Here is a 72,089-nt window from a genome sequence, read left to right on the forward strand (position 1 = left end):
GTTACCTACAGTTATTGTGATGATCACTTCATAATATATACAAATATTAAATAATTACATTGTTCACCTAAAAATAATATGCTACAGATCAATTATATATCAACTAAAATACATAATTAAAACTATAAATGTCCTTATGTCAGTTCAAGTAAATTTCTGTTGTCAAATAAATTTGCCAAAAAGAAAAATAACTTGAATTTCAGAGATGTTTATATTTTTGGAATTGTGGATAAGGTATTGTTAGAGAAATCCAGAGAAACCTCTCTATGGGATTCCTGTGACAATCTTCAATAAATAGGGTGTCACATTCATATACCCAGAGACAGCAACACATCAGTGGTACTTTTTGTTCTCCATAGTTCATGCCCATCCTCATATGTCTATCAACATGTCTCTATCCCAGACCTCCTCCAACCTCCCTCAAGATCTTTTAATACTTCTCTTTCCAGGCCCCTGATGAGCCAAACCATTTGCCATTTCCCAAGATGCCACATATGTACTAAACTTTAGTTTAGATATAGTAGTGGGTGACTCTGAAACATAGGGGCAGGGACAGAAGTAGATTGGCTACTGGGGTCTCATGTCATAGCAGATAATTGCAACCACTCACCTATGATCCTGACCAACATGGAATAGGAGGATTAGCACAACCATAGTAGGAAGTTGGAAGACTGAGAAAATCCTCTTTACCTAGTGGCTACTAGCTGACAACACAGATACTGGTTAAATAATTAAACAGAACAAAATAATTGTGTAAGTTATTTCAAAACGCTTATCAAAGATGTAGAAGGAAAAAAAATTCTAAGAACTCTTCAGTGTTCATTTGGTAGATGTTGTTACCTTAAAGTCAATTTATTTAAAACCAAACAAAACAAACTTTGAGACTCAGAGGTACGGCATGCCCATGTTTATATTTTTAGCACTGGAACATTTTCTCAATCTCAAACTTTGTAATCATCTGTGACTTTTATATCTCTTCAGATCCTACATTCAAGCAATGCTCATCATGTTTCCCTTAAAGAGGCTTCTGACATTTATTCATGATGCTTTCTTTTCATCTCTTGTTTCTGACTGCAGACCCTTATTTAATTTTTTTATTATGAACTAATGTTCTAATTGAGCTTTCCCTCTCTAAACAAGCCTGCCTACCCTGGCAAGATTAGTTTTTCTGAAAATCTATTTTCAACAGTAAACTTTTGACCCAAAATTATAAAATACATAAATAAAAATCTTCTTGTCAATTAAACAAGTTTAATTGTTTGTTTAATTTAAACAAGTTTAGAAGGAAATCCCTAAAGTGAGAAAGTTTATTTACAGCATGTTTGAGTGATTACTTTTTAAGCTGGGTACTTCAAAAAGGAGGCTTGTAACTTAGAAGCAAAAGACAAAGTCTCCAAAGAAAAACAGGAAAATGTCAGAAATGGTCATTCGCAAATGAAGAAGTATAAATAGACAATGCACAGAAAAGAAATTATAAGTTGATAATTATGAAAATGTAAATTAAAATACAACTCATGGGGCCCCTGGGAGGCTCAGTCTATTAACCATCCAACTCAATTTTGGCTCAGGTCATGATCTCACAGTCATAAGATTGAGCCCCAAGTCTTGCATTGGGTCTGTGCTGCTGGGTGCGGACCTACTTGGGATTCTCATTCTCCATCTCCCTCTGCCCTCTTGCCTCACTCACTTGCCTGCAGATGCGTGCATTCTCTGTCATAAAATGAAATGGAATAATGAAATGAAATGAAACATTAAAAAATAAAATAAAAATAAAATAAAATGAAATAAAATATTAAAAAATAAAATAACATATTAAAAAATATTAAAAAATAAAATAATAAAATAAAATAAAATAAAGCTCATTACCTTTCTATACTACCCAGAGAGGGATCCATATGGTGTTTCGGGTTCCTCTCATAAATTAAAGGGAAAGTTTCATAAGTTTGATGTCCCACAAACAAAAAAGGAAGATGTCCTCAAATCTGTTGCAGAAGGAACCCACTAAGATAGCAACAGACTTGACTTCCAAATGGAATAGTACATCAATAAATGAAAAGAGATAGCATCTATATCATAAACCTGAAAAGAACCTAGGAGAAGATTCTGTTGGCAGCTTGTATCATTGAAAGCTCAGCTGATATTCGTGGCATATTCTCCAGGAATACTGGCTGATGAGATGCACTAAAGTTCGCTCTTTGCCCCTGGAGCCACTTCTATTGCTGGCCACTCCACTCATGGAACCTTTCCCAGCCACATTCAGGCAGCCTTTTGGGAGCTGCGACTTCTAGTGGTTACTGGTCCTGGGGCCCACCAGCAGCCTCTCACAGGGGTATGTTGTGTTAATCTGCCTACCATTGCTCTCGGTAACACAGACTTTGCTCTGCACTATGAAGACACTGCCATGCCATGCAACAACAAGGGAGCTCATTCTGCAGGCCTGATATGGTAAATGCTGGCCCAGGGAGCTCTGAGCACATGTGACACCATCTTCCTTGAATATCCACAGGAGGTCATGCCTGTTCTCTACTTATAAAGATCATGAAGAGAGTGAAAAGGAAAATCAGGTGGAGATTGAACAGGCTGTAACCAAGAAGGAATTTAAGGGTGAATGGATTGCTCCAGCTCCCGAAATTTACTGCTAATTCAACCTAAAGTCTCTGACTAGTCTGAAGGTGTACAGGTTCCTTTTGTGCCTATTGAGTAGTTCCCTACTGAAGACTGAAGCACTCAACCTGTCACCAAAGACCGGTCTGCAACTCCCACTGCTCAGGCCACTGAATGGGTAGAAAGAGCCCCTGAAATTTTAAGTTCTTCTTCCACAGACTCTTGGCCAGAAATGTAAGTAAGGGTATTGAAATGTTTCTTAAAAAAAAAAAAAAAGAAAATTCAGCCCATTATTAACTGCTGTCATGTTGGTCAAGATTACAAAGAATGATAATATCCATTATTAGTGAAAGGGAGAAAACAGATCCCCTCATGAACACTACTGAATGGAATGTAAATTGATACAAAATTTTCTAGAGAAAAATTCCATAATATGTTCTTAAAACTTTTCAATTTTAAAAGATATGTTCTTTGATCTAGGATTTACAGTTTTAGAAATTTATCCTAAGAAATAATAATGCATTTGCCCAAGGTAGATCTATAAACATGCTTGTCTCAAAAGGATTTATGCCTGAAAAATGACACAGAAGAGAAAAACAAACAAGCTGGTTTAAAGAGCTGTGTAATCTTTATATGGTACAATACTGTGTGCAATCATCCAAATGATAAAATAGAATATATTATAAACGGGGAAATATATTTAGAGTCTTAGATAACAAAACAAAATAATAACTAATATGTAATTTATGAAATCATATAAAGAAAATATGTATAAATAGAAAAAAGTGTCGAGGTGCCTGCATGGCTCATTCGGTTAAGCGTCTGACTTCAGCTCAGGTCATGATCTTGCAGTTCGTGAGTTGGAGCCCCGCATTGGGCTCTGTGCTGACAGCTCAGAGCCTGGAGCCTGCTTCAGATTCTGTGTCTCCTTCTCTCTGCCCCTCCCCCACTTGCACTCTGTCTCTGTCTGTCTCTCTCAAAAATAAATAAACATTGAAAAAAAGAAAAGAAAAAAGTCTCAAAATATGTAACCAAAAATGCTAACAGGGTTTTCTCTAGTGATCTTTCTTTTTTAATTAAAAATACATCTTCTAAAATATGTAATATTTTATATAAAATGAGGTTTTTTAATTTTTATTTAGTTTTTTTAGAGACAGCATGTGCTTGTGGGGAGGGGCAGAGAGGGAGAGAGAAACCTAAGCAGGCTCCACACTGTCAGTGCAGAGCCCAATGAGGTGCTCAATCTCACAAACTGAGAGTTCATGACCTGAGCTGAGATCAAGAGTCGGATGCTCAACTGACTAAGCCACCCAGGTGCCCAAGTTTTTAATTGTAAAAATAAATGACTATTATTTGCACGCTAAAGAGAATACCTGAGGACCAGAATCCCTATAGATCCCGTTATCCTGTCATTTCTTCCTACTTCCTTTCCCTTCCACATAGCCAACCTGGGTCATTGAATTAACACAACCCACTTAGTCTGGAGGCTCTCACAGGGAGGACAGATATCCTGGCTGCATAGTAATTCTTCTGTATTTGTGTCCATGGCCCTCTTAAACATTCAGCTTCAGGAATGACATAAATAATGTCAACCAGATAAGCCAAATGCCAAATCTATCCAGATAATTAACAGGGTGATAGATTTTGAAGTTAAATCAACTGAAGCAGTGATATTTAAGGGTAGTGTATTGTTGTTCAAATGAAGGTTTTTTTGTAATGTCTTCTCCAGCCAGTTGTCTTTAATTAAACTTAAGAAACAGATAAAAATCCGTATTTAATCTTTTGAAAAATTAGAAGAATAACTAGTAGTTTCCACTTCTTGCTTCCAGTTATTGCCATTAAATTATATTCTCTTGGTATAACATATACATTTTAAAAAATCCCTAACACACACAAGTAACAAATCTATCAACATATATTTATAAACACAAACATAGCAATATATATACTATATAAGACAGGAATGGTATTTCTGAATGCTTTAATCATAAATGGCAGCAGGTATTATAAGCAAAAAAAGTTCCCAGAAGAAGATCAATCTTCATTTTTAGCACAGGATAACCTTTTGTTTTATGGTACACATTTCACAATATTAAAACAACCTGGTTTACCTGATTAAAGTCAGGGGTAAAAGGCCAATGTTAATGAGAAGCAACAATGTATGAAAAGCACCCTGGGGCCATGTATTGACCAGTTGGTGGAGGCCTAGTTTCAAAGTCCTACCCCTGCAGGGACAAGTTATCAAATCTTTTCCTGTGTAGATGTATCACGAATTTACATAGGGTGCCTGGGTGGCTCAGTCATTAAGCATCTGACTTAGGCTCAGGTCATGATCTCACAATTGGTGAGTTTGAGTCCCATATTGGGTGAGTCAGTGCCCTGCTTTGGGTGAGTTCCAGCCCTGTTTCCTGTAAACACATGAGCCCTAGGTGAGCGCAGCTTCTCTCTCTCTCTTTCTTTCTCTCTCTCTGTCTGCCCCTTGCTCACTTGCACTTTCTCTCTCTCTCTCTCTCTCTCTCTCAAAAAAAAAAAAAAAAAAAAGGTATTTACATAAAATTTTCAAAATGTGCATTCCCCTGTCTGGGTTTAAGGTACTCTAATGATAACCAATTTGGAGTAGAAGTGCTTCTTCCAAATCAGAATTAGGATTGTTTCCAAATTCAGCGAAAACAGCAGTCCTCTTCTGTGTCTTGACTTCAGGTGACTGCTGAACGACAAAATGTTTCCCTCTCTTGGTGCACCTTCTCAGCCTCCTGTTGATTCCACTGTTCAGAACTTTTTAACATGAATGTCAATTGTTTGCTGCCAGCCCTAGCTTCTGATACACTCAATGTCCCATTTTTTGCCTCAAATTTCAAGTGATCTTCAAGGGTTTTATTCATCAGCTTCTGCTTTGTGACAGAATCTTTGAAGCTTCTGAGTTCTCCTGTTTTGACATCATAAAACTGGGGCTTGAGGACTGTCTGCTGGTTCTCCCTAAGTCCTTCCTGCTGCTTTCTCCTCCTGGTGGAGAAGCCTGTTGTTTCCTGACCTTTTCAACCCATTTTTTTTTTTTTTTTATCATCTGAGATCTTAGAACTTTCTGCCTCACTCAGTTTTCCTTTCAGTTCTTCCTCCTCTTCTTTTTCATAAAGTATTTATTGCTCTAAGAGTCTTCTTCCTTCACTAATTTTTTAAACAACTGGATTCAAAAGCTTTAATTCTTTACTCTTTGTGTCTGCTTTGAAGTCAGTGTTCTCAAACAATTTTAAGCCAGTCATTGATGAGAATATTAGAAAGGCTCTTAATTTTTTTTTCCATGTAGATTTTCCTTCTCTTCCTCTCCCTCAATTATTAAGTGCCAGCTCTTTGTTAACCTTTGGCAATTTCCTTAAGTGGACTCTGTGCACATGGTCTATCTTCTGTCAGATCTTACCTTTCCTATATTCTTCATAAGCAAATGGCTTTACCATCAATTTTACCTGTGACAGTCTTACATCCATGAAAAATCCATGCATATATGCTTCATGAAAAGGTGATCTAATGAGATGTATGAGCCCTAAATTTTCAAAGTCTGTCTTGATGACAAATGTGTAATCATCATGAACTGTGCTTTCAAAATTCTTATAATTCTTCTGTCAAGTTTCCTAAAAAGACACACCACCTGGTAGCAGGACCTAAAACTAGATGACCAGTTTATTATAAAAGGATATAACTCAAGAACAGCCACATGAAAGAGATACATAGGGCATTGTAGAGCAAAAGGGCTCAGATCTTCCATGCCCCCTCCTAGTATGACACTTCTTGAATCTCCACATGTTCCTAACCCAACAGCTCCAAGGATAACGTGTTTTTGTGAACCAAAACATGAAACACGGATGTCATATATAAAAGTATACTTATGGGAAAAAAAATTAAAAAAAAATAAAAGCAAACTTATGGCTACAGTGAAGCAGCTTATTTTAAATCTGCATTTCTTCTGATAGTCTGGGACAGATGATTGATTTAGAAGCATCTTCAGAAAATGCTGGAAAAACTGCTTTTCATCTTATGTTTATTACCACCCCCAGGCCTTCAGAAACAATGTGAAAAATTAGGGTAAGCAGTTCTTAAGAATTTGAGAGTATCAGGACAAAAAAAAATCAATAGAGTAATGTTTTAAATTAGCAAATATTTCAACATTTTCAAAATGAAATAGGACTGAGAAGGAATGTGACTGTTTTAAATGCATACCATACGCTAGGTACTTTCTTATATATTAACTTCTTGAGGATACATATCCACTTCATAGGATATATATAGAAAAGAGTTTAGTCTAGCTAGTTTAGCAGAAATACTAAAGGAAATTAAATATCTCCTAGAATCTCTGGAAGAGTTGGAACAGAACCAGACTTGGATGCTGCACTGACAGGAATGGTACAGAGAGGAAAAAACTCTCAAATAGGACTTAAAAATGAAAATTATTCTGAGAAGTTTAAAAAGCATAATGGAAATTATTATTAGCATCATTAGAAACTAAAAGTCCATTAGAAAACATAGTGAATAACTTCTCTCAACTTTCACATGATTGATCTTCATCTAATTTCATGGCCATTGTAGGTAACTAAAAGCAATATGTGTCCTTCACACTTGCTGACATTGATTCTAGTTCTAATGATGATTAAGTAAGTGTTGCAAATTACAAGACAGTCACCAAAGTGATTATCAGTAGTAGATTGCATTATTTGCTCAGAATTATTTGTCCCCTCCCCAACTTTGTCATGCTTCCCCATTGGCAGGGAATATATCCTCTTGCCACACTGACATTGGTTTAGTAACATGACTTGCTTTGGTCTATGGAGTATAAGGGGATGTGATATACATTTGTTCAAGTAAAAGTTTTATTTTATTTTTTTACTGTTTTTGTTTGTTTTGTTTTGTTTTTTAAGTAGAACCCAATGCAGGGTTTGAACTCAGGACCCTGAGATCAAGACTTGAGCTGAGATCAAGAGTCTGAGCTCAACCAACTAAGCCACAGCCACCCATGTACTCCCAAGTAGAAGTTTTACATGTTTTGTCTGGATTGGCTCTGTCCCACCTGAGAAGCTGTTCTTTGCCATGAGAACATCATGTCACAGATGGTGGCTCCTCATTCAGAAGGGATCCAGGAACGAGAGGACTCATGGGCCTGGGCCGAACCCAGTAGAACCCAGCAGAGAACAACCTTCAAATTATATCCACAACAATAAAAAAATGTGCATTGTGGAAAGTGGCGCAATTTTGTTGCTGACATTCACAAAAGTTGGCTAATATACAGGTAAGCACAACTTTTTTAAGTGGGATCAAATTTAGAAGTCACAAATTTAAAGGGAAAATTCCTAAGATTAAATTAGTACTGAATTTTGCTTCCAGATACCAACCCAAGTAATTTGTTTCTCCCAGGAAAAAGATCTTTTAGCAAAAGGAGAAATATATTCCACAGAGACTTCAATCTCGTAAAAGAAAATATATAGTGTGTATTTCACTTTTTATATAATACATGAACACCTTTGGAAAATTTATTAAGTTGTATAATATTTTATTAATCATAATCAGTTTCAGATAAAAAAAATAAAATTGAATGTAGAATTCAGAAGAAATGACAATTAGTATGAATTTGCTTTAAAACAATTTCTATGAACTAAACATCATTATTTCTGGGTATGTTCAAATATAAGACAAAGGGTTTTTTTTTTCCTCCTAAAATATTAACCCTCAGACAACAGCATATAGTTACTTTACATCCAAGTCTCACAAAGTCTACTTATTGCTGGTCCTCTCTCAGTTCCCTAAATTCTGACTAACCAAGTACTATTTAGGAAAAAGACACATTAGTCTGAAACCACACAGGTCAGTACTAGTATGCAGTGATTAATTAGTTGGTGAGAAAGCAAGAGAAAAATTTTGATACTACAGATTTCTTCATTATTCTAGTGTGTATGACTTCACAACTGCAAGAATTTGATTGTAAATAAACCTTTTAAAATTTACTTAAAAAGCAAAGCAGAAAATGGTTGTGTTGGAGAAATCATGAATGCATATACACATAGGACAATATAAAAACCAAATGTACTCATATTTTTTGATTGTATACTTTTAGGATAAATTTTCCAGTGAGAACATCATATACAGATCCAAAAGGGGTCTTAGCTAAAAAAAAAAAAATGTGGACCAATAAAATAATGTGCACTCAACAAATGCATTAGAGGATTCAACAAGGAACTCTAATGATGATAAGACTGTTTTAGAAGATGCACATGGAAAGCTTGACTAAAATATTTTCAAGAAATGTGAAAAAGTGTATTTCTATATTAAAATGTAATTATATAATGTGATTTTGACTATACTTCATAACTTATTTAACAAATTAAATATTAAAAGTTGATATTTAATCATTTTATATACATAATTTAAAAAACTCCTTTTGAATCGTCCCCTCGGGAAAATGGGGGTTAATTCATAGTAGGAATGTATGGTATCTAACTCCATTCTGACCCATTTCCCTTTAATATTGACTAACTACTGTTACTAAATCTCTCATAATTTTCCCATCCAAGATAATTTCACTCATTCACTAATCAATTAAAAAGTCTAGAATGCAGTTTACAAGAAAAAAATGTCCATTTTTTTCTAACACCAGAAGCCTAAAGATTCAACGGAAAGGCAGAGGTCTTATTTAATCATTCTAACTTTTGTGATTATTTTTACTTTTGATTAATGAAGAAGCAGCTAGAATTCAAGAGCCAAAGGGTAAGCTGTCACCTCAGGCTCAGATCAACCCTTTGCTAATTAGGACATTGCTGAGCCCAGTTAGACAAGTAATGATTTGACTGCTGTCATTAGTAAAAGGGGGCAGCTAAGTTGGTTTCTTAAACCACATTTTAAACTGAATTTTCATTAAATCCATAAAGGCACATTTATTTGAAAAATGGCAAAAACAACAAAAGGAAGACTACATAATTCCCTTTCGGGATCTTTTCCCCCCATGGTTTTAAAATTCCAAAATTAGAGGTTGACTTTTACTAATAGGACACACAAATGGAAATTACTTTCCCATTGACATGTGACTGGATTGATATGAGCCCATGTAGGTTAATCCTTCCAGAATAATAGTTAACAGGACTGTCAAAGTTATATCAGAAAATTACACTCTTGTCCTCTCCAGAAAAACATGGCAGAAATAAGAAAATCCAGGGGCACGAAGGTGGCTCAGTCTGTTAAGTGTTTGACTCTTGATTTTAGTTCAGGTCATGATCTCATGGTCATTAGATGGAGCCCCACATTGGGTTCTGCACTAGGTGTGGAGCCTGCTTGAGATTCTCTCTCTCCCTCTTCCTTTGCCCCTCTCCCACTCATGCTCTCTTTCTCTCGAAAAGAAAAGAAAAGAAAAGAAAAAAGAAAAAAATTGGGAATAAGATAATCCAAGATAATCCAATAAATCTCTTGGAGCCTACCTGCAAAAATTTAACTCTGACCCCTTCAGGTTAGCTTTGTCCAATATTTTAAATATTTAAAGGATTAGTCTTTTAAAGAAGCACTTGTGCTTTTGGACAACTTGATCTAAAAATAATTTAAAAATTAAGTATGTGTATAAATTTGATTGGTTCCTACTCTCACCTTCAATCTCTTTTCTTTTTTTCTTTTTTTTTTTTTTCAACGTTTATTTATTTTTGGGACAGCGAGAGACAGAGCATGAACGGGGGAGGGGCAGAGAGAGAGGGAGACACAGAATCGGAAACAGGCTCCAGGCTCTGAGCCATCAGCCCAGAGCCTGACGCGGGGCTCGAACTCACGGACCGCGAGATCGTGACCTGGCTGAAGTCGGACGCTTAACCGACTGCGCCACCCAGGCGCCCCTTCAATCTCTTTTCTTGAGCAACCAATTCCCAGGCCAGACAAATCATCCCCAGCTACTAATCCCTTGTTTTTTCATATCTGTAGGAGAGGTATCATACATGCCTGATGACTGTGCTCTGGTGCTTTGCTCTTTGAAGTGTGGTCTGTGGTCAAGCTCACAGAAAAGCTGACTAGAAATGTACTTACAGGCTGCACTCAGACCCACTGTATTAGATTCTGCATTTTGAAGATGATTGGTTTGCACTTTTAAAGTCTGAGAAACATTCCTCTTGGTATTTCTTTATTGTTACTCTTTAAAAATATAGATTTTAGCCCAAGCTGCACAGTAGAATCACCTGAGAGACTTTCAAAATCTCCAGCCCTTTGCCCAGGCCTTACATCTGACTATATCAGAATCACTAAAGCTGGTCCAAGGCATCAGAACATTTTAAAGATCCCCAGATGGTCCCAATGTGAAACCAAGGTTCAAATCCTTTAGTGTGAATCAAAATCACGTGGTGGGATTCTTAAAACAGATTCTGGCCTCCAGATGCCCAGCATTTCTGACTTAATAGTAATGGGTGGGGTCTAAGATGTTGTATCTTGAATAAGTTCCACATTGCCAGTGTTTGCTGCCCTAGTGGCCAAGCTTTGAGAAATATGAACTTAGAGGATATGACTCAAAGGTAGAAATTTCAAAAATCATTGCCTAGGAAAAAGTTTCCAGCCTATCTCCTGCTATCATCTTATAAATAAATTCATGAACTCAGTATTTATGATGCATTTGACACCCTGAACTTTTTTTCTGAAAACGTGTATCACTACCATTCTCCAGAAACCCAAACACAGAGACACAACATGAACTTTTACCAACACCCACAACAACTTCACTTTTAAAAAGTCAAACTTCATGTTAGATAGATATTCTTGAACACAGCACAAAAACACTTGCCAATGTGTTCTTCCCTCTGGATTTTTCATACCACTAAATGACATTGCCACTTACCTCAGCTATCTAATCTATCAGGCATCAGAGCCATCTTTGATTATTTTTTCTCTTTTACTTTATGTACAATATGCCAACAAGTTCTACTGATCATTTTCCTGTAACACCTTTAATCATATCTTCACCTTACCCTATTATCCAGGAGCAATCAGTTTAGTCTCTATCTCCTCACAGATGATTGTACTTCTCTCTAGCCTCACCCAGTCAGGCACTGACTGCATTCTTAAAATATAAACTGCTTTGCACACACAAATCTTGCTCTCACAATCAAGAGGTGACGATAGTTCTCATAAAATAAAATCCAAAATAAATATGGCATTCAGAAGAATACTTCTACAAATTCATCTTCTCCTTCAGTCCATCTTTCCATTCTGTCTCCCACAACTTTTCTTCATAAGTCTGCTGAATTTCCAAGCCCACTGAATCTCTTATGAGTCCACAAACATGCTATTTATTTCACTTATATATATATATGAATATATGTATATACATATAAATACAAACATGTATAACCAGAATAAATATACAGAATATATTATACATATTCTATACAGTATTAGAATATATACAGTATTACATATGTATGCAACTAGAATACATAATCTATATTCTATGTAGTTCTATACACTTCTGTTATGTATAAGTAGAAACCCTCTATTCATTGTTCTTTAAAAATCCAACTCAGTCTTCAAGACTCAGATCTCTTATTGCTTCAAATGTAAAGTCTTCTTTAATACTCTCAAGTAGAATTAATAACTCATCCCATTTTGCCATTTTACATTTTGCGATTATAAGTTTTACATCAATATGTCTTTCTTCATTCATAATAGTAACCCTCACAGCATTTAGAAATATGTGGCTCTCAATAAAAATTGTTGAATTTATTATTATATAAGTGACGTAATTATCATCAAATAATAATTTCCTGTCCTTCAAGAGTTTACTGTGCCTCACTTTAAGCACATACAAAAAAGAAAGCATCAGGGAAAATTCACTGTCTAGTGGATGTGGGCAATTCTTTTCCATTAGAAGTTCATGTGGATTAGATAATCTAGATAATCTACTGCCATATCAGTTGCTCCAATTTTGCAATAAAAGAATAAGTTCCAAGTCACCAATTGGGATTCTGAAGCCATTTTGACCTATTTCTATTATGAGAAAAAATTGGATAGGATAAGCATGGAGAAGACTTATTTTTTCTTTAGGTAAGAACTATCCTGTGATCATTGAAAATAATTTTTTTAATGATCTGTTTTTTGTCAGTTTCAAATACAGTTCTTTCATATACATTTTCACATCAGCATTGAAATTAAGGGAGAAAAATTTCCTGTTCTTTCAGTTGAAGAGACTGCGGTATGGGAAAGCTAAATAATTTCCACGTCAGGTAATTAGTGACAAGATTAAGATAGCTAGTAGTCTGCTTCTTGACACACCAGAATACTTTACAGCCAATAGTTGATTTTCATTTCAATTATGTGTCTAATTTACAGCATGCTGAGAGAATGACAGGCAATAGGACAGGTTTGTTATGCCACTGAAGTTCAGAACTGGAGGACTCCACTACAGAATTAAAGTAAAACCAACTTGATAGAAATATATTAAACTAGCAAAAATGTACAAATTACCAATAGTAATTTAGTAATTTTATTATTTAAGTAAATGTTTAGTAATTACTAAATAGTAACTTAATAAACATATTTCAAGAAAAACAAGTGAATCTTACTGTCATTTGTTATACACCACAATTAAATGTCAGCATGAACCACAGAAGAAAAAAATGCTTTGAGTTCAGAAGTTACTAGGATAATATTGTGAAGTAATCACATAAATTAATTTAGAAACCAAATTTATACATGACAACTAAATACAGTGAGTGATTTCAGATTTATGTATGAATCAGTAAAAAGTGCATTTGTGGAATTCCACTAATCCAAATCCAAATTCAAATTCAATTTGGAAACATTTGAGTGAAATTTCTTGATGGGTTGTTGGTATTACATTGATTTAATTTCCTAATTATGATTATTGTACTATGGTTGTGTAAGATGCTAAAATTTATGGAAGCTTTGTAAATTTGATTAATCTGATATTATTTCAAAATTAAAAGTTAAAAACTATAAAATATTAAAATCAACTTAAATGTACATTAAAAAAAGAAACAACCAAATTATGCATAATTTAGGTAATAGGTAAGAATATGTGTGTGTGTATGTGTGTGCATATATCCTCATAAAGTTTATTATATCCTTCCTTGCCTTAATAAAGACAATATATTAAATGTATTGAGCCTTTACTTGATAACTTGGGACAATCATTTTACATTTGTGGACTACAGTATGGAACCATTTCTTCTCCTCCTACCCCTTCCTTGACTTAATACTATGTGTAAGGCATATCTTGCCTTTTTACCAAAATTTCTACCAGAAATCTATGTTGTTCTAATTGCTCCTATGTCATTTTCTCTTATGACCTGGCACCCATTATTACTATCAGACTTTTTATTTCTTTGTTAGCCCATGGCTTTTTTCTACTTTCCTGCTGTAAATTTGAATGGACTTGAGGATTACAAGATTTCAGAAAACCAAGCCATAGAATTATCATAAAAATATTGTCAAATACAGAGATCTGCTTTATTCGTTTTCACCCAAGAAACTAGTAGGAGAAGAAAACCCAATGAAAGAACTGGATACACCCCAAGGATGGTCAGCCAGGCCAGAGAGACTCTGATTTGGCCTAAAAAACCCATCCTGGACTATTCTGAGTATCTTGGATTTGGGGGAAAGATGTGACCTTGTGGGAGATTACAACATGGGGGTTCCCTATTTTGGGAAGAAAACAGACTTTATATATGAGGCAAGTCCTGAGTTTAGGGGTGAAGGTTTAAAGGAGCCACTCTCTGAGAGGATGAGATGAGGACTGTACTTGAGATGGAAATAAGACTAACAAGATAGTCACCCCATGCAGGATCTTTTAGAGGTTATAAAGATTTATCTTGAACATCAGCATCCGGTCTTAGGTTTCTTGTCCATCCCCATATCATTATTCCAGATTACAATTCCCTCTGGTTATCATAAAACCTTCAGTGAATCTGTAACCTGTTGTTCTTGGTAGAGTTATGAGAAATTATGGGAGGGCAGTAAAGATAAGTGGGACTTTCCGTATATGACAACTGCAGTATGATAAAAGGAGGATAGTGGCACTAGTGTTCTGGGGGCAATTATAGGAAAGTGAGTGGTGGCCCTAGGCCATGCTGAGAGTGGTAAGGAACAAAAGGCTATGTGGAAAAGCAATTGCTGCTTGTTTTAACTCAGGAAATACATGAAATATACCCTTTTTACTGACAACTATACCATATAAAGATGACCCTTATAGATGAGGTTACATGTTATAATCTGAGCTATAATAAATAGACTTTATGACCACACTTTATTTTATTAACTTCACTTAAGTGTTTTACTGATTTGTTCAAGATTACTTCAGAAGTCTGAGGTTGTTGTAAAGCTCCCCCTTTTTTTTAGTGGCCACTTTACAGTCATATAGCTTTACCAAAAACTAGACAAAAGACAACAATCTGGGGTACTCTGGAAAGTGTCTACTGCTTGAGATTTACACAGTTAACCACACACATGCATGTACACACACACACACACACACACAAGGACTTCATAAAGAATATTCAGGTTGTGCTCTAAATCATTGCCCTATTTTTATAATATGCACATTTAGATATTTTGCTGGTCTAAATTATCCTTATCTGTTAAAGGCATTCATTGTGCTCTTCCTAAGCAAATTGTTGTAATAAATATTTAAATGTCTAAGGTAGGTTACAGTACATTAGAGTTACATTTTGAGATCATATTATTTCTCTCTGGGAGCTTTTACAATCTATTAGAGAAGTGCAGTCTAGGTATTATTAATCATTAACTAGAATAAATTGAAGGACCGTACTAAAATTGCAACACAAGGATTAGTTCTCTCCCAGGAATTAGAAAATAGAATAAGAGTTTGAAATTCTTGGTATCTTTGAGTATGTCTCTATTTGGAACTGAACCTGTTATTTTTGTGTCTATTGCTGTACTAACTGTCTAATATGGCAGCCACTAACCATATATGGTTATTTGAATATAAATTTAAATTATGATTAAATAAAATTAAAATGTTCCTTAGTCACATGAGCCATATTTCAAATTCTCAACAGCTGCATTTGACCAGGGGCTAACATATTTAACAGTGCAGATTTAGAACATTTCCAACATCTCAGGAAATTCTATTGAATAGTGCTAGTGTATAGTACGATTTTCCTTTTTTCCCTTTTCTTTTACATTGTCCAGGTACACATTAAAATGTAAGCCATTATTGCAACATTTGGGAATGGCATATCCCAGTATTCTGGCTAGCTAAAATGGAAAACAGTTTAGTAATATAAACACATTTTTTCCTCATTTTCTTTCTTGGACTTAAGACAAAATAAAGTTTAAATGCCTTCTGAGTTCATTCAGTCCTCATGTATAGCCAGGTTATGACCGTGCTCCTGAGAAAAGGAAATCCACTTGTTTATTCTTTACATATGTTGTACATGCTTATATGGTATATTTTTCTTGGATTCACAGAGTCTTTGGGAATGATAATGTCCAATTTGGGAAATAAAACACAGTTATAACAAAAGTACATCCCCATCGCCTTCTAAGGAACAGGAGTGCATAGATATCCATACTTGCTCATGGAAGCATCAAATAGTTCCATGAATTAGAGATCCTTGTACTAACCTTCAGTCCTCTTCTGTGAATTCACAATGGGTATCAAATTTAAATAGCTCCCAGCTTCTCACCATGTCATCATTAGGACAAATATAAGGTCTTTGTTTGTATTATTTCCTTCCTCTTCCCCAGGTAATTACATTTTGAATATGCAATCAAGATTAGAAACTACCTTCATTCAGAGATGTGATTTAGTTAAATAGGAAAACTTAGTACAACCAAGTAAGAAATACTCTATTTGGAGATGAGAACTCTGTTAATCGAGTTGAGGCATTATCACTAATGTAATGAGCAGTGGATGTACAGATTTTAGTTTGAGCTCTAACTCTAGTTGGAGTCCTAGAGTAAATAAAACACAACCAAGATTTTGCAAGATTCTAGGGAGCTGCTGAAAAAAAGAAATACATCAGAGGTTTAGCTGTGGATTATTTGTGCCTAAAGTACTCAGCAACCAGGTTTTCCAACCAGACTGGAAAACAATGCCATCTGAGAATCACTAATTTGAACTATCAGTATGTCTTGAAGGCAGCGGCCAAGCTATTGAACTTTCCTGTGACCATGTGTCCCTGATCCAGTCCTTGGCCTCCATGTGTGTTTCCTCATTAGTCATCTTATGTTACATTAATTATTTTCAGAAGTCTGGTTGGCCCAAAACCACAACTTCAGTGTCTCACATAAAGATCCTAGGACTATCATTGAATATATGTCATGTTGCACTCACCTTGAATACTGAGAAGTTAAGATTTGATGTTGTATGAATGAGTTCCTTATATGTGGTCAAGAACATATAAGGAACCCATCCATACAAATCCCAATTGTTGTTCCTGCTGATAGATTATTGGGGAGGAAAAAATTAGCTTAGGGAAGCTACCTCAGGCAAATTTGTGGCAGAAACACTGCCTCAAATTACCTCTCACAGCCTTATATATTCACATCACTTCATGACAATGCTTGAGATACTACCAATAGAACGTTAGTGGGCAAAAGAAACTTTTCTTGGGGTGCCTGGGTGGCTCAGTTGGTTGAACATCCGACTTCGGCTCAGGTCATGATCTCACAGCTTGTGAGTTCCAGCCCCGGGTCAGGTTCTGTGCTGACAGCTCGGAGTCTGCAGCCTTCTTCAGATTCTGTGCCTCCCTCTCTCTCTGCCCCAACCCACTCACATTCTGTCTCTCTCTCAAAAATAAATAAACATCAAAAAAAATTAAAAAAAAGAAACTTTTCTTTTTCATCATAGGAAATCTTCTCAGAAGGCTAAAATGATCAGTACAATAAGTGTGGAAATTATTTTAACTAAATTGTCCTTTTACAAAGACCTTGCACATATCATCTAAACCATGGGAGCACTCGGATTGTTAAACATAAGGGTGGGAAATCAAATCAGTTGGAAAACTAGTTTGCTTCAGGAGCATTTTATTTATTCTGCAGTCCAGAATAGGGATGTTCAGTGGTATAACAGAAGACAGTGACTAGGAGTTGCTATAGGATTGTTCCTTATATACCTTATCTGTGATTTGGCAGGCCCAAAGACCCTGTGAGTAGCTAGGGGAATCAAGGAATACTGATGAACAAATTGTCTTGGTCCTCTATGACAGTCCCACACATGCAAATATTAGTAAGCACCTAAATCACTTAAGCCTAACAACAAAAAAAAAGAAAGACTTATTAACTGGGAAAAGAGTAGGCTCATCCTTATATACCATATACGGTGTATATAAGGCCATCTCATATACAATATATTTAAACATGTAAAAGTTATACATTAGAATAATAAACTATTAATACAAATATTTCCCTCTAGATAAATATATCTTCTTAATTAAAAAATTAAAATATGTGTAAAATCCTTGTTTTTTTAATGTTTAGTTATTTTTTTTCCTTTTTTTTTACATTAGTCTTTATTTTATTTTTTTTATATATATATATGAAATTTATTGACAAATTGGTTTCCATACAACACCCAGTGCTCATCCCAAAAGGTGCCCTCCTCAATACCCATCACCCACCCTCCCCTCCCTCCCACCCCCCATCAACCCTCAGTTTGTTCTCAGTTTTTAACAGTCTCTTATGCTTTGGCTCTCTCCCACTCTAACCTCTTTTTTTTTTTTTTTCCTTCCCCTCCCCCATGGGTTCCTGTTGAGTTTCTCAGGATCCACATAAGAGTGAAACCATATGGTATCTGTCTTTCTCTGTATGGCTTATTTCACTTAGCATTAACTCTCCAGTTCCATCTACGTTGCTACAAAAGGCCATATTTCATTTTTTCTCATTGCTACATAGTATTCCAATGTGTATATAAACCACAATTTCTTTATCCATTCATCAGTTGATGGACATTTAGGCTCTTTCCATAATTTGGCTATTGTTGAGAGTGCTGCTATGAACATTGGGGTACAAGTGCCCCTATGCATCAGTACTCCTGTATCCCTTGGGTAAATTCCTAGCAGTGCTATTGCTGGGTCATAGGGTAGGTCTATTTTTAATTTTCTGAGGAACCTCCACACTGCTTTCCAGAGCGGCTGCACCAATTTGCATTCCCACCAACAGTGCAAGAGGGTTCCCGTTTCTCCACATCCTCTCCAGCATCTATAGTCTCCTGATTTGTTCATTTTGGCCACTCTGACTGGCGTGAGGTGATACCTGAGTGTGGTTTTGATTTGTATTTCCCTGATAAGGAGCGACACTGAACATCTTTTCATGTGCCTGTTGGCCATCTGGATGTCTTCTTTAGAGAAGTGTCTATTCATGTTTTCTGCCCATTTCTTCACTGGGTTATTTGTTTTTCAGGTGTGGAGTTTGGTGAGCTCTTTATAGATTTTAGATACTAGCCCTTTGTCTGATATGTCATTTGCAAATATCTTTTCCCATTCCGTTGGTTGCCTTTTAGTTTTGTTGGTTGTTTCCTTTGCTGTGCAGAGGCTTTTTATCTTCATAAGGTCCCAGTAATTCACTTTTGCTTTTAATTCCCTTGCCTTTGGGGATGTGTCGAGTAAGAGATTGCTACGGCTAAGGTCAGAGAGGTCTTTTCCTGCTTTCTCCTCTAAGGTTTTGATGGTTTCCTGTCTCACATTTAGGTCCTTTATCCATTTTGAGTTTATTTTTGTAAATGGTGTGAGAAAGTGGTCTAGTTTCAACCTTCTGCATGTTGCTGTCCAGTTCTCCCACCACCATTTGTTAAAGAGGCTGTCTTTTTTCCATTGGATGTTCTTTCCTGCTTTGTCAAAGATGAGTTGGCCATACGTTTGTGGGTCTAGTTCTGGGGTTTCTATTCTATTCCATTGGTCTGTGTGTCTGTTTTTGTGCCAATACCATGCTGTCTTGATGATGACAGCTTTGTAGTAGAGGCTAAAGTCTGGGATTGTGATGCCTCCTGCTTTGGTCTTCTTCTTCAAAATTCCTTTGGCTATTCAGGGCCTTTTGTGGTTCCATATGAATTTTAGGATTGCTTGTTTTAATTTCGAGAAGAATGCTGGTGCAATTTTGATTGGGATTGCATTGAATGTGTAGATAGCTTTGGGTAGTATTGACATTTTGACAATATTTATTTTTCCAATCCATGAGCAGGGAATGTCTTTCCATTTCTTTAAATCTTCTTCAATTACCTTCATAAGCTTTCTATAGTTTTCAGCATACAGATCCTTTACATCTTTGGTTAGATTTATTCCTAGGTATTTTATGCTTCTTGGTGCAATTGTGAATGGGATCAGTTTCTTTATTTGTCTTTCTGTTGCTTCATTGTTGGTGTATAAGAATGCAACTGATTTCTGTACATTGATTTTGTATCCTGCAACTTTGCTGAATTCATGTATCAGTTCTAGCAGACTTTTGGTGGAGTCTATCGGATTTTCCATGTATAATATCATGTCATCTGCAAAAAGCGAAAGCTTGACTTCATCTTTGCCAATTTGGATGCATTTGATTTCCTTTTGTTGTCTGATTGCTGACGCTAGAACTTCCAGCACTATGTTAAACAACAGCAGTGAGAGTGGGCATCCCTGTCGTGTTCCTGATCTCAGGGAAAAAGCTCTCAGTTTTTCCCCGTTGAGGATGATGTTAGCTGTGGGCTTTTCATAAATGGCTTTTATGATCTTTAAGTATGTTCCTTCTATCCCGACTTTCTCAAGGGTTTTTATTAAGAAAGGGTGCTGGATTTTGTCAAAGGCCTTTTCTGCATCGATTGACAGGATCATATGTTTCTTCTCTTTTTTTTTGTTAATGTGATGTATCACGTTGATTGATTTGCGAATGTTGAACCAGCCCTGCATCCCAGGAATGAATCCCACTTGATCATGGTGAATAATTCTTTTTATATGCTGTTGAATTCGATTTGCTAGTATCTTATTGAGAATTTTTGCATCCATATTCATCAGGGATATTGGCCTGTAGTTCTCTTTTTTGACTGGGTCTCTGTCTGGTTTAGGAATCAAAGTAATACTGGCTTCATAGAATGAGTCTGGAAGTTTTCCTTCCCTTTCTATTTCTTGGAATAGCTTGAGAAGGATAGGTATTATCTCTGCTTTAAACGTCTGGTAGAACTCCCCTGGGAAGCCATCTGGTCCTGGACTCTTATTTGTTGGGAGATTTTTGATAACCGATTCAATTTCTTCGCTGGTTATGGGTCTGTTCAAACTTTCTCTTTCCTCCTGATTGAGTTTTGGAAGAGTGTGGGTGTTCAGGAATGTGTCCATTTCTTCCAGGTTGTCCAATTTGTTGGCATATAATTTTTCATAGTATTCCCTGATAATTGTTTGTATCTCTGAGGGATTGGTTGTAATCATTCCATTTTCATTCATGATTTTATCTATTTGGGTCATCTCCCTTTTCTTTTTGAGAAGCCTGGTCAATTTTGTTTATTTTTCCAAAAAACCAACTCTTGGTTTCGTTGATCTGCTCTACAGTTTTTTTAGATTCTATATTGTTTATTTCTGCTCTGATCTTTATTATTTCTCTTCTTCTGCTGGGTTTAGGCTGCCTTTGCTGTTCTGCTTCTATTTCCTTTAGGTGTGCTGTTAGATTTTGTATTTGGGATTTTTCTTGTTTCTTGAGATAGGCCTGGATTGCAATGTATTTTCCTCTCAGGACTGCCTTCGCTGCGTCCCAAAGCGTTTGGATTGTTGTATTTTCATTTTCGTTTGTTTCCATATATTTTTTGATTTCTTCTCTAATTGCCTGGTTGATCCACTCATTCGTTAGTAGGGTGTTCTTTAACCTCCATGCTTTTGGAGGTTTTCCAGACTTTTTCCTGTGGTTGATTTCAAGCTTCATAGCATTGTGGTCTGAAAGTATGCATGGTATAATTTCAATTCTTGTAAACTTATGAAGGGCTGTTTTGTGACCCAGTATATGATCTATCTTGGAGAATGTTCCATGTGCACTGGAGAAGAAAGTATATTCTGTTGCTTTGGGATGCAGAGTTCTAAATATATCTGTCAAGTCCATCTGATCCAATGTCTCATTCAGGGCCCTTGTTTCTTTATTGACCGTGTGTCTAGATGATCTATCCATTTCTGTAAGTGGGGTGTTAAAGTCCTCTGCAATGACCACATTCTTATCAATAAGGTTGCTTCTGTTTATGAGTAATTGTTTTATATACTTGGGGGCTCCAGTATTTGGTGCATAGACATTTATAATTGTTAGCTCTTCCTGATGGATAGACCCTGTAACTATTATATAATGTCCTTCTTCATCTCTTGTTACAGCCTTTAATTTAAAGTCTAGTTTGTCTGATATAAGTATGGCTACTCCAGCTTTCTTTTGGCTTCCAGTAGCATGATCAATAGTTCTCCATCCCCTCACTCTCAATCTAAAGGTGTCCTCAGGTCTAAAATGAGTCTCTTGTAGACAGCAAATAGATGGGTCTTGTTTTTTTATCCATTCTGATACCCTATGTCTTTTGGTTGGCGCATTTAATCCATTTACATTCAGTGTTATTATAGAAAGATACGGGTTTAGAGTCATTGTGATGTCTGTATGTCTTATGCTTGTAGTGATGTCTCTGGTACTTTGTCTCACAGGGTCCCCCTTAGGATCTCTTGTACGGCTGGTTTAGTGGTGACAAATTCCTTCAGTTTTTGTTTGTTTGGGAAGACCTTTATCTCTCCTTCTATTCTAAATGACAGACTTGCTGGATAAAGGATTCTCGGCTGCATATTTTTGCTGTCTAGCACCCTGAAAATCTCGTGCCAATTCTTTCTGGCCTGCCAAGTTTCAAAAGAGAGATCCGTCACGAGTCTTATAGGTCTCCCTTTATATGTGAGGGCACGTTTACCCCTTGCTGCTTTCAGAATTTTCTCTTTATCCTTGTATTTTGCCAGTTTCACTACGATATGTCGTGCAGAAGATCGATTCAAGTTACGTCTGAAGGGAGTTCTCTGTGCCTCTTGGATTTCAATGCCTTTTTCCTTCCCCAGTTCAGGGAAGTTCTCAGCTATGATTTCTTCAAGTACCCCTTCAGCACCTTTCCCTCTCTCTTCCTCCTCTGGAATACCAATTATGCGTATATTATTTCTTTTTAGTGTATCACTTAGTTCTCTAATTTTCCCCTCATACTCCTGGATTTTTTTATCTCTCTTTTTCTCAGCTTCCTCTTTTTCCATAACTTTATCTTCTAGTTCACCTATTCTCTCCTCTGCCTCTTCCATCCGAGCTGTGGTGGTTTCCATTTTGTTTTGCATTTCCTTTAAAGCGTTTTTCAGCTCCTTGTGACTGTTCCTTAGTCCCTTGATCTCTGTAGCAAGAGATTCTCTGCTGTCCTGTATACTGTTTTCAAGCCCAGCGATTAATTTTATGACTATTATTCTAAATTCACTTTCTGTTATATTATTTAAATCCTTTTTGATCAGCTCATTAGCTGTTGTTATTTCCTGGAGATTCTTCTGAGGGGAATTCTTCCGCTTGGTCATTTTGGATAGTCCCTGGTGTGGTGAGGACCTGCAGGGCACTTCCCCTGTGCTGTGGTGTATAACTGGAGTTGGTGGGCGGGGCCGCTGTCTGACCTGATGTCTGTCCCCAGCCCACTGCTGGGGCCACAGTCAGACTGGGGTGTGCCTTCTCTTCCCCTCTCCTAGGGGCGGGATTCCCTGTGGGGTGGTGTGGCCTGTCTGGGCTACTTGCATACTGCCAGGCTTGTGATGCTGGGGATCTGGCGTATTAGCTGGGGTGGGTAGGCAAGGTGCACGGCGGCAGGGGGGCAGGCTTAGCTCGCTTCTCCTTAGGTGATCCACATCAGGAGGGGCCCCTCTTCTGTTGGCCTCTCGTCTGCACTTGGGTCTGGCGACTCCGTTCTCCTAATCCTCTGGCTGTTTTCTGGGTTATTTTGGCAGGTGTAGGTGGAATCTAAGTGATCAGCAGGACGCGCGGTGAGCCCAGCGTCCTCCTACGCCGCCATCTTCCCTCCAATCCCTTTTTTTTTTTTTTCTAAAGAAAGATGCTATGGGAATGCAAGCTGGTGCAGCCACTCTGAGGCTAGCGCCGCAGTCCCCCGTCGCTACCGCACCGGAGCCCAACACCCTGCTTCCGGGGTCAAATCCGGCAGGGAGCTGTTTAGTTATTTTTGAGAGAGAGAGAGAGAGAGAGAGAGAGAGAGAGAGAGCATGAGTGGGGGAGGGGCAGAGAGAGGGAGACAGAATCTGAAGCAGGTTCCAGGCTCTAAGCTGTCAGCACAGAGCCTGACAAGAAGCTCAAACTCGTGAACCGCGAGATCATGACCTGGGCCAAAGTTGGATGCTTAACTGACTGAGCCACTTAGGCACCAATAAAATCCTTGCTTTTCTGTTACTGAAAGTTGGCACACAAAAAAAGTCAAAGATAACTAAATCAATTATTATTTCTCACTGTTGTTCTATTGATGAGACAGCAATGTTTGAGTAATAAATGAAATGTTAATAATTTGTAAGTGATGTTATGTTTTTCCCATAAAATTTATTTCTTGTCTTACATACAGCAAAATCACTATTCTGTAATAATCAAGATATTCATGTAACATTTTTGTCCCTGTGGTAGGCAGAATTCTAAGCCCCCTAAATTCTTAGCCCCTGGTGTAGGTACCAGTGGCTTCCAGTTATTGCATTCAAACAAACACTAATTGAAATATTGCTGGGAAGGGATTTTGCAAATGTAATTAAGACCCAAAATCAGCTGACAGATAATAGGCAGATTATTTGCATGGACCTGATATAATCATATGATTCCTTTAAAAGCTGAGGGCTGGTGAAAGAGGAAGTCAGAAAGAATCAAAGCATGAGAAGAATTTTTTGTATCATTATCAACTTCTAGATGGATGAGGCCACATAACAAGGAATGAAGGCTGCCTCTGGAGTGAGAACCCCAACTGACAGAAAACAAGAAGATGAGGACCTCCATCCAATAACCCCCACCTCCAAGAAAATGAAATTGGAAGCAATTTTTCCTCAGTCTCCAGGTGAGAACTCAATTCTGCCAACATCTTGATATCAGCCTTGTGATACTCTGAGTGAAGAACTCAGCCACACTGTGCTGGACTTCTGACCTACACAACTGAATGCTAACACATGAGTGTTGTTTGAAGCCATTAAAATTGTGGTAATTTGCTGTGTATCAATAGATAACTAATACATTTTCATTAAGAAACTATATTGATGACATTTTTAGAACAATGTGATTGAATGCCACTTTATTTTTTAAAACTTGATTTCACATTTTGTCCTTTAAAGATTAGAAGATCTGGTTGAGTTTAGTTTATTTTGAAACTTGCCTTTAATAGATAATAAAGATATCTCACAAAGATATATAAGTTCTGGCTGAACTTGCTAAATAATTATACTTATTTTTTGCTCCAATCCATCCATTATGCAAAGGCTTTTGCTGAAATTCAGGTAGCAAGTTTTATATTTCCTAATGTTAATCAGTTATCCTTGAATTAATGAATAGACATCATATTTCTTGTATTTGTAATAAATATGTTCAAAATTAACTAAAATTCTTCATTTATAAGATTTTTAAACAGCGTAGAAAATTCTCTTGCCAAGTTTTTTACATTTTTAAAATCTCTGACATTTTTAATAGCAAAAATTATATAATGTTAAGTATTTCTTAATATGCATATCCATTTGCTATCTCTGTACTTTTGCTTGAAGAGCATTTGCTTAGTCTGCTCTGTTTAAATTCATCTTAAGTTTGAAGGGAAATTTTAAGTTTTTATTGTTTGTAATTGAAAGTAATTTCTTAGAGTATACCACTGCTAGTCAGTGATTCTCTCTCTCTCTCTCTCACACACACACACACACACACACACACACACACAGAGAGAGAGAGAGAGAAGAAAGAAAGAAAGAAAGAAAGAAAGAAAGAAAGAAAGAAAAAGTAAAAGAAATTTGCAACTCATCTTTTTTTGTAAAATAAGTCGATTTGGCTCGTCTTTAAGTCCTTTGACATGAAATAGTAAACTTCTATAAATACCAAAGATCTTCCTGATCATCTACATCTTAGGATGAAATATTGCCTATCCTACTCTTTAAAAAATGAATCCATAAATTCTTTTTATTGGGAACATGTAAACTGTAATCTGTCTCAAAATGGTGAAAGCAAATCCACAAAAAAGAAAATCCCTTGGGAACATGAATGATCTTTTCAATCAATGATGCTGGGTCTACCAGATAGCCCCATGAAAAAAGACAAAGTATGACCATATATAAAATTAATTTCAAGTAGATATAAATCTGAAAATAAAACCATAAATATTTTAGATGATAACATGAGAGTATCTTCACCATCATGAAAATAGGTGAAAATTTATTAAACAGATTCGCACAAAAAGCACTAACCATAAAAGAAAAAACTGATAAATTGGACTTGACTAATATTAAGAACTTGTTTATCAAAAGATTCCAGTAAGAAAGTGAAAAAGGCAAGTCACAGAGTGGGAGAAGGTATTTATAATATATTTATCTGAAAAAGGACTGACAAAGACCTCATATCAAGAATAAATAAGGAATGATTAAAAAGTGAGAAAAAAAGATAATCTAAATGGGAAAAAGACCTAAAAGATGTTTAAAAAAAAATGGTTCCCAAATGGTCAACACATATATGAAGAAATTATCAATTTCATTTGTAATCAAAGAAATACAATTTAAAATCACAGTTATATATTGCTGAATATCCATCAAAATGGCTAAAATAAAAGAAAATAACAATGATTTTGTTGAGAATATGAAGCAATTCATGATCTGCAGGCAGGAGTGAAAGTTGCAACGATCACTTTGGAAAACAAAAGAACATGTCCTATAAACCAGCAATCCCATCTCTTGATATACACTTACCAGAAATGTGTACATATATTCACCAAAAGATACTTACAAAAGTGTTTAGAACAGCATCATTCTAAAAAACCCAAAATTGAAATATTATAAATTTCCATTAGCATTACAATAAATTAATAAATTGCAATACATGAAAACAAATGACATATTTATACAATGGAGTAATACACAGTCACTAAAGTGAACAAAGTCTTTTGAATAACTTGGAAGAAATCTCACAAACATAATGTTGAGCAAAAGAAATTAGACACAAAGAAGTATGGACTGCATGATTCCATGTGTATAAAATTCAAAAGCAGGCAAAACTAAGCTATGGTAATCGAAGTCAGAATTAGTGTTTTAAAGGAGGGGAAAGATGAATGAGAAGGCACCTGAAGAGGTTTCTGACCTGCCAGTGATATTCCATTATCAATCTGCGTGTGTTCACTCTGTAAAAATTCGCCAATCTGTATGCTTATGATTTGTGTACTTTACATTATCTCCACAAAGAGTTACTTAAAAAAAAAAAAAAAAAAAAAAAAAAAACAAGGAGAAGAAAAACACCATCACTGTTAACTCCCACTGTTCCCTCAGTACCCTCAAACACTAAACATGGCAGAAAAGTATCTGAACCAGATGAGGATTCCAGGTTTAACTGAGTATGAAATATCAAGAGAGCTTAATTCCTTTCTATCGTATATCCAAATATACATGCACATAAAACATAATGAGAATTTCTTCTTTTACCTCAATGGATTGCTTCGCATACTTCCTGGGAAGTGCACACTCCACTGTGGAGACCATTAGGATATATAAAGCATCTGTGGAACTGAGCATGCATATTATACTGGTTATAGGTTGCCAGGAGGTGAGAATAGGGGGCAGTCTTCTCACTAAACTCATTTCTCAATTCTTGAGCTCCTCTCTGATCCATCTGTCTCAGAGGTGTTATATCAGAAGCAGAGGTCTACATTTATTTACTCAACCATTTTATCATACTAATCAGAGTTTCATATTAATCAGTGTTTCACAACAAAAAAAAAAAAACCCTGAAATATTCTTAGAGGGTGCTTTTTTATGTTTTATTTATTATTTTAAATAGAGAGTTTCTATTAAATATTTGTGTTAAATTGAATCTTTCTCCTCCACGTTAGCTTTTCTGAATCACTAATGACTTGTTTTGAAGATTGGGAACTTATGGTAATATTACAAGTACTGTACTTCAGCTTTCATTATGGATTTTTAAGGTTTTATGACTGGCCTGGGAACCTAAACTCTGTTTTTAACTTTGTTTATAAGGATTAATTACTTGTTCCAAGTGTCTAACTGACCTACAAATTAACTTTTTAGAACAAAATCAATTTGTATATCAGGGATTTCTTGTGTAATTGAATTGTGGAAAACGTAAAGGATAAAAATACATTTTTGCTATTTAAATATATTTGAAATCTGTTCAAATATGTTACATTTAAAAAATAAAATATATTTTTTAAATATTCAGGAATGGATAGGTAGGGATCATCTTCTGAGATTAAGGCAAATTAATGGTCTTCAATCTGGGATGGAGATGACGAACAAAGTCAGGATTAGAATAGTAAATAAAAATCGAGAATTTTTACCAATCTAAGAATAATATAAGGTCAACACAGGATTACATATAAGTAAATCTCCATTATTATAGTTGGAAAGTAGTTTTAGATTCAGTAAAATATCAAAATGAATGAAAAAATCCTTTTTAAAGTAGAAGCTAGAGATCAAGCCAGGCAGATAAGATTGTTCCTTCTGACTGTTTCATTTTATACAACTTAGTAGGATTTTGTGACATTTAGAATTTCCTCAACTACTTTGTTGAAAATAATTAAATGCAGCTGTTGAGAGCAAACATTCTGAAATAGACCTTTATTCAAATCTCAGTTCCACTACTTTCCAGTGGTTGACTTTTGACAAGTTCTTTAACTTTGCTGGGTGTCAGTCTCCCCACCTGTGAAATGGAGGCAAGGACATCTCTCTCTTGTGGACAATGTGAGGATTAAATAAGATAGCCCATTTAAAGCACTTGGCACAGTACCTGAAATATCCTAAGTGTTCAACAGATAGTGCTCTGGGTAAATCTGCATATTTAGTGTGGGTTTAATGTCATTTACTTTTGTTTATGGTAAGGAAACATGAAAGGTTAACCTTGGATCATGTTTTCTCTTTATTCATATTTATATTATTATATTCAGCAGTAGGGAAATAAGAACACTTGGTACAAGCACAATCAAAATCATGATTTCATTCAAAAAAGTGGAAGAAGTGGATGTTTTATTCAGCAAACAGAAATTACTGTAAAACCAAGGTAACCGTTAAGTATGTCTTCCATGCAGGTGATATAGTTGATAAAAATGCACCCTGGAGAAACTGGCTTTACCATATTTTCCCCAAAATTTGTTATGCCTAGTTACAAGGTGATAGTTCATATGGGAACCATTGACACTGCTTCTTTTGCTTCAGTTGCTTTCTGAGAAAGATATAAATTATATACCTTAAAATATACACTATTGGGGCGCCTGAGTGGCTCCATTGGTTAAGCGTCTGACTTCGGCTCAGGTCATGATCTCGTGGTTTGTGAGTTCAAGCTCCACGTCAGGCTCTGTGATGATGGCTCAGAGTCTGGAGCCTGCTTCGGATTCTGTTTCCCTTTCTCTCTGCCCTTCCCCTGCTCACGCTCTGTCTCTCTGTCTCTCTCTCTGAAAAGGAAATAAATATTAAAAAAAAAAAATTTAACTCTGCATTATTCATAGATTTCAAATTAAAAGTGGAAGGGAAAGGAAAGCATCTGTGTGAGAGCTCCACTTGCGAATAGGAATTGAGGAAAAACAGAGGTGAAAAGGGCAAAGATCAGATATAAGGACAACTCTGCTCTGTTCTGTAACATTAAAAAGCCAGATGACAATTGGTAGAGGATAAGCCCAGGTTTTCAAATAGTGCCAAGAGTGATAGTTTTAACTTCAAAGAGACTGATTGTTTTCTCAGGACTGGGGGGATTATTTCACATCTGAGTATCCCTGCATGTCTATTGTCCTTCTGGGCCACTCAGCTCTCCCTGCCAGATGCTCCATTTCCCCACCTTCCTCCAAGCTTCTTCTGGCCACTGAAACCACTGAACACTACACCTCTCCATGCCCTTCACTTTTACTTCAGTCAGCAGGAAAGTTCTTCATTCCTGATACTCATTGGAAAACAAAACAATTCCATGGGTTATTTTGTTTTGATTTTCAAAACTAGGAGGATTAAAAGACTACCGAGGTAAACTAAGCAAAAGAAAAGAATGAAAACAGACTGTGTTGTTGACCTGTGATGATAGCATATAACATGCAGAGAATGATTTCTTTATCCTGATACAAGCCATCTGTGGTTGCAAGGAGAGAAGCCTTTTGAAAATGTTAAAAGAAGTTTCTTCCTTTGTCTTGCGTGATGTCATTGAAGCCGAGATATGTTTCTTTCAAGTATGCTTTTTAATGATGTCGACCCAGAAGAATAATTTTTTTCTTTTCCAAGAAGAATAATTTCTTGTAATCAGGTTAACATTCCATCATCCCTTTCTTCAAATAGTTCAGAACCACTTAAAACGGCTGGATCGGTGACTTAGTATTGGAAAATTTGCTGAATTTATCATTATGCTTACAACAAAAGATTCATTATGGAAGAAAATGGGGTAGTAAATACCTGTGTTCTGTTCCCCCACTCACCTTCCTTTTTGCTTTTCACAATCAAAGTATTTGGCAAAGACAAGCATTTTCCTCAATTTGAAGCCAACTCTTCAAGTCCAGTCTTCCTGAAAATTTTCTTTTTTTTTTTTTTTTTAATTTTTTTTTTCAACGTTTATTTATTTTTGGGACAGAGAGAGACAGAGCACGAGCAGGGGAGGGGCAGAGAGAGAGGGAGACACAGAATCGGAAACAGGCTCCAGGCTCTGAGCCATCAGCCCAGAGCCTGACGCGGGGCTCGAACTCACGGACCGCGAGATCGTGACCTGGCTGAAGTCGGACGCTTAACCGACTACGCCACCCAGGCGCCCCGAAAATTTTCAATGGTATTATTTACCAACTAGTTATGTTCCATACATCATACTTGTATCATCTGCCAATCTGCAGATTGCAGGACATTGTGGGGATGCACCAAAATGTTTATACATGAAAAGGATTCTCTACCTTACCTGATGCAACTACAAAATACCATTTCCATCTAGAATGAGTCTAGTGATGCTACTCCATTAGAGAGGAGATCAGAAAAGTGAATTCAGAATGTGCTACAAGTTAGCAAAAATGTCTCAAATATAGAGACAGAATAAGGTACTAATTACAGGAAACCATAATGCATTCTTGCTTATACAGCTTTGCTTGGATTAGCTCCTGATGAAGATAAGATGGAAAGGATGGGGATGTGTCTTTCACAATTGGAACTTTTAGAGATTTTTCAACAGCACTTTCTTATAGGTCTCCAAAGAACTTATGAAATATATTCAGCTACTAGATATATAAATATATGTTTATTCCTGCCTGGTAAATAGTGGGGACTCATAGACTTTTGGAAACAACAAAATGTCACTGGGTTATTCAAATGATTTATATTCTTCTGATTCAACAGATGTCTATGTTTATATTCCAGAAGCACCCACTGATATTTATGTAAAGTGAGCTTAAAATGAGTCATTATGTATATAACATGTTGGGATGCTTGCTTCTTTGTGCATAGGATGAGATACATATTTTGCCCAACAGTAAGGATTTGTTCCTAGTTAGTGCTAACATGCTTTCTAAATCTTTCTCTACAGGTAAATTATATACAGCCTAAGATGAATGTATATATGCAAGCATACATGAGAGACACACTAACAATTACTTACATCAGTATTTGTAGCTAAATAAGTATTGGCAATTGCATTGGACAGTTTAAGACAAAATATTCATATTGAAACAGAGATGTCTCTTTTATGTTTGATTTCATTTGTTGCTATAGGAGAAGGGCTTGCTCATAATTTTAACAGAGAATTTATGTTATTTATTCTACATGTTAAAGCTTTATTTAACCCTCATTCTTAATCCATTTAAAACTATTTTCTAACCCTATCTCCAAAAAGAATGCTTCATTTAAAAAAAGATCATATTTCCATGTTCTTGGACATTTCTGACATACTTGATTATTTGTGCAGAGAGCCAGCAACTTGAAACTTCTTTCTTAAATTTCTCTTCCTTTTCAGTAGCAAAGAAATCTCAGATACATCCACATAATTATTTTACCATGCTTCTTTTAGGGAAAAATTGGTATCCCCTCTTCTATAAATATTACTTCACAGAATTTTGGACAGGCTATCGTGGTGGTTCTAACATTAGGTTCTTTCATATTTAAAAGAAAAATATTTTCCTTCAATTGCCCTCAGTTGGATTACTTTGTAAAACTGGCTCTCTTCACTTTGTGAAAATGTTCAGGTAAAATCTTATACACGTTCCAAAAAAAGTGAAATGATTTCTGACACGGTGATTTAATTTGATTTGTGCATTGACTTACAAAGCATTATATTCATTTATGTAAACTTTATGTATATGGAGTTAGAGAAACTAGTAAACTAATGATTTCAGGCACAACATAGGATTTTCATTTTTTTACCTTCTTAGAGATTCTTAACCTTCATAATTTTTGGAGGTTAACTTTTACATTTTTGATACAAGTTTCTCTTACAAGCCATGGAGATCTTTTCATAAAGAAAACCTCTAAGTTATTTTTTTGTCTTTTGCCTTCCCAATAGCCAGTAACCATTTGACAATGTCTTCTCCATTACTGCTGCTTAATTCCTAATCTATACCTCACTGTGTACTCAACATTTCCTCTTAGATATTAAAAAAGCATCTCAAACCTGATAAGCTCAAATCTGAATTCTGATCCCCAATTCTACCCCTAAAGCCCAATCCTCCTTTTCTTAGTGAAAGACTACTTCTTTCTTCCAATTTGGAGGCAAAAAAATCTCAGACTCATCTTTGATTCCTTCTCTCACATCCCACATTTAATCTATCAGCAAATCCTGTCAGCTCACCCTTCAAAATCTATTCAGTATCTTATCACTTATCACCTCCACTGCTACAACCACCCTGTAGAACAAGTGATCTTCCTCCCACCCCTGAGGCAAGTCTCCTCACCTCCCTTTAATCTTTGTGCAATTGTAGTTTATTTTCAACACAGTAAGTACAGCAATTCTCCTAAGAAGTGGTAGATGACTTCACTCTCCTGTTCAAAACCATCCAATGATTACCTTTTAATGTCTCATGCATAGTAAAAGCTAAGGTCCTTGCAAAGGCCCACATTCATTCCTCCTGGATCTGCCCACCCCTCCCCCACTGCTCTATCTCACCTTCTGTACTGTCTGTCTCCTCACTCACTTGACCCCAGCCCCACTGAACTTCTCATGGTTTCTCCAACAGGCCAAGTATGCTGTTTCAGGATCTTTGCTTCTCTTCCCCTCTGTGTGCAATCCCTACCCCACATATCCACTGGCTCCCTTAGTCATTTCCTTTGATTTCTTCTCAAATGCCATCTTATCAGAGAGATCTTCCCTGACTACGTAAAATACCACCCCATCACTACCACCAATCTCTAATCATTTATCCCGCCTCATTTTTCTTTGGATTGCACTTATTACTACTACATGCTATGTATTTCTTTTTATTTATTTATTTATTTTTTCAATGTTTATTTATTTTTGGGACAGAGAGAGACAGAGCATGAACGGGGGAGGGGCAGAGAGAGAGGGAGACACAGAATCGGAAACAGGCTCCAGGCTCCGAGCCATCAGCCCAGAGCCTGACGCGGGGCTCGAACTCACGGACTGCGAGATCGTGACCTGGCTGAAGTCGGACGCTTAACCGACTGCGCCACCCAGGCGCCCCTATGTATTTCTTTTTAAAAAAAATTTTAAAATTTTGTTTATTTTTGAGAGAGAGAGAGTGAGAGAGAGAGAGAGAGAGCACAAGTGGGGGTAGGAGCAGAGAGAGGGAGAGAGAGAGAATCCCAAGCAGGCTCTGCTCCGTCAGCATAGAGCCAGACGTGGGTCTCTAACTCACGAACTGTGAGATCATGACCTGAGCCAAAATCAGACCTGAGTCAGACACTTAACTGACTGAGCCACCCAGGCACCTCAAACATGTTATGTATTTCTTAAGATTTATTTTGAGTTTGTGAACTTCCACTGGACTGTAAAGTCCATGAGAAAAGGACTTTGTTTTGCTCACTTTGCATTGCGGTGACTGGCATATAGCAGGCTCTCAACAAGTATTAATTGAAAGGATGCATGAACGAACCACACAGTGCTCTTCACAAGTAAATGCCACCTGGGCATTATAACACATGTTTGGCATTGAAACAGTCATGAAAATAGTATTAACCACAGCCTAGTTTTTCTTTAGAATAATCCCTTTCTCACAGACTATTTTAAAGCAGCTTGGGTACATGTGGAGTCATCAACTCTTGGTTAAATGGTTTTTACTTTAATTTCTAAAATAAAACAAACAAAAACCTATGTTCATCATTATTTTGCTAAGAGCTTTCTTTATATTCCCTATCAGCAGCACCATCAACTAATATTTTTTGTTCACTTGCTGTGTTTCAATCTTAGTTTGTCACTATTACTGCTCTAGTAGCTTGCACTCTGTCTCTAGAGAAAAAAAACCTGAAAATTGGGAGATTAAAAGAGAAAAAAATATATAACATAAAATAAGAAATTATCAGAATTATTGCCAAATAACTATAATTTTATTGATTTAGAGCAGACTGAAATATTTCTGGGGAGCTGTGTCACTTACTAGGATGTCATCCATTAAGATTTTAATAGTTCTTCATTTTCATAATTACTTTGTTCATTTCTTACTAATTTCCAGCTGGTAGGATTGTGGTTATAAAATTGGTTGCACATTTGATTGAATGAATCAGTGAAAGAACTCTCTGCTTTATTTTTTACAGTGAAAACACTTTTACTACTTGTTTTTATTGTTTTCTTGGCTGCTACTGAGGAATGTTCTCATCCCCAGTCACCTCAGTTGACTGAGGTGACCTAGTATTCCCTAGTATTCTGACCACTCAAATATTTAATCTCATAATAATAATCTACAATTCGAAAATTTACATGAACATTCACAAAAGAACAGTGATTTTTCTGTTTTTCATTTCCCAGTCTCCAGGTTGTCCAAATTGAGCAAAGTAGTTTCTACAGTTAACACCACGCATGCACATAAGTGCCTGGTTTTCACTCAAGCTAAAAAAATAAAAAATAAAAAAAAACCCAAAAAAGAAAACAAACAAAAACTATGCTTAAAAGAGTGGTCCACCAGAAAAATACCAAAGGTAAAATAATAAGTCTAAAACCTAATCTATGATTAGTCATAATCATATGAGTTATTTATAATACAACAACTAATAGGCCTATTTAATTTTCTTTTTGTACTTTACTCAAAACTCCCTCTTCTACATTTATGTTTAAATATAGTATCTAAGAATAAAGCGTTTATAGTAACTAAACAACTTTTAGGCTTGTATAAACTTTAGGTTTTAAAAGTTCTTTATTTAAAAAGTGCATACATGAGAGAATGCAAAATATTCCATCATAAGCAAAACATTCCATTACCTGGAATAAGACTTTTCTTACTTGAGTAAGCAAATATAAAAGGCCTACCTTTTGCACTATAAGGATTTCAAACACACTAGGCAAGCTTTAATTCCCAAACACAGAAGACTCTTTCATTTATTACATCTATTATCTATGTGATCAATTATAAAATAGCATTGGAACTTGACAAGTTAAAGAATAGGCACTCTTCTTTAGGCGTAATTATTTTTACCCAGAACTGTCTAGTTGGGTGTATAATTATTCATTTACAGATGAGATTTTTTGGGGTCCATCTACAAAATGATTTGTCAATGTCTGGCAAAATTTAACACTGTACTTTGTTCTTACTGGTATTGTATGATCTGTTCCAAAGCTAGAAACAAATGTATTTATGATGCATTTAAGAACCTAAAGTTGCTTGAAGCAGTGATAGGAATACTTTTACATTACTGGGTGCTTTCTAATCTTGCAGACTAAAAATATTTTTTCTGTCCTTAAGCTCCCCTTAGATCATCAAATGCTAACAAGTTTTATTTCTCTTGCTCAGCTGTGCATCAGTTCACCAAAGGATTAATGATTATTTTTAAAAATGGTCCTTTGAGATCAGTCTGGGATGGAGAAAAATATTTTACTAAACCTTCTCTGCCTTTGTATATGCTTGAGAGCCAATAGAGAACATATTCCTTGGAGGCAAGACATTTAACTAGCATCAGCAAGCCACTCCAGATGAATTTTTAACAAGTCAAGACCTTGACCTGCAGATTACATTTTGTAGGTGAAGAATGATGAGCTGTTTTTAATAACAAAGGGAGTTTTGAGACCTAATTGGAACTTGGAATTAAATAAGAATAGGGTTTTGGCTAGTTATGAAAGGTAGACTTGGTTGCAGAAGCTTAAGGAAGATGTGAGGAAAGGTGAACCAACCAGACATTTCAGTTTCTGTGAGAAGATGTATGATATGGAGAAAAGAACAAAAGCTTTGAAGAGAGACAAGGAACTATGTATCTAACCTTGAACATTTAGCAGCTTAGCACCTTTGTTACTGTGGACAAGCCACACATTGCCACAACTATATTACTACTATTACTGCCATCATTACTACTAATTATACCTTAAATAACTTTTCTTAGAAATCAACTTTTCTAAGTCTCTAATTCATTTTAGTATTTGTCATCTCATTTAACCCTACCCTTTGTGTTGTTGTAAGAATTAAAAGTTAATTTCTGTAAGGATGTTGGTTGGCATTTAGTAGAACTTTAAAAATTGAGTACTCTTCTATTAGTGGTCAAGTATTAGGACACTTATGGGTAGATCTCAAATCTGAACTTACTTAATTAATTAAATTAGCCAGAATTTAATTGTAATAGTGGCAGAAAGCAAGACTCACCACCCCCCCACCCCCGCCATAATCTTAAAACTTTTTGAAACCCAAGGAACTCACCTGGAGTTTAAGGCTACTTTACTTTCTAAAGACTATCAAATGGGGCCATGTGTACATACTTGACTCTTAAAATATACTTGGTTTTTTAAATTTTTTTTTAACATTTATTTATTTTTGAGAGACAGAGACAAAGCATGAACGGGGGAGGGGCAGAGAGAGAGAGAAGGAGACACAGAATCTGAAGCAGGCTTCAGGCTCTAAGCAAGCTGTCAGCGGATAGCCTAACGCAGATCTCGAACCCACAAACTGTGAGATCATGACCTGAGCCAAAGTCAGATGCTCGAGGGACTGAGCCACCCAGGCACCTCTCAAAATATATTTGTTGAAGAGAATTTATTTGATCCATACATATAAGTAAAAATGCTGAAGACTATTGATACCTATTTTTTAATGAACATATTGAATTTACAAAGTTGCACCTGAAACTTTGATTTGTAAAATCTCTTGGAGAATTGGCAGTGGTTTGGGAGAGAAGAAGGTATTGTTTATCATCATCTTTTATGTCCCAGGGAACTAACTAAACACTAGAGTAGCATCAAGGCTAATTAAGAACATGAATATATATATATATACATATATATATATATATATATATATATATATATATGTTTTTTTTTTTTCCACAGCCGCCTCAAGTGTGCTGTGTTGTACACTTCCACCCACAGTTGACAGGTTAATCACTGAACATCTCTAGGGAACACATTAATCTTGAAATCCTCTCCCATGACTTTATCTCAATCCACATGCACAATTTATTTTCAAGAAATTTCTATTATTAAACAATCACTATGGTTTTCCTACTCAACCCATCCCCAGGAGGTTAAACTCTAGCAGCTTGGAGGTTTAGAAGTGTGTGTGGCGGGGGCGGGAAGGGATGTTCTGGTTTCCAAGTCTCTGCCCCACATTTTTTCTATTCTGTGCCTTTCTATAAAAGTTAGAGTTGGGTAAATGGGTAGGAAGGCAGTCTCCTTGTTTGACTTCCTATTACAAAACTATGGTCCTCTCTTTAATCGGTGCAAATTCCTCAAATTGCTTATTGTCTGTGGGCTTAATGTTGATCTGTTCACCCTGTAGGTGAAAAGCTCACTTCTATGCAACTCACAGGGGCATTGGTAGTCTCTCACAAAATTAAGCCACACACTTTCATCCTTCCAGCAGCTTCATACTTCATTCCTCCGGAAAGTACACACATTTGACCCATATTCTTACAATCCCCTGTAAAAAACTATGGCTCCATGTATTATCTAGTCTCTTGTGAGTTCTCAGACTAGAGACACCTGTGGGATCAGACACTGAGATACACTGTTTTTCTTTCTTTCTTCTCTCAAAATCCCAGCAAAACCTCATCTCTAACGTTTCCACCCATGCATTTGTAGAACAAAGAAGCAGAAAATCTGATGGCTAAGTAGATATGCAACCAGAAAACAAAATGTAGGTCGCTCATTTCACAGGTACCCTGAACTATTTATAAGGGATTTTCTTTGGGCCTCCCACACTGGTTTTCAGAAGAAAAAACATGTCACCTATTCAAAAGGAAGATGGACAGATGGAAAGGCTTATTTTTATAAAATGTTCTATGGTTTTTTTGCTCTTAATATTTGTTTTGTATCAATAAGAAATGGTGGTGGTAATTGTATCAGGAAGGAGGTGGCCTTAACAGCTGGAGAGTCTCTGAACTTAAGACATAAAATTCTCAGTTGTCAGTTTTACTCATTAATTCTGATGCATATTCGATTACCCTGGATGTATTTTTACATGTTTAGTATTCACAATTCTGTATGCTTTAAAAGAAAGAGTATATGTGGTTTTATAGTTAATTGGACCTGGATTTCAAGATGTACTATCTACTAGCTGTATTAATTTAGGGCAAGCGTATTACTCATTCTGTGCTTCAACTTACATTTACAACTGTAAGATGTAAATAATAACTTCCTCCTATGTTGTCAAAATAACTTGACAATATATATCTTATATAAACAAGATATATGGAAGATGTATGAAAAACAATATTTATTTTCTCCATTTAAAGGTTAGGAAACCGTTACTCCATAGAAATTGCAAAAAGCTGTCAAGATTATTGAAAGCAGTAGAGCCAGTATTTGAACTCAGATCTGTCTGATGCTAAAGCCTACATATTTTCTGCCACCACGTCAGTACTACATTTGAAATTTAGTGAGAAAAATTAATCAGTTGACTTATTTTCCTTGACTGTACAAAAGCAACTTCTGGGGTGCCTGGGTGGTTCAGCTGGTTAAGCATTGGACTTCAGCTCAGGTCATGATCTTGCCATTAGTGAGTTGGAGCCTGCTTCAGATTCTGTTTCCCTCCCTCTCTGCCCCTCCCCTGCTTGTGCTCTCTCTCAAAATTAAGTAAATACTAAAAACAAATTTCTTTAATGTACAAAAGCATCTTCTAATTAAAAATGATTTTTTTTATTTTTAGGAAAGATCTAGTATATTGTTTAAATATACAGTGCTATAACTCAATTTAGAAGCAGTGAGAAAAATATAACAAAGGAAAAACAAGAATCAAAGTAAAATGAAGTCAGCAATGAAGCAAATTCACAAAATAAATGCTGTTAAGGCTTATCTATTTGATAATAGTGGGCTGCTGATAAAAACTCCCAGAGAAAATCATAATTACACAACTCAGATTCCAAAAGATAAGTACCTACTGTTTAGAGGAAACACAACACTGGATTTATCCTTAGATCAGAAAGTACTGCCCTGGTTATTTATGAAGAGGATGATGAGCAAAGGATTGATTGCAATGTCCCTAAGTGCATCCTTACTGAAATAAACAGAATACCTGAATATAGGCTAATGACTTTCACCAAATGGAAATTATGGGGAACTAAAAATATTCATGTGTAGCTCTGATAAATTAGCAGTATATTTGAAAGTTCCTTGAGTAGGAAGTATCCTTGCCTGGAATTACTGGGCCAGCCTTAGGTTTTAGGAGAGTCCATGAATCCCTAAAATTATGGCAATATTTCATATGTGAATTCATATTTGTAATCTCCTTAGGTATTCAAACTGTTTTCATTAGAAAATTAAAGCAAAACAAAGCAAAAAAATCCAGCAAAAACTCCATAAAAATCCTTTGTTCCATAACACTGGATGCATATTCTATGAGAAATTCTCTTATAAAGTTTCTTTTTTAGGGGCGCTGGGTGGCTCAGTCGGTTGAGCAACCAACTTGGGCTCAGGTCATGATCTCACAGCTCGTGAGTTCGAGCCCTGAATCGGGCTCTGTGCTGACAGCTCAGAGACTGGAGCCTGCTTCAGATTCTGTGTCTCCCTCTCTCTCTGCCCCTAACCCACTCATATTCTGTCTCTGTCTCTTTCAAAAATAAATAAACATTAAAAAAAGTTTATTTTTTATTCTACTATAGATATTGTGTAACACTGACTTTAAGATTAAGGACTCTGGAAAATACTTAGAGAACAACTTTTTTTATGCTGGAAATAAAATGCAGAACTTTGTGGCTAAACAGTCAGAGGGACTTGGGCTAGCATCCTTTACAAAGGATAGGTGTCTCCTGAGAGGTCACCTCACCTCAGCTTGAAGCTAAATGCAACTAGAAATATCTCCCAGGATTTGAATAAATTCTTATGTCAGAAGTATACATCATCTCTAAAACCTGGATTTGTGCACATCAATTTGATCATTATTGGTCACTGCAAATTTGAGGATAGATTCACGGTTCAGGGCCAAAAACTGCCAAAAGTGGCTTGTGTCACAAACCTAATTACACAGAAAAGGATAAAAAGACTTTAACAACTATTCATCCTTATTCCCATGGTAGATTTCTAACAAGCATCTATAGAAAATATTCAGGTTGTTGTCTTATATGAGCTACTCTTTTATATACCTAAAATCTTTAAAAGTTTTCAGTAGTAAAGCCTTAAAATTTGTTCGTTTATATAAAAATATATAATTATTATGGAGATTATCATTTGGCTTGTATCTTACATCGTTTAAACCCAAACTCATTTACAGATACCAATTAATTTTTTGCATGAATCAAATTTCCTTTTTCATCTACAATTTAGTAGATGTATAGTATTAGATTTAAAAATCAAGAAGCTCCAGCAAGGCATTTTTAGCCTATCTCTTAATCTCATAATGGTATTCTTTTCTAAATAACCTAGGATAATTAAATATTTTTTTTAAAGCTAACAGCTAACTAATTCATTCAGCAATGACGTTAAGTCTCAGAAATACCAGAACTATTTTAAAATTTCTTAAGTCAGGGTGCTTCCCTTGACTATTTTCTCTTTTTACTTTATCAGATGTAAAATATTATTTAAATTCACTTTAGTTTTAAGGAGTAATCAGCCATCCTACTCATCTCTGAGGAAAAATACATTGAAAGCTATAAAAATCTTGAAAAAAAGTAATAGAATCATACTATCCATCAATGGATGACATATAACTCAATGCTAATACTGTAAAGATGAGAAGAAACAATTAAAATTTTATTGAAATCAATATATAGACCAAATTATTACCTAAAGGGGTGGTGGAATATTTCTGATATGCCATTGTATAAAATGAAACAACTTAAAAAAAAAACCTTTTAATGTTTATTTTTGAAAGAAGGAGATCTAAAATTTAGATCTACAGAATCCATAATTATAATTTATATTATAATCATAATTTATAGATATAACAACAGACCCAAGGAGAGGGTAAGCCATTTCTATTAGGTTTTAAGATAGGATTTAGGATGGGATCTAATTATCTCAGTTAAATTATGTTGTCTATTTATATATATTTAGATCCAATAGTAAAAGTGTAATTCCTAAATTAGTTTGTATTTGGATGGTAAATGCCTAAAATGGCATAAGCCACTGATGATGGCGGTAAGAAAAATATTAAGAAACATATTTATAAAATGTTGCTTTTTATTCTCCCTCTGTTATCTTTGCCTAATTATTGCCTGCTTTTTATTAATGGAAATTGGCAGCAACATTCTACACTGCTGACGTTGATTCTGATAGAATAATAACCACAGAGGGAAAATTCCCTGCTGAGGTGATGGAAATACATACAGATTGTCTAGGCTTTCTACTACTCTTTTACTAGGCTCTTTTACTACTTCCCATTCCAGACCTCAAAGTTGGGATTTATTTCTCTCTACAGCTTACAGATGAAACTGTGATCAGAAACTTTGCCTGATAATGAGCAAAAACATTATTTGGCAATTGAGACTTTCAGATTGGATTCAGAAACAGAATCCACTAATATGTTCTGTACAAGTAATCTAATTAAAACTACCCAAACATGGTGAAAATAAAAGGATGGAAAGATATATACCAGGTAAACATAACTAAAAAGAAATCTAGGGAAACAGTACCAATATCTGAGAAAAAAAAACTTTAATAGAAAAAGATAATGATAAAGGTATTGTTCCTATAAAAGAGGATAATGGAACAAGGTGACATATCTATCATAAACATATGCCCATGTAATAATATGAACTCTAAATATATCAAAACAATAGCTAAACAGCAGGAAGACAGGTATAAATCAACATTACAGTTGTTGGTTTTTGGAACACCTGTCTCAGAAACTGACAGAATAGGTGGGCCAAAAATAAACATAGATATTAAAGACTTAAAGAACATAATGAAAAATTTTGAGTTCGTATGCATCTGTATCTGTCATCGATCTGTCTACCCTGCTTTACTCAACAGACATTAAATACAGATTGTTTCCTAGAACATATAGAGCATTAAAAAAAAATACATAATGTATCAGGCCATAAAATAAGTTTAAATAAATTCCAGAGAGACAATATTTTATAGACCTTTTTGTTTTACCAAAATGAAGTAATATTAGAAATAAAAAAGAAAAGCTAAGAAAAACCTGTTTGTTTCTAAGCTAAATAACATGTTGCTTAGTAGTTTTTGGCAAGGCTAGAAAATTGTAAAGGAAATGTAAATATATTTAAATCTTGATAAAGCAAAAATTATAGATACATAGATAAGTAGGTGTAGTATGCCTACTACTATAGGTACACTATCATTACAGAAAAAGATACATGAAGTTAGTATTTTTAGGAAACAGCTAAAGCCATACTTTTAAGAATACTGACATGCTTAAATACTTTTATCAGGAGTTAAGAAAGACTAATGCACTAAATATCAACTGAAGAAGTTGCAAATAGAATAAAAAAGTGAATTCAAGGAAAGAAGAGAGTGGGAAATAAAGACAAGGGCAGAAATAAATGAAATAAAAAATAGAGAATACTAACAAATTCAAAATCACATTCCTTAAAATAGGATTGATGGAGCTTAAAGTGGTCCCATCTCTTTTTTCATTGCTTGATGAATATGAAGCAATACCTGGCATTTTCCCAGCATAGTGTGTCTATCTCAGTAATTGACTTAAGACTCTATCTGTGCTAGTAAGAGGCATGCTGGGGATTTGGGGAAAGAGTTTTCTCATTCTCATTCACTTGGTTGCCAGAAATCAGTCTACTCTCCCAGTTTGGGATGATGTAGTATATAGAATGTGAACCCTAGAAGTACTACACCCAATTTTTTCTTTCCATTGGGAAATTGATTCTAGCAGAGAATGCTATATGATCACCAAAATCTGTTTCCTATTCCTCCCTGGAGCTATGACACATTTTCTACACCCTCTAACTTAAGGATATCACATATCCATGTGACTACATTCTGGTCACTGCAACATATACTGAAGTGTTTGTGTTGCTTCTGAGAAAAGTCATAAGAAGTAAGTATGCCTCCCCCATGTTTTCTTCTGACTGACTGTAGAGAACCCCGAGGATTTGGAAAAAAGTGGAACCACAAAATTCGGAGCAGTCTGGGTCCCCAAATGGCAATATAGAAGGCAGCTCAACCAGAAACACTCACATTAGATGATGATGTGAGCAGAAAGTTAATTTTTATTGTGTAAAGCCACTAAGAAGTCAAGATTTATCTACTGCAGCAGCTAACTAAATTACTTGCCTTGGAATTAAGCTGACACAAGGAAGATAGAAAAGATGGCAAAGCAACTAGGTCCCTGATGATATCTTTGAGCTGCTGAAGCACACAATTCCTAAAACTCAAATTATCCTGAAATCTTTCAGTAACAGGAACAAATAAATCCCCATTACTGCTTAAATAGTGTCAGCTGGATTTTCTGTTACTTTTAGCTGAAAGCTAATTTCATGAACAGTAAGACCAAAACCAATCAGTGAACAAAGGTTACAAGGCTAAGCCAAGCCACAAAGAGCAAGGCAAAGAGATATACTGAACAGAAGTGGGATGCAAAATGAGCTAGGTTCTAGCAATAAAGCAATATAGTCCATTTGACACTGAATTGTCAAGCTATGAATCCATGGATCTTTATATTTTTTATGCCCATGCGCTCAAATCATCTAATAGGTTGGGTTAGAACTGAACCTGAAGGTAGAGGTTAAGTAGCCCCAGGTACGGGGAGGCTATACCTGAATGGTGTAAGTAGGAAGCCACCTTCCTATTACACCAGAAATATAAATCAGAGACTGGCCGGCCTATAGCTAATAGACGTCTACTTCAAGTAACTGATAGTGATAGAATATCTTTTCTTTTTTTTTTTTTTTTAAATTCAAGTTAGTTAACATATAGTGTAGCATTGGTTTCAGGAGTAGAATTTAATGACCCATCACTCACATATAAAGTCTGTTCTGCTCTAGCAAAGGACTAACTTGTAGATTCCTGCCAGTCCACCTTCTTTATCTTTCCTACTTACCCTTTATATATCCTTTCTTGTGGTTGTGAATATTTCACTATCTCTGATATTCCATACATATTTTCTGATATATTTTATTTTTTCATTACTACAGTCTATATTTTACTACATAAGCCCTTTACAGTGTGTACGGCATATCATTGTTTCCACTATCATTTTGGCCTCTGGTAATATTACTTATGAGAAACTATGTCCCTGTAATACATCCTTTTAATTGTTAAAATGTAATGCTAATGTTATAGATGTATCTTTCATTAATAATTACTTGATTATTTCAAGTAATCCTTAAAGATAATGTTTTTTGCCTGTTCAAGGAGAATGGGTCAAAGGTAATGAAGATCATTGTATCAATAAACAACATAATTTAACTGAGATAATTAGATCACATTCTAAATCCTATCCTAAAACCTAATAGAAATGGCTTACTCTCTCCTTGGGTCTGTTGTTATATCTATAAATTATGATGAATTTTAGGGTTCTTAATTTTTTTAAAATTGTGTCATCTGTGACTCTAGTAGCTCAGCATGTCTTTATAATTGCAGCTGCAAGTGATCAAGATCGTATCATTCTATTATGGTTCTAAGGAAAAACTGGAAAGTATCCAAATGTAAACTTTCCACAGTTAATCATGAATAGAATGAGATAAAATTACTCCCAAGTCTGGAAAATACTTGAAGCTCACTAAAGCTGAATTTCACACACAATCATCTGAATTTGTTAAATGCAAGTGTAGAAATAGAAATAGCACAAACTACCTATAAGAAACTTAAAAGATTCATTTTGATGATATACCAGTGAGTGAATAGTTGTGTTTTCAGACCACTAGCAAATTAGCAGATATTAGGTATACTCTCTCCCTTTGGGCAACTTAAAACTCAATAGTTTTATTAAGTATTTAGTGTTCCTATTGGGGGAAAAATACTATATAATCAAGTGAAAAATTACACCAAACATAAAGTAAAATGAAATGTTTCAGAAAAAGCTCAGACTCTCTAGGAACCTGAAGAATTCATTTTCCTTACACAAATTATTTTTCTGTATCTGCAGAATCTGGACTCTGTAAATCCACTAAGTTAGCATGAATCAGATAATAATTCTACCTACTACCATGCAAAGAGATTAACTATAATTAGAAGAAAAATTTTAACACAGTGAAATGATTACATGATAGTAGTCAGAGTTTTCCAAATCATGTTGTGAAACAGACTATTGCTAAGAAACCATTTATATTACTTTTATAAATAATGGCAAAGAATATTTTGTTTTTTAGATTGGAGGACTAGTATCAGAGATGGATATCTAAACAAAATTTCAGTGGAAGAACAAGGTATTCTGGTGTACTACAATGGAGTTGACCAACTTGAATGAAACCTTGCTTAAAAGTTGTTAAAATAGGGGCTCCTGGATGGCTCAGTCGGTTAAGTGTCTGACTTCAGCTCAGGTCATAATCTCACGGTTTGTGAATAGGAGCCCATGTCTTCCAGCCCCTTGTCAGGCTGTGTGCTGACAGCTCAGAGCCTGGGGCCTGCATCAGATTCTGTGTGTCTCTCTCTCTGACCCTCCCCCACTCATATCTCTCTTTTTCTCAAAAATGAACATTAAAAATTTTTTTTAAGTTGTTAAAATAAAGGGGTTGGGGTGAAGGAAATCTTAAAAAAAATCTTAAATTTTTTTTAATGTTTATTTATTTTTGAGAGACAGAGAGACAGAGAGACAGACCACGAGCGGGGAAAGGGAAGAGAGAGAGAGGAAGACATAGAATCCAAGGCAGATTCCAGGCTCTGAGCTGTCAGCACAGAGCCTGATGCAGGGCTTGAACCCACAAACCACAAGATCATGACCTGAGCAAAATCGGATGCTTAACCGACTGAACCACCCAGGAGCCCCTTAAAAAAAGTAATCTGAAGTCACAAAGAACAGTCCACTATTCAGCTCAACCAAATACAGGAAAATACCATTTCATTTTGTATTAGTCTTTTTTTTTAATGTTTTTATTTATTTTTGAGAGAGAGAGAGAGAGAGAGAGAGAGAGAGAGAGAGGCAGGCAGACAGACATCATGAGTAGGGAAGGGGCAGAGAGAGAGAGGGAGAAACAGAATCAGAAGCAGGCTCCAGGCTCCAAGCTGTCAGCACAGAGCCCTATGTGGGGCTTGAAACCACGAACTGTGAAATCATGACCTGAGCTGAAGTTGGATTTGTAACCGACTGAGCCACCCACGTGCCCCTATTTTTTATTATTCTTGAATTTCTAGCTAAAGGTTTTTAAAACTAAAAAAAAAAAAAAAAAAAAAAAAAATTAGAATACTTTTCAAATAGCCTGAAAAATGGAATTTTGACAGAAAAAACTGGTCCTTAAACTAAATAAAACCTTGATCTACATGGATTCATGAGCTTGTATCAAACTAATACAAAGAGCAGAAGGCATTGTAAAACACACTGTATGTGACAAAACTGATTTCATTCTTACAGTTTTAGAGATTTAAAAATAAACTACAAAAAAAATCTACTAAGATTTGGGAATATTAGTGTATTACATTACTGAGTCCACAGTACCTTAATGAGATGGAGTATTTTTACATGTTTCAGAAGACCTCTATTATATCCATTATTTTCCTTAGACAATGATCTTATGGTTTGTGAACACTGCCTGGTCTAAGGAGTAGAAAAAAGTGATTATAAAGGTAGTTTCACAAAAAAGAGGAGGGATTCCACAGAAAACAGCCTTTTCTATTGAGAACCTGGTTAAATTGAATTCACGGCAGCTCTTTTCCCACTTTGAAAGAGAACATTTATTTTCCTGTAACTTGAGCTGGAGAAACAGCAAACTTCAGTATATTTTTCTTAGAAGGAAATAGTAGTTATTCCTATTTGGACTCCTGTTCTACTCTATCCTTTGAATGAAGGTACATACCCTATGACCCAGCAATAGCACTGCTAGGAATTTACCCAAGGGATACAGGAGTACTGATGCATAGGGGCACTTGTACCCCAATGTTCATAGCAGCACTCTCAACAATAGCCAAATTATGGAAAGAGCCTAAATGTCCATCAACTGATGAATGGATAAAGAAATTGTGGTATATATACACAATGGAATACTATGTGGCAATGAGAAAAAATGAAATATGGCCTTTTGTAGCAACGTGGATGGAACTGGAGAGTGTAATGCTAAGTGAAATAAGCCATACGAAGAAAGACAGATACCATATGGTTTCACTCTTATGTGGATCCTGAGAAACTCAACAGAAACCCATGGGGGAGGGGAAGGAAAAAAAAAAAAAAAGAGGTTAGAGTGGGAGAGAGCCAAAGCATAAGAGACTGTTAAAAACTGAGAACAAACTGAGGGTTGATGGGGGGTGGGAGGGAGGGGAGGGTGGGTGATGGGTATTGAGGAGGGCACCTTTTGGGATGAGCACTGGGTGTTGTATGGAAACCAATTTGTCAATAAATTTCATATATATATATAAAAAAAAAATAAACCAAAAAAAAAAAAATGAATGAAGGTACAAAGGACTGAATGTTTGCATCCCTCCAAAATTCCTATGTTAAAATCCTAATCCCAGGTTGCCTGGGTGGCTTAGTTGGTTAAGCATCCACCTCTTGATTTTGGCTCAGGTCATGATCCCAAGGTTGTGGGTGATATCAGCCCCTTCATCATGCTCTGGGCTGAGCATGGAGCCTGCTTAAGATTCTCTCTCTCTCCCCCCCTCTGCCCCTACCTCCACTCATGCACTCACCGTGTGTGCCTGCACTGTCTCTCTCTCAAATAAAACAAAACAACAACAACAACAACAACAAAATCCTAATCCCAATATAATGGTATTTGGAAATAGAGCCTGTGGTAGGGAACTAGGTTATAAAGGTGGAGCCCTCATGAATGAGATTAAAGCCCTTATAAGAGAAGGTCCGAGAGCTAGCTCTCTCTCTGCCATGTGAGGATACACTAAATTGTCAGTCTATAACTCAGACGAGGGCCCTCACCTGAGCACTGACACTCTGATCTCAAGCTTCAAGCCATAAGAAGTATGAAAAAAAATCTCTTATGTATAAGCTACCAGTGTACAGGTTTTTGTTACAACAGCCTGAGCTGACTAAGGCAAAAGGCTATCCAGCTGACCTGCTACTTATGAGGCCACAATGTTCTCCTGTTGAACATAATCCCACAGATGACCAACATCCAACAAGTCCACTCTGTGACCACAGCAAAGCAAGACACAGCCAAACCAGTTTATAATCATGTTTGAGCACAGATATATACTAGGTCACTGTGAAAACCTAAAAATGACCAAATACCCTCCCTTTCTCAGCTAACATGAGTGACTGTGACTTTTTGAATGTGAAACTAATTACAGCTTTAGCCTCATTCTTTTGGCTTTTGAGATGAAATTCATTAACATATCAGTGATATGGGGGGCACCGGGGTGGCTCAGTCCATTAAGTGTCAGACTCTTGATTTCAGCTCAGGTCATGATCTCATGGTTTGTGGGTTCCAGCCCTGAATCCGGCTCTGTGCTGACAGCGTGGAGTCTGCTTGAGATTCTATCTCACTCCCTCTCTCTGTCTCTCTGCCCCTCCCCTGCTCATGAACGCACACATGCACGCACGCTCTCTCTAAATAAATGTTAGAAAGTTAAAAAAAAAAAAAAGATATCCAATCATAGAATTACTTCTTCCTGACTGTCTGAACCCTCCCCTAAATCACCTACCATAAGCCCAAATACTATAAAAAGTCCTTCCTATTACTTTCTTACTGAGGCACCCCATGGTTCTCATGGTATGTCTCCTGTGCTGTAGCAAACATTAATAAACCCACATTTGACTACAGTTGTGTTACAGGTAGTCTTTGACCAATGGACACCAACTTTATGCCATTAGTTTCAGTAATGTAGCATATTTCATTTTTTAAGGATAATATAGCCTGGTTAATTGTGTACAATCTAAAATGTTTGAAACCCAGGAAACATGCAGATTCAAGAAGTCCCAATCTCTAAAGGCTGTAATTACCTGGTTTACTTTTCCACTTAGCATTTACTATATCTCTGGCCCATATAAACTGTATGGGCTCATACATATATGTTACAAACATATAAACTGTTCTTTGAGCCACTAATAGGCACCCTTCTCTCTGAGCATTAGACAGCATTTTTTTTTTATTAAGAGGTATATTTTGGATTTGCATCAATTAACAAGTAAAGCACAGCTATAGAGAATGGAAAATGATCAAGAATTCCTTCATTGTGCCACTTTAAAATATGCATATACTCAAGCACAAGAACTACTTTAAGATATTTTACATACTCAACTGGGGTCCAGAGTCTGATGATAAACAAATGTAACTATTCACATTCTGTTGCAAATCTTTAATAAAGTCTTGATTAATATTAAGCAAGTTAATAGCATAGAAATCAAGTAATGTTTTCATACCATTTGATGGTATTAACTCTAAACAACATAGGGAGCTCAAATCCTGCCCTGACAATCACTCAGGATCAATCCATCTGATTTCCAAATAGTTATTCACAAAGAACAAGAGCTGAATGGGGATCTATAGAATTAATATTCTGAGGATCATACTGTGGAAAATACTGGCAAGTTACAGTTGCAAGATTAAAAAATCTCTTTTATACCAAAAGGTCCAGCAATGATTTGTTTTCATCTTTTTCCATGTTCTCATAATGTCCTATACTATTAATAACAACAAGTTTGAGACGTGCCTTTATATACTTTGTAAATATGAAGAGCTGGTTCTGGAGTCTTTCTTTGTTTCTCTGTTCACAATGTGTGTATTATGTTTGCTAGAGCTGCCATAACAAAATATCACAGACTGGGTGACTTAAACAAAAGTAATGTATTTCTCATAGTTCTAGAAGTTAGAATTCCAAGATCAAGGTGTAGGCAGGTTGATTTCTTTTGAGGTCTCTCTCCTTGGCTTGCAGATGGCCACCTTCTTGCTATGTCCTTGTATGGTCTTTCCTCTAGGTGCATGCCCTTGGTGTCTCTCTGTGTCCAAGTTTCCTCTTCTTACAAAGACACCAGTCAGATTTCATTAGGGCCCACCTATGTGACCTCATTTAATTTTAATTACCTCTTTAAAGGCCCTAATTCCAAATACAGTCATATTCTTAGGCATTGGGGGTTATATCTTTGTCATATGAATTTGGTGGTGGGGGTGGGGGAGTACATAATCTTCCTATAACAATGTGTAATGTACTACCTCTCCTAGCCCATCCCCTGGTTACTTTTATGTTTTCTCCTCATCGTTGATTTTCAGAAATTTGTATAATGGACTTTGGTGTGGTTTTCTTTGTGTTGTGCCCTTCTTGGGCTTTATTGTGCTTCTTGGATATGTGGTTTTGTAATTTTTATAAAATTCATAATATTTGTGGTCATTTTTACCTTTAAAAATATTTTAGGTCCTCCCTTTACTTCAAGGAGTTCAATTGTACGTATTCTAGGCTTTTGTATCTCTGTAAATTATCTATTTGAGTATTTTGTCCCTTTTTCTAGTGTTTATATTTAGCCTTTTTAGCATCAATTTTCTCAAGTTTATTGTTAATAATATTAGTCCTTTTCTATGACATGTATTGCATATATTTCTTCCCAGTTTATCATTTGTCTTTTGAATTTTTTTGTTGTTGTTTGGAGTTGCAGAGGGCATGCAGAGGTATTTTTTTAAAGGTGGTTGAATTTACCTATCTTTTCTTCCTTTGCTTCTGATTTTGCATAATACAAAGATATTCCTTATATCCAGAATATAAAGGCATTTGCATGTTTTCTTCCAGTGCATCTGTATTAGTTTTCTGGTTTATTTGCAGTTCATTTTTTTAAACACTGTGAAGTAGAGTTTCAAGCTTAATCTTTTTCCCACTGACTATCATTTTTCCCAACAGTTTTTTAACACTGTCTAAAGTTCCATATTTATCATATACTAAATTTCCATGTAATGTGAGTGTATGTCTAACTTTGATATTCTTTTCCTTTAGTCTTCTGTTTATTAATGGGTCAGTATTACACTGCTTTAAGTATGGGAAAATTGTAGTACATTTAAATAACTATAAATATAACCAACTGCAATTGGTCTTCTGCTTCAGGATTTTATAAATAAATATTGTATCTTTATTATCCAAATGTATGGTAGAGTTAACGTGTCTAGCTCTAGGTAAAAAATAACCTGGTGGCATTTTTATTGAGATCAGACATTTATAAATTATAAATTATCTAAAGCAGATAATTATGCAGGGCATCTTTATAATGTTGAATTAGAACAACAGATTTTTTTTTCATTTGATGTAGGCCACTTTTCGTTTTTCATGAGGGTTTTAAAGTTTTCCTCATATAGGTTTCATATATTTCTTAAGTTTATTCATAAGTAGTAAATCTTTTATTTTGCAGCTTTTGTAAATATGGTTTTCTTTTCCATTATATCTTCTCATTATTGTTGTATATTCATGGACTATTGGTTTTGTATGTTAACTTTTTTTTCTGCTATTGTACTTCACTTATTGTTTGAGTTCACAGTTTCATTGGTAGATATTGGGAGGTATAATCTGAATGAGTGTTCTGGAAGATAAGCACAGAAAGCATAGTGTTAGTAGACACGAGAATGTATATTACTTCTTTTTCTGGATCCAGTACCAGATGATAGGTCTAGAATCATAAAACACTAGCTAAGATTGATATCACTTGTGAAAGCACAGTGGGCTGAACTATAAATACAAGGCAGTTACTATGCCTCTCTCTTCCAAGATTTCAGATATTCTCTGCCTAAAAGAAGAGATATTTATAGACGTATTCATATTGTTTTGCCTTGCCAGGGCCATTGCCTTTACAGAGACCCATGAGTCCTGAAGAAACTATCAAATTATTATGAGTATTCATCTGTACTCATCTCAATCTTCAAGGGATAAGGATAGCCTGGGCAGAGACTTCTTTGAGAAATAAAAATAACCTGAGTAAGATGCAATTAATACACAGAAACACAATTCGATGAGCAATGAGCCAACCAAGAGGTAGAGCCTAAATGTCCATCAACTGATGAATGGATAAAGAAATTGTGGTTTATATACACAATGGAATACTACGTGGCAATGAGAAAGAATGAAATATGGCCTTTTGTAGCAACGTGGATGGAACTGGAGAAGGTTATGCTAAGTGAAATAAGCCATACAGAGAAAGACAGATACCATATGGTTTCACTCTTATGTGGATCCTGAGAAACTCAACAGAAACCCATGGGGGAGGGGAAGGAAAAAAAAAAAAAAAAAAGAAAGAGGTTAGAGTGGGAGAGAGCCAAAGCATAGGAGACTGTTAAAAACTGAGAACAAACTGAGGGTTGATGGGGGGTGGGAGGGAGGGGAGGGTGGGTGATGGGTATTGAGGAGGGCACCTTTTGGGATGAGCACTGGGTGTTGTATGGAAACCAATTTGACAATAAATTTCATATATTGAAAAAAAAAAAAAAGAATGCTTCCAGGATGATGCTTCACCACAACCACCCTTCTGTATAAGGTCCAATCTGGAGTAGAGAGAGGAAAAGCAATATGGCGAGAGATATCTATATGCAAGGCAGTTGTGCTGTTTGCTCCAGGCATCTCTCTACCCTCTGACTGCTGGGTCACTAACCTTGGATGGCTCTCCTCAGGGCATGTATAGGATTAGGGAGGAAGTCCAGCTCACCTGTCAGTAAGCAGTGATTCATTTTGGCTGGTGCAATAGTATTTGTTCCCCCATTGTTCTGTAGGTTGCATAGTATTGATCACATGTGACATATATCTTACCAATACAGATTCAGTGATGATTATTGGCAGATTAATTCTTGCTGCAAAAAAATAGCAAAAGAAAACGAAACGAGATGACACCAACGTCAAAGCTACAACAGTGTCTTTTGTCCTATTTTCTATCCTTGGTTTTGGATGCCTTCTTCTACCAAATGGTAGAAATGGGAAGGAAGAAAGGTAGGGAAAGAGAGAAGGGAAGGGTAGAAAAAAGACCAGACCAATGACTAAACCCTGGAACTGACATAACTGATTATTCACCCTCTCTACCATCCATTTTCATTTATTAAAAAACATTAATGAAAAAATTAAGTGAAATAATGAAAAAGGAGCTCACTACACAGGTTATAGCTATAAAGCAAAGCTGATGTATTTTTCCAAGTAAATAAGACATTAATGGAATAATCTCATCTTTACATTCTTCTCCACAATCTTTGAAGATTGTTGAACTTTATTTTTGAAGAAAATGAATCTTAATATAATAATATGTAACCTAGCATTTACTACTTATATTTAATTTTTTTTATTTGAGTATAGTTAACACACAATGTTCATTAGTTTCAGGTGTACAACATAGTTCAACTTCTCCATACATTATGATATGCTCACCACAAGTGTGACTACTACCTGTCAGCATACAACCCTATTACAATATCATTGACTATGTTTCTTATGCTATGGCTTTTATTCTCATGACTTATTTATTCCATAACTGGAAGCCTGTACCTCTCATTCCCTTTGCCCATTTTGCCTGCATCCCCCACTCTCTTCTCCTCTGGCAACTATCAGTTTGTTCTATTTATAGGTCTGATTCTGCTTTTTGTGTGTTTGTTTATTCATTTGTTTTGTTTTTTAGATTCCACATGAGTCAAATCATATGGTATTTTTCTTTCTGAGTCTGATTTATTTCAGTTAGCATAATACACCCCTATTTATTCCAGAAACAGAAGAGCCCATGATACTAAGCTCTTTAAATCAATGTTTAACTCTCAGATGATTATGTTTAAAGCAAATATATCACTTAATATAAAACAGTAATTCAAACTTAATGTCCCTCATTTTCCAACACACACTCTTTTTAAAATGAGTAACAGCCCAAGAATTTCAGAAACATGATTCTTCATGAATCTAAGTCAGGAAGTGCCTGAAAATCTGTGTGTGGTTTTGATACATATTTATGTCTATTATATATGCAGCTTAAATCAGATATTTCCTGATTACATTGTATCTGCTTCACTTAGCTTGGTTTTATGCTTGTTACACAAACATATTTTAAAATTAACACTTTATAAAACTCCAGGATGCAATTCTAACTAACGATTTGGCTATGTGTGGTTTTGTACAAATTCCAGTAAATTTTCTGCTTGAGTCCTAATAAACATCAACATAAGAATGAAACCATATTACAACACATCATAGTACAAAACAATTTCTGCTGGTGATAAATAGCATGCCATCCCTGGAAAATGTTTAGCACACTATTGTGCAGTGTGACCTTCCTCTAAGATCAGTCAGAAACAGCTGGTCTACCTGATTCCCAGTGTAAGCGTTCTATTAAGGCAATGCAAACTCTCCTTAGATTGCACCTAATACTTGGCAAGATATCAGAAGAGGGGGTGAGAGAAGACAAACACTCAGTAATCAAGATAAATAATACATTTCTTAAAATTCAAATTATTTTTTAATGTGAAAAACAAACATCAAAATTTTAAATGAAGACAAGATCCAACTGAAGTTGCAGGACCCTATCTCACTCAACTCACCCTACTCCAAGTTCTGGTTTCAATACAACGTTACTTACAAAATGGATAGCCCATAGGTCATAGATTGTCAACTGATTTTTTAAAATATTATTTATCTTGATAAATGTGTGTTTTGGTGCTCCCTTAAATAATGCATCCAAGATGAGTGCCTCACTCACCTCTCTCTAGATTTAAGTATACAACCAGCCCTTATGTATACATGTGTCAAGACCTATTAAACTGTATACTTTAAATATATGCATTGATTTGACATAAAGTATAGCTCAAAGGAATTGCTAAAAATAAAATTAAAAAACTCTTCAGTTGTGAAGCTGTAGATATTCTTGTTTACTGTCACCAATTCACTAATCTATTCACAGGGCATAGATTTTACTGGCTTGAGGATAATGTATCTCCTTTATTTCCATGTTCTTCTGTGTACAGATGTAGATATGGTAGAGTATACAGTGAAGAGATTTATGATTACTTCCTGACAATGCAGTTGCATACTAGTTGGAATTAGTGTCTCTGTGAGTTATAGAAAAATAGAAGCAGTTTAAGTAAGGTAAAGTTTGTTTCCTTTTCTCCTCTCTTTCTGAGATACAACCTTCATTCTTTTGGCCTAAGTGAGTGACCTATAAGCTCCTGTAGTAAAATAGGAAAAAATAAAGAAGAGGGCAAAGGAGACATTCCAGCTGTCTCTTTGGGAAAGTTTTTGGAAGCTATCATAATATACTTCAGTTTTCATCCCTTCCAAAGACTGGAGTCATATGACACATAACTTAGCTACAAGGAGCCCCAGAAATTATTCTGAGTGACCATAAGCACATGTAAACATTTTATCATTGTGGAATTGGGACTTTCCTTTCTCACCTCTAAAAAAAGGAGATTTGTTTCATGACCTTGATGTTATCCCAAGATTTAATATTATGTGTTTTAACTCAATCAGAAACAAAAGTACATTAAAGATGATGGAGCAGCATGGAGACCCTGAGCTTATCTCATCCCTGAAGCGCAGCTAGATCAGCACCAAATCATTTTGAACACCTAGGAAATTGATCTAAGGATTAACACAACAATCTGCATTACCTGAGCACAGAACACAGCAGGTACATGGTAGGGAGAGGTGAACTGGGGAAGAGAAAAGTGGCGGAGGGCAGGGAGCCATTTTCATAGAGAGAAGACAGAGAGAGAAAGGGAAAGGGGAAGAGTGTTGTACTGCAATCATGTAAGAAAAGCAGTCCTCCCTAAAGTAGCTGGAGAGAAAGATAGAGAAAGAGTGAAAACACTCTCAGTGGACTAACAAGAAATCTGCTCCCCAAAACCATTGACAGGGAGAAGGCAAAGGAAAGAAAAGCAGAAGTGAACTACTGGAACCTCATTAAGATAAAAAGCTTTCCCCCTAAGGTCAGGAACAAGACAGGGATGTCCACTCTCACCACAGTTATTCAACATAGTATTGGAAGTCTTAGCCTCTGCAATCAGACAAGACAAAGAAATAAAAGACATCCAAATCGGCCAGGAGGAGGTCAAACTTTCACTCTTCGCAGATGACATGATACTCTATATGGAAAACCCAAAAGATTCCACCAAAAAACTTCCACCGAAGAATTCCACCAAAGAATTTGATTCCACCAAAGAATTGATTCTTCCACCGAAGAATTCCACCAAAGAATTTGATTCCACCAAAGAATTGATTCATGAATTCAGCAAAGTTGCAGGATATAAAATCAACGCACAGGAATTGGTTGCATTCCTACACACCAACAATGAAGTGACAGAAAGAGAAATCAAGGAATCGATCCCATTTACAGTTGCACAAAAAACCCATAAAATACCTAGGAATAAATCTAACCAAAGAGGTAAAAAATCTATACACTTAAAACTATAGAAACCTTATAAAAGAAATTGAAGACGACACACACACACACACACACACACACACACACACACACAAGAAAGAAAAAGAAAAAGATTCCACGCTCCTGGATAGGAAGAACAAATATTGTTAAAATGTTGATACCACCCAAAGCAATCTACATATTCAATGCAATCCCTATCAAAATAACACCAGCATTCTTCACAGAGCTAGAACAAATAATCCTAAAATGTGTATGGAACAGACCCTGAATAGCCAAAGCAATCTTGGAAAAGAAAACCAAAGCAGGAGGCATCATAATCCCAGACTTCAAGCTACACTACAAAGCTGTAACCATCAAGACAGTATGGTACTGGCACAAGAACAGACACTCAGATCAATGGAACAGAATAGAGAACCCAGAAATGGACCCACAAACGTATGGCCAACTAATCTTTGACAAAGCAGGAAAGAATATCCAATGGAATAAAGACAGTCTCTTCTGCAAGTGGTGCTGGAAAACTGGACAGCGACATGCAGAAGAATGAACCTGGACCACTTTCTTACGCCATACACAAAAATAAACTCAAAATGGATGAAAGATCTCAATGTAAGACAGGAAGCCATCAAAATCCTCTAGGAGAAAGCAGGCAAAAACCTCTTTGATCTTGCCCGCAGCAACTTCTTACTCACGTCTCCGGAGGCAAGGGAAACAAAAGCAAAAATGAACTACTGGGACCTCCTCAAAATAAAAAGCTTCTTCACAGAGAAGGAAACAATCAGCAAAACTAAAAGGCAACCAACAGAATGGGAGAAGATATTTGCAAATTAACTATCAATATAAAGGGTTAGTATCAAAAATCTATAAAGAACATACCAAACTCAACACGCAGAAAACAAATAATCCAGTGAAGAAATAGGCAAAATACAAGAATAGACACTTTTTCAAAGAAGACATCCAGATGGCTAACAGACACAGGAAGAGATGCTCAACATCACTCATCATCAGGGAAATACAAATCAAAACCATGAGTTACCATCTCACACCTGTCAGAATGGCTAAAATTGACAACTCAGGCAACAAGAGATGTTGGCAAGGATGCTGAAAAAGAGGAACGCTTTGCACTTTTAGTTGGAATGCAAACTGGTTCAGCCACTCTGGAAAACAGTATGGAGGTTCCTCAAAAAATTAAAAATAGAACTTCCCTACGACCCAGCAATTGTACTACTAGGTATTTATCCAAAGGATATGAAAATGCTGATTCAAAGGGGCATAAGCACCCCAATGTTCAAAGCAGCACTATCGACAATCACCAAATTATGGAAAAGCCCAAATGTCCATTAACTGATGAATGGATAAAGAAGCTGTGGTGTATGTATATAATGGAATACTACCTGACAATGAAAACGAATGAGATCCTGCCACTTGCAACAACATGGATGGAACTAGAGTGTATTATGCTAAGTGATATAAGTTAGAGCAAGACAAATATCATATGATTTCACTCTTATGGGGAATCGAAGAAACAAAACAGATGAACATAAGGAAAAGGAAGCAAAAACAATATAAAAACAGACAGGGAGACAAACCATAAGAGACTCTTAAATACAGAGAACAAACAGGGTTGCTGGTGGGGTTTTGGGTGGGGGGATAAGGGTAAAGGGTTGAGGGGCATTAAGGAAGACACTTGTTGGGATGAGCACTGGGTGTTATATGTAAGTGATGAATCACTCAATTCTATTCCTGAAATTATTATTACACTATATTTAACTAACTTGGATTTAAATTTAAATAGATAGATAGATAGATAGATAGATAGATAGATAGATAGGAAGGAAGGAAGGAAGGAAGGAAGGAAGGAAGGAAGGAAGGAAGAAGGAAAGGAAAGGAAAGGAAAGGAAAGGAAAGGAAAGGAAAGGAAAGGAAAGGAAAAGGAAAGGAAAGAAAAGAAAAAAGAAAAGAAAAGAAAAAAGAAAGAAAAGGAAAGAGAGAAAACAAAAGGTTTAATTTGGGGGATACTAAGAATGAAAAAGGGTGATAGTAATAAAATTATACCTGACGGAAAATGGGCTCTCTGCTTTGAGTGCAATAATGCACAAAGAACATTTTGTTACCCTGGTTAAAATGCCTTTTTAAATCCATATTTACATATTCTAAACTGGATGTAAAAACTGAGGGAGCTATTTTAATAACCCTTGTTACTTACATTTGGAAACACTTTAAATTTCTCCCATGAATAAAGACAAACCTTTCTTTCCTTTCTCTCGATTAAAAACTATTTTAGGCTATCTAAAATGTGCATGTTCAATCAGACATTTTTTGTCATTTGGGAAAGATTTAGTGATGACTTATCTGTTCAAATTCATATTGTAAGACAACAACCAGTGTTTAAAGATATCACCTGAAGATTTTAGAATCATTTAACCCGAAGTAGCTGACAAGAAATCATGGAAATGAAGATATTAATATATTTTTAAAAATTTTTTCACGCTTATTTTTGAGAGAGAGAGAGAGCGAGAGCGAGAGAGAGCACATGAGTGGGGGAGGGGCAGAGGGGGAGAAAGAGACACAGGATCCAAAGCAGGCCCCAGGCTCTGAGCTGTCCGCACAGAGCCCAACACGAGGCTCAAACCCATGAGACATGAGATCATGACCTGAGCTGAAGTTAGACACTTAACCAACTGAGCCACCCAGGTGTCCCGATATATTTTAAAAATAACTATAAAGATCTGTGACCAGTGAAATTTAATAAGCAGCAGGAAAGTTTAGGGTTTTAAGGAGACACTTGGGAATTGGACACATTTGGGTTAGAGCTTAAATGGTACATGTTTAAAACTTCATATTTTCCTGATGCCTCAGCATCCTCACAAATAGGCTGTGAGAACCCCACCTAAGTGACCAGGTGCAGCAGTGTAAGGTTGGTCCCTGCCGCACTTCCCCTTCTTGCCCTCCCCTGACTCTGACCTAGTGTTCAAATACATCAGTGAAATTCCCTCACCCTTTTGTTTGTATACTTCGCTCTGACCTCCAATATAGGTACTTGTCCACAGATCTTCACTCTCTCAGTTTCCCACCAGCTTCTCTGAGCCCCCACTCTCATCGTACTCCTCCTGTGTGGTCTCCTGCACAGCATGCAGGTACTTTCCTGCTCTAGGACAAATCTCTTTCATTTTCCTATGCCTCTCCATGGTGTTATTCCATGTTCACACCAGACTGATCATCAAAAAATGTCCACTTTAAGTAACATAATTACTGCTTATAACATAGAGTCCTTGATATAGCTCTTACTAGCTGTGAGACCTGGAGTAAGTGACTTAACCTCTCTGAGCCTCAGTTTTGTCATCTACAACAGAGGGTTGACACTATAATCTATACTATGAAGTTATGATGCTGCTTCAATATCATCATGCACAAGTGCTTAACTTGAAGCTTGGCACATGGGGGTTAGTCAATAAATGTAGTTGTTACTATTGCTAAAATAGGAGAGAACCAAAAACAAAAAAACAAGGAAAAGATAACAGAAAGACAAGAGGCTTATGATGAGGAAATTTGTCAATTTTTTACACTCAGGAATAATAGCATTTGTGAGGGAGCATTTGTGAGGGAGCTGGCATCATAAACAAATGACTTTGGGGAAAGCCATGATTTCTAGGTGCTGGGATAATGGTAAGGAATGCATGTGACGGTTCTCCTGAGTAAGTTCACCACACAGCTTTTGTCCCATGTGCCTCAAGCCCGGAAGCCATTGGGAAACACCAAAATTCTCGTGACACTTTAACCAGGAAGCACCTCAGCTGCCTCACTGTGGAAATCACAAGGTAGATATGTTTGCCAACCACACTCTCACACACACTTAATCGTTACATCTGCAGCATGGCAGCAGGGGCTGTAATGTCTATGGGTTTTACCTGTAGAGTGGATGACCATAAGCGTAGCATGCCATGAAACTCCTATGTTGCCTAGCTTCACAGAAAGAAAATACACATTTTGTATCTAGTGTGCAACAGTTTGAGGATAGAGTCAAGGGAACAAGGAAAAGGTGAAATATATCCATTGGCTATTTTTGCAGTGCAATATACAGTAAATATCAATTACTTTGTATTTTTAAAAATTGACATATATAGTATAATACAACAAGGAGACAGAATAAACTAGGGAAGAAGGGCACAATTTCTGAAATGGATTAAATTAATAAAGGTATTATTGAGTCCTGAACGAAGTGCTGGAATAAATTAGGTACTCATAAGTTTATCTCTTAGTTAAAAATACCCACAATGGTCAATTTAATGGCCTAAGCTGTAGCAAACTGGTCTCTGATATTGTAGAAAAACCAAAATGTCATCAATAGTATGTGTAATGCTGTGTCTGTGCCACTTTCTTATGAACACTGGCTTAATTATAAAACTCTTACTTTTTTCTTTTTTTTTTAAATTTTAAAATCAATGGAACCCAGGAAAGGAGGACAAAAAAAAAAAAGAACATTAATTAATAGGGTCTCAGTGAGCATTATGGAAAGAGGGTATCATGCTGGTCTTTCCAATTACACAGTAGAAACTCAGCGAGTCATGTCCACAGTGCTCAATTCATAGCCATGTATAACACATTTCTCAGTGAGGATGAATCAGTCCAATTGGCCAGGTCTGCAATGATTCCTAATTTTAGTAAGAAGACCAAAGTTTTGACATGTGAACAATTTAGGATGTCCAAAATTCCCAGTGAAAGTCCACTGGTAAAACTTGAATTAAGGTGGCCCAATTATTTATATAATTAACAAATATTGAAGGAAATGACAATTATTATTAAGTCTTCCTAAAGAATTATGCTGTGGTTAACTGTTTTTTGTTTTTGTTTTTTTATTTGACAGACTGTTTTTAGGTGCAAAGTGATGGTAAAATACTACTGAGACTGATACTCCTGTCACACAATATTCACAAAAATGAGAATGCAAGAGCTGTGATGTGTTACCCAAAGAAACTCCAAAGTTTGATTTGCTGGCTGAATGTTATTTCTCTCTTATATATATATATATACACACAGTATTGTATGTTTTTTTTTGAAAATGGCTTTTATATTTAGTAAACATTCAAAGCGTTTTTAAATAATTATTTTTAAAATATTGGGAATAATCTTAAAAATCTAGTTTTCATATGAAATAATCAGAGATTTTACATAAATTTGCCAATAGCAGTTCCTCATGAGCCTGCAGTGTTCACCTCTTTTGCTGCTTTCCATATTCATTGGCTAAAACAATATAAAGTCAACATGTTTACAGTAAGTCCTATCATTCTCACAAAAACATAGTGTCTAAGAAATCAAAATGAAAAAAAAATGAAACCTTTTTTTTAATAGTAGAGTGATTTATCTGTTGCCTAAATTTTAATAAGAGCAAGAAGCTAGAAAAAGCAGAAAAACAAACCTCTGCTATAATTTCCAAAAAGGAATCTGCCAGGAGGGGGCGGAGGAGGCTGGGTGGCTCAGTTAGTTGAGCATCTGACTCTTGGTTTCAGCTTAGGTCATGATCTCATGGTTTCCTGGGTTCAGGCCCCACATCAGGGTCTGAGCTGGCAGTGTGGTGCCTGCTTAGGTTTCTCTCCCTCCTTTTCTCTCCTCCCCTCCCCTCCTCATGCTGTCTCTGTCTCTCTCAAAATTCATAAACTTATAAAAATTTAAAAAAAAAAGGAATCTGCCCTGCCAACACCTTGATTTGGGCCAGTGAAATCCATGTTGGATTTCAAGCCTATATGACTGTAAATAATATAATTGTGTTGCTTTAAGCCACTAAGTTCATGATAATTTATTAAAGTAGTATGTAGTAACAGCTACATGTAGCTGCAGTACTGTAGTTAACAGTAACTATTAAAGTAGATATGTAGTAACAGCAAATATAAGCAATATATAATATGTAGATACATCTATGGTAAATATAAGAAATAGAAATAATATAATATATATAATATATTATATTTATATCAAACCATATATTATATATATTTGTATATATAAAATGTATACATTTATTACATATATTTTTATTAAATAGTAGCTGCTCATTTTGCTAAAGGGAGTAAGGCATCCAAACATGAAACAATTAGCAGGTAATAGAAATTATTGTGGAAGATCTTGGCAGGAAGATGGCGGCGTAGGAGGACGCTGGGCTCACCGCGCGTCCTGCTGATCACTTAGATTCCACCTACACCTGCCTAAATAACCCAGAAAACCGCCAGAGGATTAGCAGAACGGAGTCACCGGACCCAAGCGCAGACGAGAGGCCCACGGAAGAGGGTAGGAAGGGCGGCCAGGCGGTGCGCGCTCCACGGACTGGCGGGAGGGAGCCGGGGCGGTGGGGCGGCTCCCCAGCCAAGCACAGCCCCCGAGTCCGGCTTGCAAAAGCGGAGGGGCCTGACGGACTGTGTTCAGACAGCAAGCGCGACTTAGCGTCTGGGAGGTCATAAGTTAACAGCTCTGCTCGCAAAGCGGCAAGGCTGGAGGACAAAGGGAGGGAGAGCTGCTGAGCCCCCGGACGACAGAGCTCAGTTTGGCGGGGAACAAAGGCGCTCGCCAGCGCCATCTCCCCCGCCCATCCCCCAGCCAAAATCCCAAAGGGAACCGGTTCCGGCCAGGGAAATTGCTCACTCCGCGCAAACACCCAACTCTGTGCTTCTGCGGAGCCAAACCTCCGGCAGCGGATCTGACTCCCTCCGGCTGCCACAGGGCCCCTCCTGAAGTGGATCACCTAAGGAGAAGCGAGCTAAGCCTGCCCCCCCTCCCGCCGTGCACCTTGCCTTCCCACCCCAGCTAATACGCCAGATCCCCAGCATCACAAGCCTGGCAGTGTGCAAGTAGCCCAGACGGGCCACGCCACCCCACAGTGAATCCTGCCCCTAGGAGAGGGGAAGAGAAGGCACACACCGGTCTGACTGTGGCCCCAGCGGTGGGCTGGGGGCAGACATCAGGACTGACTGCGGCCCCGCCCACCAACTCCAGTTATACACCACAGCACAGGGGAAGTGCCCTGCAGGTCCTCACCACACCAGGGACTATCCAAAATGACCAAGTGGAAGAATTCCCCTCAGAAGAATCTCCAGGAAATAACAACAGCTAATGAGCTGATCAAAAAGGATTTAAATAATATAACAGAAAGTGAATTTAGAATAATAGTCATAAAATTAATCGCTGGGCTGGAAAACAGTATACAGGACAGCAGAGAATCTCTTGCTACAGAGATCAAGGGACTAAGGAACAGTCACAAGGAGCTGAAAAACGCTTTAAAGGAAATGCAAAACAAAATGCAAACCACCACAGCTCAGATGGAAGAGGCAGAGGAGAGAATAGGTGAACTAGAAGATAAAGTTATGGAAAAAGAGGAAGCTGAGAAAAAGAGAGATAAAAAAATCCAGGAGTATGAGGGGAAAATTAGAGAACTAAGTGATACACTAAAAAGAAATAATATACGCATAATTGGTATTCCAGAGGAGGAAGAGAGAGGGAAAGGTGCTGAAGGGGTACTTGAAGAAATAATAGCTGAGAACTTCCCTGAACTGGGGAAGGAAAAAGGCATTGAAATCCAAGAGGCACAGAGAACTCCCTTCAGACGTAACTTGAATCGATCTTCTGCACGACATATCGTAGTGAAACTGGCAAAATACAAGGATAAAGAGAAAATTCTGAAAGCAGCAAGGGGTAAACGTGCCCTCACATATAAAGGGAGACCTATAAGACTCGTGACTGATCTCTCTTTTGAAACTTGGCAGGCCAGAAAGAATTGGCACGAGATTTTCAGGGTGCTAGACAGCAAAAATATGCAGCCGAGAATCCTTTATCCAGCAAGTCTGTCATTTAGAATAGAAGGAGAGATAAAGGTCTTCCCAAACAAACAAAAACTGAAGGAATTTGTCACCACTAAACCAGCCGTACAAGAGATCCTAAGGGGGACCCTGTGAGACAAAGTACCAGGACATCACTACAAGCATAAAACATACAGACATCACAATGACTCTAAACCCGTATCTTTCTATAATAACACTGAATGTAAACGGATTAAATGCGCCAACCAAAAGACATAGGGTATCAGAATGGATAAAAAAACAAGACCCATCTATTTGCTGTCTACAAGAGACTCATTTTAGACCTGAGGACACCTTTAGATTCAGAGTGAGGGGATGGAAAACTATTTATCATGCTACTGGAAGCCAAAAGAAAGCTGGAGTAGCCATACTTATATCAGACAAACTAGACTTTAAATTAAAGGCTGTAACAAGAGATGAAGAAGGACATTATATAATAGTTACAGGGTCTATCCATCAGGAAGAGCTAACAATTATAAATGTCTATGCGCCGAATACCGGAGCCCCCAAGTATATAAAACAATTACTCATAAACAGAAGCAACCTTATTGATAAGAATGTGGTAATTGCAGGGGACTTTAACACCCCACTTACAGAAATGGATAGATCATCTAGACACACAGTCAATAAAGAAACAAGGGCCCTGAATGAGACATTGGATCAGATGGACTTGACAGATATATTTAGAACTCTGCATCCCAAAGCAACAGAATATACTTTCTTCTCCAGTGCACATGGAACATTCTCCAAGATAGATCATATACTGGGTCACAAAACAGCCCCTCATAAGTTTACAAGAATTGAAATTATACCATGCATACTTTCAGACCACAATGCTGTGAAGCTTGAAATCAACCACAGGAAAAAGTCTGGAAAGCCTCCAAAAGCATGGAGGTTAAAGAACACCCTACTAACGAATGAGTGGGTCAACCAGGCAATTAGAGAAGAAATCAAAAAATATATGGAAACAAACGAAAATGAAAATACAACAATCCAAACGCTTTGGGACGCAGCGAAGGCAGTTCTGAGAGGAAAATACATTGCAATCCAGGCCTATCTCAAGAAACAAGAAAAATCCCAAATACAAAATCTAACAGCACACCTAAAGGAAATAGAAGCAGAACAGCAAAGGCAGCCTAAACCCAGCAGAAGAAGAGAAATAATAAAGATCAGAGCAGAAATAAACAATATAGAATCTAAAAAAACTGTAGAGCAGATCAACGAAACCAAGAGTTGGTTTTTTGAAAAAATAAACAAAATTGACAAACCTCTAGCCAGGCTTCTCAAAAAGAAAAGGGAGATGACCCAAATAGATAAAATCATGAATGAAAATGGAATTATTACAACCAATCCCTCAGAGATACAAACAATTATCAGGGAATACTATGAAAAATTATATGCCAACAAATTAGACAACCTGGAAGAAATGGACACATTCCTGAACACCCACACTCTTCCAAAACTCAATCAGGAGGAAATAGAAAGCTTGAACAGACCCATAACCAGCGAAGAAATTGAATCGGTTATCAAAAATCTCCCAACAAATAAGAGTCCAGGACCAGATGGCTTCCCAGGGGAGTTCTACCAGACATTTAAAGCAGAGATAATACCTATCCTTCTCAAGCTATTCCAAGAAATAGAAAGGGAAGGAAAACTTCCAGACTCATTCTATGAAGCCAGTATTACTTTGATTCCTAAACCAGACAGAGACCCAGTCAAAAAAGAGAACTACAGGCCAATATCCCTGATGAATATGGATGCAAAAATTCTCAATAAGATACTAGCAAATCGAATTCAACAGCATATAAAAAGAATTATTCACCATGATCAAGTGGGATTCATTCCTGGGATGCAGGGCTGGTTCAACATTCGCAAATCAATCAACGTGATACATCACATTAACAAAAAAAAAGAGAAGAACCATATGATCCTGTCAATCGATGCAGAAAAGGCCTTTGACAAAATCCAGCACCCTTTCTTAAGAAAAACCCTTGAGAAAGTCGGGATAGAAGGAACATACTTAAAGATCATAAAAGCCATTTATGAAAAGCCCACAGCTAACATCATCCTGAACGGGGAAAAACTGAGAGCTTTTTCCCTGAGATCAGGAACACGACAGGGATGCCCACTCTCACCGCTGTTGTTTAACATAGTGCTGGAAGTTCTAGCATCAGCAATCAGACAACAAAAGGAAATCAAAGGCATCCAAATTGGCAAAGATGAAGTCAAGCTTTCGCTTTTTGCAGATGACATGATATTATACATGGAAAATCCGATAGACTCCACCAAAAGTCTGCTAGAACTGATACATGAATTCAGCAAAGTTGCAGGATACAAAATCAATGTCCAGAAATCAGTTGCATTCTTATACACTAACAATGAAGCAACAGAAAGACAAATAAAGAAAATGATCCCATTCACAATTGCACCAAGAAGCATAAAATACCTAGGAATAAATCTAACCAAAGATGTAAAGGATCTGTATGCTGAAAACTATAGAAAGCTTATGAAGGTAATTGAAGAAGACTTAAAGAAATGGAAAGACATTCCCTGCTCATGGATTGGAAAAATAAATATTGTCAAAATGTCAATACTACCCAAAGCTATCTACACATTCAATGCAATCCCAATCAAAATTGCACCAGCATTCTTCTCGAAATTAGAACAAGCAATCCTAAAATTCATATGGAACCACAAAAGGCCCCGAATAGCCAAAGGAATTTTGAAGAAGAAGACCAAAGCAGGAGGCATCACAATCCCAGACTTTAGCCTCTACTACAAAGCTGTCATCATCAAGACAGCATGGTATTGGCACAAAAACAGACACACAGACCAATGGAATAGAATAGAAACCCCAGAACTAGACCCACAAACGTATGGCCAACTCATCTTTGACAAAGCAGGAAAGAACATCCAATGGAAAAAAGACAGCCTCTTTAACAAATGGTGCTGGGAGAACTGGACAGCAACATGCAGAAGGTTGAAACTAGACCACTTTCTCACACCATTTACAAAAATAAACTCAAAATGGATAAAGGACCTAAATGTGAGACAGGAAACCATCAGAACCTTAGAGGAGAAAGCAGGAAAAGACCTCTCTGACCTCAGCCGTAGCAATCTCTTACTCGACACATCCCCAAAGGCAAGGGAATTAAAAGCAAAAGTGAATTACTGGGACCTTATGAAGATAAAAAGCTTCTGCACAGCAAAGGAAACAACCAACAAAACTAAAAGGCAACCAACGGAATGGGAAAAGATATTTGCAAATGACATATCGGACAAAGGGCTAGTATCTAAAATCTATAAAGAGCTCACCAAACTCCACACCCGAAAAACAAATAACCCAGTGAAGAAATGGGCAGAAAACATGAAGAGACACTTCTCTAAAGAAGACATCCAGATGGCCAACAGGCACATGAAAAGATGTTCAGCGTTGCTCCTTATCAGGGAAATACAAATCAAAACCACACTCAGGTATCACCTCACGCCAGTCAGAGTGGCCAAAATGAACAAATCAGGAGACTATAGATGCTGGAGAGGATGTGGAGAAACGGGAACCCTCTTGCACTGTTGGTGGGAATGCAAATTGGTGCAGCCGCTCTGGAAAGCAGTGTGGAGGTTCCTCAGAAAATTAAAAATAGACCTACCCTATGACCCAGCAATAGCACTGCTAGGAATTTACCCAAGGGATACAGGAGTACTGATGCATAGGAGCACTTGTACCCCAATGTTCATAGCAGCACTCTCAATAATAGCCAAATTATGGAAAGAGCCTAAATGTCCATCAACTGATGAATGGATAAAGAAATTGTGGTTTATATACACAATGGAATACTATGTGGCAATGAGAAAAAATGAAATATGGCCCTTTGTAGCAACGTGGATGGAACTGGAGAGTGTAATGCTAAGTGAAATAAGCCATACAGAGAAAGACAGATACCATATGGTTTCACTCTTATGTGGATCCTGAGAAACTCAACAGGAACCCATGGGGGAGGGGAAGGAAAAAAAAAAAAAAAGAGGTTAGAGTGGGAGAGAGCCAAAGCATAAGAGACTGTTAAAAACTGAGAACAAACTGAGGGTTGATGGGGGGTGGGAGGGAGGGGAGGGTGGGTGATGGGTATTGAGGAGGGCACCTTTTGGGATGAGCACTGGGTGTTGTATGGAAACCAATTTGTCAATAAATTTCATAAAAAAAAAAAAATCTTAAAAGAATAATAAAAAATAAAAAAAAAATAAAATAAAAAAAAAAAAAAAAGAAATTATTGTGTAACCAAGTACTAACATGTGTGATTCACAGAAAATACTATAAGACTTCAGAGAAAGATATATTTGAATATCAATGTGAGCCTATGGAATTAGGTAAGGTTTTTCCTTGAGGATAGAATTGGAGTATTATATGGAAGATAATACTGATCTTGAAGAATAGCTGGAATTAAAGTTTTGAATTCTCATCTGTTTAAAATTCTTGCAGATCACAGATGAAGAGTCATTGTTGTTGTTGTTGTTTTTCCCCCTCAAAATAGACAACTTGCTTTGATTGATAGTTAGGCCCTGAAGATCTGAGAAAGAATTTGAGACCTTATTTGGACTCAGCAGGAAATGGTGCCATGATCAATTAGAGATGTGTATTAGAGTCTCAGAAAAGAGTAAGGCTTTCCATGCTTTCCAGTTTCGATATTACCATGGCTGATGTTCAGCTAGTATGTACCAGTTGATAAAATATGGAACTATAGTGAACCGTACAAGCTATTCAGGCTGATAAAAAGTGACTTCACAATTCCCCAAATGCTTCGCTATTACTTTGGTTCCTTGGCTTCTACCCTAGGGCCCTGAATCATCCCCAATCTAGATAGTACTAATGTGTGCAGTGGCCATACTAGTTGCTTTATTGAATAAAGGCATTATACTAGATGATTTTTCAAAGTCTATCTGAATTCTATGTTTATGCAATGTCTAGAACAAATAAACCATATATACTTGGTTAAAAGAATATACTAATTTATGTTTATAGATGTAATTTATTCTAAATCAAATGGAAAAGTAGCTGTATTAAATTTACTTCTCAGGAAAAGCCTATTAATCATCATCATGTAAAAGCTGTTGGCATAAACATTTCAAAAGATAGCTTAGTAATGACCTCACAAAAGTAGCAGGAGTTGGCAGATACATGCCACTGAGCTTTCTCAGTCCAAACAGCACAGTTTCTTGGCATACTTTAAAAAAATTCTAAAAATGGCATTTCCCATGTACAAAGCAATGAGAATGGAATGTCTTTTCTGCTACCACCATATATAGAAGGATTCCAGAGTTTCTCACAAACATGTAAGTTTTGCTGTGGTAGACACAATACCAACATATGGTGGAGAAAGAAATAGACATTTAGAACTATCTTATATAACAGAATTAAAAAATGAAAGGCATTTCCACTAACAGTCATGCTGGGAGAATGTGTGACTATATTTCAATCATGACCATGCAAAAACAATTAAATAAGAAAATGGCACCATATTCAGGTACAGCTGCTGTTCTCATCTATGCTTTTATCTATGAGGTCGTGGTTGACTTGTTGACTAGCCCAAACTTGACATTTTCTGTAGAAAGCAAACAGGTTGCCAGAAGTCTACTTCACTTTGTAAGAATGTTTCCCTCTATGCTTCTCAATCCTATGCAAAATTACACATTTCATATGTTTACCCCAGTCTCCATCCAGATTTTCTACTTTACCTGAAATCTTTGAGCAGTCTGGGCAATGAGCCAATAGAAAAAGTCTAGGACCTATCATACAGAACTTTCTCACTTTCGAGGAAACATTCATCAAAATATCAAAAAATGAGAGTGACCCAGAATTTTATTACTCAATTATACACTGCCATTAATGATATGTAAATTGCATTATTGCTTAATCTAGACCTAGAATTCCCTTACTATTTTTTATAAGAGTGCTTTTGGGCTTGGAAATATGTTAAACTTCAAATATGAATCATAAATGAACATATATATATATATATCATATAATTTATATGTGTAAATTGAAAACTTTAATTATAGTATGAATCATAGTTTGCCTTGTATAATAATAGTATATATGCATATTTTCTTATATGAGACTGGGCTTCTTATGTATAAAAGTGTGGCTTATCCCTTTTTATTTACTAAGAACATAGAGTTATTCTTGGAAGAAGACAGCACTCAAGAATTTAGTTGTTAAATTTAATTTCATTTCCTTTTTTTAAATATGTCATCTTTTAATGTTTTTATTTATTTTTGAGAGAGAGAGCAGGGGAGGGACAGAGAGAGAGAGAGAGGAGGACAGAGGATCTGAAGTGGGCTCTGTGCTGACAGCAGACAGCCCAATTTGGGGCTGGAACTTATGAACTGTGAGATCATGACCTGAGCCAAAGTCAGACACTTAACCAACTGAGCTGCCCAGGTGCTCCTGAATTTCATTTTCAAAGCTTTATGATACATATATTTTAGGGACAGCATTCTGCTTGGATGATGCCCCGCATTGCTTATGCATAGCAGTATAGTTGAGTATAACAGTCTTGAATTGACTTTTTTGGTGAATTTTAGACAAGCCAAAATGGATTTTCAGGAGTAACTGGGTGGCTCAGAAGGTTAAGCGTCCTCTGACTCTTGATTTTGACTCAGGTTATGATCTCACAGTTGGTGGGACTGAGTCCCACATGGGGCTCTGAACTGACAGTGGAGCCTGTTTGAAATTCTCTCTCTCCCTCTCTCTCTGCCCCTCCCCAACTAGCTCTCAGGTGCTCTATCTCTCAAAATAAATAAACTTTAAAAAATGCATTTTTTAAAATATAATTTGTGTCAAGTTGGTTAACATACATTGTATACAATGTGCTCTTGGTTTGGGGGGTAGATTCCCATGATTCATTGCTTACATACAACACCCAGTGCTCATCCCAACAAGTGCCCTCCTCAATGCCCATCACCCATTTTCCCCTCTCCCCTGCTCACCCCCTATCAACCTTTAGTTCTCTATATTTAAGAGTCTTATGGTTTGCTTCCCTCCCTCTCTGTTTCTAACTATCCCCCCCCCCCCGCCTCTCTTCCCCCATGGTCTTCTGTTAAGTTTCTCAAGTTCCACATATGAGTGAAAACATGATATCTGCCTTTCTCTGACTGACTTATTTCACTTAGCATAATACCCTTCAGTTCCATTCACGTTGCTGCAAATGGCAGGATTTCACTCTTTCTCATTGCCAAGTAGTATTCCATTGTATGTACACCATGTCTTCTTTATTCATTCATCAGTTGATGGACTTTTAGGCTCTTCCATAATTTGGCTATTATTGAAAGTGCTGCTTAAACATTGGGGTACATGTTGCCCTATGAATCAGCACTCCTGTATCCTTTGGATATAAACCTAGTAGCACTATTTCTGGGTCTTAGGGTAGTTCTATTTTAATTTTTTGAGGAAACTCCACACTGTTTTCCAGAGTGGCTACATCAGTTTGCATTCCTACCAACAGTGCAAGAGGGTTCCCGTTTCTCCCCATCCTCACCAGCATCTGTTGTTTCCTGAGTTGTTAATTTCAGCCACTCTT

The 72,089-nt window shown here is 36.6% G+C and overlaps 1 pseudogene; it reads right to left on the reverse strand.

Moving 5' to 3' along the window:
- Positions 1-5,190: 5,190 nt before the first annotated feature.
- LOC115513021 lies at positions 5,191-59,862 on the reverse strand (annotated as a pseudogene).
- Positions 59,863-72,089: the final 12,227 nt, after the last annotated feature.

Source organism: Lynx canadensis, chromosome B1 (assembly GCF_007474595.2).
Source record: "Lynx canadensis isolate LIC74 chromosome B1, mLynCan4.pri.v2, whole genome shotgun sequence".
NCBI classification, from domain to species: domain Eukaryota; kingdom Metazoa; phylum Chordata; class Mammalia; order Carnivora; family Felidae; genus Lynx; species Lynx canadensis.